The sequence below is a fragment of the Eretmochelys imbricata genome, chromosome 11 (assembly GCF_965152235.1).
Source record: "Eretmochelys imbricata isolate rEreImb1 chromosome 11, rEreImb1.hap1, whole genome shotgun sequence".
NCBI lineage: Eukaryota > Metazoa > Chordata > Testudines > Cheloniidae > Eretmochelys > Eretmochelys imbricata.
Window position 1 is genome coordinate 2,395,847 of NC_135582.1, and position 68,889 is coordinate 2,464,735.

At 58.5% G+C, this 68,889-nt stretch overlaps 2 protein-coding genes across 4 annotated transcripts; one reads left to right on the forward strand and one right to left on the reverse strand.

Annotated features, from left to right (window-relative positions):
- Positions 1-9,919: 9,919 nt before the first annotated feature.
- Positions 9,920-33,852, forward strand: RUFY4 (RUN and FYVE domain containing 4). Its single transcript, XM_077830356.1, has 14 exons — positions 9,920-10,018; positions 11,910-12,151; positions 14,336-14,386; positions 16,122-16,228; positions 17,038-17,163; positions 17,941-18,047; positions 18,533-18,617; positions 19,106-19,377; positions 24,072-24,132; positions 24,819-26,906; positions 27,407-27,513; positions 28,910-29,056; positions 32,665-32,796; positions 33,195-33,852. The coding sequence occupies exons 3-14, from the start codon at positions 14,341-14,343 to the stop codon at positions 33,295-33,297; spliced, it is 3,381 nt and encodes a 1,126-aa protein (XP_077686482.1). The 5' UTR covers positions 9,920-10,018; positions 11,910-12,151; positions 14,336-14,340; the 3' UTR covers positions 33,298-33,852.
- Positions 33,853-39,717: 5,865 nt separating this feature from the next.
- LOC144272231 (C-X-C chemokine receptor type 2-like) lies at positions 39,718-56,117 on the reverse strand. 3 transcript variants are annotated; one of them, XM_077830178.1, is made up of 2 exons: positions 56,025-56,117; positions 39,718-41,136 (listed from the first exon to the last, which is right to left on the reverse strand). In XM_077830178.1, exon 2 carries the CDS (start codon positions 41,113-41,115, stop codon positions 40,045-40,047), a length of 1,071 nt encoding a protein of 356 aa, XP_077686304.1. In that variant the 5' UTR covers positions 41,116-41,136; positions 56,025-56,117; the 3' UTR covers positions 39,718-40,044. The 3 variants fall into 3 exon arrangements, with proteins under 3 accessions (XP_077686304.1, XP_077686302.1, XP_077686303.1); XM_077830176.1 differs by lacking the exon at positions 56,025-56,117 and adding an exon at positions 43,384-43,535; XM_077830177.1 differs by lacking the exon at positions 56,025-56,117 and adding an exon at positions 43,000-43,367.
- Between the last annotated feature and the right edge of the window lie 12,772 nt (positions 56,118-68,889).

The window sequence follows — 68,889 nt, forward strand, 5'->3', positions numbered from 1 at the left end:
ACCCCACAGAGCACCAGGGAGAAGCCGCTGCCCCAGCCAGCACACAGCACCAGGTCCCCCGGGAAGGCTGGGGCCACGCTGCCCTAGGACACGGGAGCGCTGCCAACTGCCTGGCCGATGGGAAGGAGCGAAAGGCCCTGGGGGGATTTGAACCCGCAGCTCCGGGGAGCGTGAGCGTCCCGCAGAGGCTGCTGTGAGCGCCGCTTGAGGCACTGTGCCAGGAGTCAGGCTGCCTGGGTTCCATTCCAAGCTACCACAGACTCACGCTGGGACCTTGGCAAGTCTCTTCCTCGCCCCGTGCCTCAGTTTCCCCCGCTTGTGGCAGGCTGCAGGAACCTGAGCGCGTCAATGTACTTTGGGATCCCTAGGTGGAAGTGGCTGGAGGGGGGCAATCATCTGCCCCCAGGGATCTGGAATGACCCCTGCTGTCCCCCCCAGACGGTGGCACCATCCCTGCCACCCTGTGGAGCATGCCGGCTATCTGTAAAAGGCCCGTCACCATGGCGTTTAGGCAGCAGCTGAACACAGGGAAATCAAGGCTCCCAGGGGCAGCAGCTCCTGCCTGAGAAGCTGGGAAGGGTGGCAGGAGACCCAGGGCCCGATCCCCCACGGTGCTGAGCGCCTGCCGCGCCATGGGCGGTGGGTGCTGAGCCCCTCTGAGAGAGATCAGTCCTGGAGCCGAAAGGGGGCGGGAAGTGGGAGAGCCCTGGGAGCTGCCAGTGCCCAGACGGCCATGAGGGGGCTGCAGCTCAGAGTGCCTGTGTGACGAAGCGGGACTGTTCTTAATGTTTCCTCTGAATAGTGTGGGGGTGCCTCAGTTTCCCCTAGGCAGTTCTTAAGTATCTAGGGGGTGGGGTAAGGGTGTATGATCATTGCAGAGCCCTAGAGGGCAGGTGTGTGCAGGGGTCTGGACACAGAGAATGGCCGACACCCTGTTTCCTGGCAACTGATGGCCTGGGCCCTTCCCCCCTGCAAGGTGAGAGCTAAAGGGTTGGAGATCAAAGGAATCCGGTGCCCTCCTGGCCCAGGAAATGGACAAAGCCCAGAGGAGGGGGGGCTGGAGGGGGAGTCAGTTTGGGGCTGGCTGGGGACATGGAGTGAAGGGCAGACGTGGTTGTCTGGCTCACTGCCCCCCAAAATGGACCCAGCTGAGGGGTCCTGTTCTCTGCACCTACAAGCTCTGTGTTAGACCATGTTCCTGTCATCTAATAAACCTTCTGTGTTACTGGCTGGCTGAGAGTCCTGTCTGACTGCGAAGTTGGGGGGCAGGACCCTCTGGCCCCCCAGGACCCCGCCTGGGCGGACTCGCTGGGGGAAGTGCACGGAGGGGCAGAGGAGGCTGAATGCTCCGAGGTCAGACCCAGGAAGGTGGAGCCGGGTGAGCTGTGTGTCCTGCAGACAGGCTGCTCCCAGAAAGGAGACTGCCCCAGAGTCCTGCCTGGCTTCATGGGGAGCAGTCCCAGAGCATCGCCCGGGGACCCCGTGACAGCCTGGCACTGCCCGGCCTGGGTGCGTTACAGAGCCCGAGAGGTTAACTCAGGCCACAGGAGACCAGCTGGGAAACTGTCCCAATCTGCTCAGCACCGACCTTGTGAGAGCAATAAACCCAGCAGGAGCCAGCCCCGTCCAGCCAGGCACGTCCCCCACATACACCCCAGCTCCCTGCAGGCGCCTCTCGGCTCTGCCTGGACGGTGCCCAGCGCTGCGTCTGCAGGGGCAGCACAGCCGCAGGGCAGCTGCCCAGCAAGGCCCCAACGCCCCCAAATCCACGGGAAGCGGAGTTGCTCCCGAAGTGGCTCCCTTACCAGTGGCCGGTGCCTCCCGCAGCAGCTGGCTCCCTTCCTCCAGTCCCCCTCTCTTCCCGGGGCTCCGTCCCAGGCTGTGGGCGCTCAGGGCAGCTCCTGACCCAGCAGCTGAGCTTGCCAGGAGCAATGATCTCCCAGTGGCTCAGCCCTGCCCAGCTCCCGCTCTCTCCTTAAAGGCACAGAGCCAGGAGCTCCCTGGTCACCCTGCCACTTGGCAGGCTGCTCAGCTGCCTGGAGGGATGGTGCAGGGAGCTGCTCCCCGGATGCCCGGCTGTGCATGGAGAGGAGACCCCCCCCTCTCCACAGGCCTCCCCCCCAGCCAGGGACTCGCCTTCCCTACAACAGATGAACTCACCTGGGCCTGGATCCCTTGTAAGAATCCCCTGGCCTTGTTTTCACTTAATGCTCTGCCAGCCAGGACACCGGGGTTCCGTCCTCCATCCTGGTCTCTTGTACCGGTGCAGGCGGCAGCCGCCGGGGACGGAGACCACAGCGGGCGGGATACACCGCAGTCTTGGGGCCACCAGCAGACCAACCCGAGGGACGAGCCTTTGTGGCTAGTACCCCTTTGTCCCCCAACAGCAGGGATGGAAGGGGAAGTCTGAGCGTGCCCTGGGCCAATGGCAGAGCCGGGTCGGGGACTGGGCCGCTGTCTGCTCTGGGGTCTGCCAGGGTAGCTGTGGTCTGGGGGTCGCTCCCCCGCCCACCCCACGCTGCGGAGCGGCCAGGGCTTCCAGCCAGGTACAAGCTGGGTCCCGTTTGACCGAGCCGTAATGCTGCAGTTCGAGCTGGGCCAGGAACAGTCCGGGATTGAGCTGCTGCAACACCTGCCCCTGCAGCGTCAGCCAGGATTGAGGTTCCAGCCTTTAGCAGGGGCGAGCGTCAGCTCAGAGGTCACCCGGAGGCTGGAGCCAGCTCTGAGCTTAGGTTTCATTAGCAAATGTAATCGCTGGCCTTGTACCAGCACCTTCACTGCAGGGTTTGATCATCCCCTGGGCTGGCTCCAGTTTAGACAGAAGGGGGTGTTGTGGGTTATGGAAATGAGCAGAAATAAATAAAGGAATGAAGGGGGGGGGGGATAGATCCAGTGAAACGAATGAGAACGGAGCGATTGGAAATGTACGAAGAACTTCCTTTCACGAGGAACTGACCATGGCTGCATGGCCGGCATGTTTGGTGTGCCCTCCTGCAATTCACCGCCGGCGCTGCAAAGCGGGGACCCACAATCACTGCAAACTCCGGCCGGTTCGACCTCCCTGCCAGGAGCTGGCACCTGGCTACCCCCACGTAGGGCAGGACGCCGGACTGGCAGCGGGACGCTGAAGTCTCATTCACAGTCCAGGGTTGTTTTTCTCCCAGGGAAAACAACAGGCCCAAGGGAGTTGTACGCAGAGCAGGCTGGGGGGGCTCACGGCTTTAGTGCTGGAGTAGCGAAGGATGCTGCTCCGCGTAGGAATGTGCTACTGGGCGCACTTATCGATCAACATAGATTGTAAGAAACTGCTATTGTATTGAAGTGTTACCCGCCCTAGCAGATGGCTCTAGAGAGCCGTTTCTTGCACTGTCGCGTATGTGAAATGGCTACGGGGGAAATGGGCTCTCTGCAGCCCTCAGCGATACGTACGGAGTGTAAGAAACGGCTTTTCTAAAAAGATGCTACGTTAGTTGTACATGCTAGAAAACTCTTATCGTATTTCAATCTTCCCTCATAGGTCATGTTTTCTCGACCTTAAATTTTCACAAACTTTACAGGTGTTCTCTCCAGGGCGTTCTCTAGGTCGTGTTTTCTAGACCTGACATTTATCAGTGTTCTCTCTATGCCATTATCTCAATCATTAAGATTTTGAATAGAAACGTGTCCAGAACTGATCCCTGGAGAACCCCGCTCGTTATGCCCGTCGTATCTATCATTATGTCCATCTCGCTTTCATTTCCGTAGTTTGTTTATGAGAAGGTCGCGGGAGACAGTATCGAAAGCCCCACTAAAGGCAAGCTAGACCACGTCTCCCGCTTGCAGGCTTGTCACGCTGGTAAGGAAAGCGATCCGGCTGGTTTGACACGGAGACTGCTTGAAACACCCTTTTCGAGCAAAGTTGGACCCGTCGCCGCTGCAGACTGTCGGGACGTGCTGCTGTCCGTGACACGGCGAGGGGAGAAGCTAATTCCTGCAGGCAGCATTTTCTCACACCGTGGGTGGGTCAGACGGCTACCTGCAGGAATCGGCGACATCCGCTGGCCTCAGCGAATTCTCACCACTCGCAGTTCCCGAGAGCTGCGAAGGGCCGTACCTGTTAGCCCGGTGCTGTTCTGAACAACATCAGCTCTTATGCTAACGGAAAGCGAGGTGGGTTGGGGCCGCGCTAAAGAGATGACAGTCCTCACTCCTCTGCTGACAAAACGTGACCATAACCTTTTCCTGCATACGTTTCTGGATGGTACACAGCTGTGGCCAGCTCAGTTAGGGCCCAGCTGGCCCTGCTAAGGGGGCTGTGGGCCAGAAGCTGGAGAAGTCTCACTCTAGTCCTGGAGTGAGTGGGAAGGGGAGTAAGGTCCCTGAAGCGGAGCAGTGCTGGGGAAGGGCAAGGGGAGCTGGGGCGCCCCAGCCTGGTAAACCCCCAGGCTGCAGGCCTTGATGAAGGCCTTTGAAAAGGTACAGGGGGGCTGCAGAGGGGCAGCCCGGGGATAGGCGAAGGCAGCAGGTCCTAACCCCTTGCCAATGGTGAGTGGCCATTACACTGCAGTCTGCCCCCGTGAGCGGGGGTGAGGTGACGACTGGCAGTAGCCACTGAGGCAAGGTGGGTTTAGAGGGTTGGGGGTTCCCCTGGGAGGGGAAACCCAGAATAAGGGGTTACTGCGGGGGCAGCTCCCCAAGGTAAAGGGCACCGGGGTCTGGCAGGGACACGGGTGCCAGCGGCAGGTGAGACACTGGCCAGTAGGAGGCGCTCTGTACACTGGAGAGCTAATTCCCTAAACGACCATCAGGAGGCGCTGCGCTGGTGAGTCTCGACCTCGCTCCAGTGCCGTTGGATTAGAGGAGCTTTTGTGGCAAGAACCACCAGCAGAGCAAGGTGTGTGTAATATCACTAGGTTACAGACTCCCACCTTAACCTGCTACTTCCCAGCTCATGAGGATAAACGAACTAACACCCTGGGTACCAGTAATATTCTAAACTTGACCTTGTCTTTGTGGGTCAATTGGACAAGTCTGTACAAGCTAATGAAGAAAAACAACCAAATTATCCAGCTGATGGAAATTTTTGGCTATTTTACATCAGGGACCTGAAATATAAAGAGTATCTGCACAAGCAGAGCAAATTATAACACACCATTGGTATGATATTCTTACAGGATGGGCCCCCTCTTGGCCTTCAACTTTAAAAATTGTTACACCCAATTATTCTGTTCTTTATTCCGATAAGTTTAATGTTAATTGTAATGTGTGGTAAGTTCTGCTGGATGCTGAAACCGCCAGCTCAGATTGTTTCAAAAACATGATACAGCCTTGGGACAATTACATCAAGTGTGACCCATTCAATCCCTGTGGACTGAAAGGCCATCTGCGGGTCAGCGTGGGGCTGAAGTTAGGAAATTGTTTCTTTTCTTTAATTACTATTATTAATATGACTTTATTTAGTGTCCAATGAACAAACCAAACTTCTAACACTGTAACTCCCAACCTTCGAAATCGTTCGTCACACGTGTTTTAATAAGATTCCATATTGTAAGTAAAGCCCCATTTTAAAATGCTGGCTCCATTTTGCAAACCCGGCTGTGACCTCTTCAAGGGGGTTCAGGTGTGTGGATGGGGGACGCGTGGATAATGGGGGCTGCCTCCAGCCGCGGCCTGGCCTGACAAAGTCGAGTGCAAACGCCGGGGGCTGAAGAGCAGACCACAGCCCTGAGTAAGGGAGAAGAGTCCACCCCAAAAGAAAAGAATGAAGGGACAACGGACCCACGATCAAAGCCAGGCCCAGCTGGCGGGCGATCCGTCACACCGAACCCAGGGGCTGCGTGACACAGTGAGACCTACAGACTCCTGTGCCGCCCCTGGGCCGGGTTTGGCCCTCTGCCACCCTCTGCCAGTGCCTCCCTCCGGGGCTTAACTCCACCTCCCCCCCATTCCTGATTTCCCTTTCGCCCCTCTCCTGCCGCTGGCTCCAGCTGCTTGATTCCCCGACCAGTCAATTTCCACCCCCTGCTCAGACCCTGGCCAACCCCCATCCCCTGATTCGCCCCCTTTGCCACGTTTTGACCCCTGTCTAAAGCAGTCTGCAGAATCCTACGGGCATGTAACGAGGCTGGTTCTGGCGGGACCCAACGGAGAGTGCCAAGTCAGGACAACCTGCTTCAAGCAGGGCAGTCACAGCCCAGGGCTGGGGCTTCTGTGCCCACCAAGGCAAACCAAACCAGCCAGACACAGAAGACTTTGCTTTTACCCCCCTGGCTAACCACAAGTCACACAAGCAATTCCCTTAGACACTCCAGTTTCCCAGTATCCCCACCAGTGCCACTGGTAGGGGGACAGATGGTTGTGAAAACCAATACCCCAGTAAAAGAACAAAGGTTCTCTCGGTCCCAAAGGACCAAGCCCCAGACCCAGGTCAATGTACAAGTCAGATCTGACCCACAAATCATGCTGTTGCCCATCCTTTAGCATCTAAAATCTAAAGGCTTATTCATAAAAGGAAAAGATACAGACGGGAGCTAGAATTGGTGAAATGGAATCAATGACATCCAGTGATGGCCAAGTCCTTGGTTCAGGCTTGCAGCAGGGATGGAATAAACGGCAGGTTCAAATCAAGTCTCTGGAGAACATCCCCAGCTGGGATGGGTCCTTCACTCCTTGGGTCAAAGCGTCAGGGTAGCCAAGTCCCTCCAGAGGTAAGAAGCAGGACTGAAGACAAGATGGAGGAGCTGCAGCAGCTTTGTATAGTCTCTTGCCGTGTGGTCTCTTTCTGTGTCCCAAGGACAAGCTGCCCATCCCATGGCCTGGAAACACCTCAGAGTCCTGTCCCTAGGCAGGTCCCTGCACACCTGGCTGAGTCCCCAGGCATGTCTGCCTTCTCTCAGTGGGTCAGTTGTGTTGCTGATGGTCCTTAATGGGCCACCCAGCCGGCTAGGCAGAGCTGACACCAGCTTGTCTGGGGTGTCCCCCAAAAGCAGAGCACAAGTTTGAACTGCAGACAGTACAGAGCCAATATTCCTAACTTCAACTACAAACATGATACACACAGATAGACAGCATCATCCTAACCAGCAAACCATCACCTCCTCTTAGACACCTCATTTGACCCCCTTTATACAAGATTTGGTGCCACTACAGGACCTTGGTTGCAACAATGTTCTATACGGTCCCAGTTCAAGTCAATAATGTCACAGGGTAGAAGGGCGGGGGGAAGGGCAGTGGCTTCAGCAGATGCTCAGTGCACCGTCAGTGGCCCGTTCCTACGCAGAGCGGTATCCTACATGACACGTGGAACAGCTCAGGGCGTCCTGCGTCGGGCAACCCCTGGGTACCCAGCGACACCGTGCGGGGCTGGAGCGGAGCTTCCCCCAAAGCTCTGGGGGGTGTTGTGACGAAGTGGGACTGCTCTTAATGTTTCCTCTGAATAGTGTGGGGGTGCCTCAGTTTCCCCTAGGCAGTTCTTAAGTCTCTAGGGGGTGGAGTAAGGGTGTATGATCCTTGCAGAGCCCTAGAGGGCAGGTGTGGGCAGGGGTCTGGACACAGAGAATGGCCGACACCCTGTTTCCTGGCAACTGATGGCCTGGGCCCTTCCCCCCTGCAAGGTGAGAGCTGAAGGGGTGGAGAACAAAGGGATCAGGTGACCGCCTGGCCCGGGAAAGGGGAAAGCCCAGAGGAGGAGGGGCTGGAGGGGGTTTTCAGTGTGGGGCTGGCTGGGACATGGAGTGAAGGGCAGACGTGGTTGTCTGGCTCACTGCCCCCCAAAATGGACCCAGCTGAGGGGTCCTGTTCTCTGCACCTGCAAGCTCTGTTTTAGACCATGTTCCTGTCGTCTAATAAACCTTCTGTGTTACTGGCTGGCTGAGAATCACGTCTGACTGCGGAGTTGGGGGCAGGACCCTCTGGCTTCCCCAGGAGCCCCGCCTGAGCGGACTCGCTGGGGGGAAGCGCAGGGAGGGGCAGAGGAGGCTGAATGCTCCGAGGTCAGACCCAGGAAGGGGGAAGCCGGGTGAGCTGTGTGTCCTGAAGACAGGCTGCTCCCCGAGAGGAGACTCCCCCAGAGTCCTGCCTGGCTTCATGGGGAGCAGCTCCAGAGCATCGCCCGGGGACTCCGTGACAGGTGTCGATCCAGGGCGCTGCCCCCTGAAGCGGGGCTGGGGGCACAGTGGGAAGGGGCAGGCGTTTGAATGGCTTCAGAGGCTGCCAGAGACTCACGCGGCCAATGCCAGAGCCAGCCCAGGGTGGGGGATCCCCGGAAAACCCAGGTGCTGCAGAAAGGGGAGGGGGCTCTCTCACCTCTGAACCGGTGTCAATCCCAGAACCCCTCAGTGCTCCTACAGCTCTGCTGGTGCCCCCACAGGTCTGCGATGCCAACCCTGGCTCCCCCCAATAGCTCTGCCGGTGCCCCTCACTCCCGACCCGCAGCCCCCCGTTACCCCAGCCCTGCCGGTGCCCCTCACTCCGACCCACAGCCCCCCGTTACCCCAGCCCTGCCGGTGCCCCTCACTCCCGACCCGCAGCCCCCCGGTACCCCAGCCCTGCCGGTGCCCCTCACTCCTGACCCGCAGCCCCCCGTTACCCCAGCCCTGCCGGTGCCCCTCACTCCCGACCCGCAGCCCCCCGGTACCCCAGCCCTGCCGGTGCCCCTCACTCCGACCCACAGCCCCCCGGTACCCCAGCCCTGCCGGTGCCCCTCACTCCCGACCCGCAGCCCCCCGGTACCCCAGCCCTGCCGGTGCCCCTCACTCCGACCCACAGCCCCCCGTTACCCCAGCCCTGCCGGTGCCCCTCACTCCTGACCCGCAGCCCCCCGGTACCCCAGCCCTGCCGGTGCCCCTCACTCCTGACCCGCAGCCCCCCGGTACCCCAGCCCTGCCTGTGCCCCTCACTCCCGACCCACAGCCCCCCAGTACCCCAGCCCTGCCGATGCCCCTCACTCCTGACCCGCAGCCCCCCGGTACCCCAGCCCTGCCCGTGCCCCTCACTCCCGACCTGCAGCCCCCCGGTACCCCAGCCCTGCCGGTGCCCCTCACTCCCGACCCGCAGCCCCCCGGTACCCCAGCCCTGCCGGTGCCCCTCACTCCCGACCCGCAGCCCCCCGGTACCCCAGCCCTGCCGGTGCCCCTCACTCCCGACCCGCAGCCCCCCGTTACCCCAGCCCTGCCGGTGCCCCTCAATCCCGACCCGCAGCCCCCCGTTACCCCAGCCCTGCCGGTGCCCCTCACTCCGACCCACAGCCCCCCGTTACCCCAGCCCTGCCGGTGCCCCTCACTCCGACCCACAGCCCCCCGTTACCCCAGCCCTGCCGGTGCCCCTCACTCCTGACCCGCAGCCCCCCGGTACCCCAGCCCTGCCAGTGCCCCTCACTCCCGACCCACAGCCCCCCGGTACCCCAGCCCTGCCGATGCCCCTCACTCCTGACCCGCAGCCCCCTGTTACCCCAGCCCTACCGGTGCCCCTCACTCCTGACCCGCAGCCCCCTGTTACCCCAGCCCTACCGGTGCCCCTCACTCCGACCCGCAGCCCCCTGTTACCCCAGCCCTGCCGGTGCCCCTCACTCCAACCCGCAGCCCCCTGCCAGCCCAGCCCTGCCAGTGCCCCTCACTCCCGACCCACAGCCCCCCGGTACCCCAGCCCTGCCAGTGCCCCTCACTCCCGACCCACAGCCCCCCGGTACCCCAGCCCTGCCGATGCCCCTCACTCCTGACCCGCAGCCCCCTGTTACCCCAGCCCTACCGGTGCCCCTCACTCCGACCCGCAGCCCCCTGTTACCCCAGCCCTGCCGGTGCCCCTCACTCCGACCCGCAGCCCCCTGCCAGCCCAGCCCTGGGCTCTTCCCCCTGCCCATACGGTGCCCCCTGCTCCTCCCCGGAGCTGTCGCTCTGACTCGATGGGGAGGGAGCCAGGGCCACTTCCTGCTTTCACTTTGCAGGTGGCGAGTGGCAGCCTGGGGAGGAGGTCCGGGGAGCCCCCCTGCCCCGTCCCATGCCCCCTCCCCCCAGGGCAGGGTCCCCCCCAGAGGCTGGCACAGGTAGGAGGCATTTGGCTGCCCCAGGGCCGGCGCGGGGGTGGGGGTCAGAGACAGGAACCCGGCTGCTGGGCTCCGGCTGCAGTCGCTCAGCTGGTGCCTGGCCCCGGGCATGGGGCACGATCATGTCTCCAAACCTGAGGAAGGCGGGTCACACTGGCACCTGACTCAGGCTGAACCAGCACCTGCAGCCGGCACTGTCAGTCCCAGGGATTTGGGGAGCCCTGCCCATCCCCCGCCCAGCACCCCCACGCCCTGGGGCTGGGGCAGGAGGCGAGCGCTCACCAGGGCAAGGAGATCCGCTTTCAGTGGATCCCAAAGCCCAGGGGCCGGGTGCGGCGGGGGCTGAGAGTAGGGTGACCAGGTGTCCGGTTTTAGACCAGAACACCAGGTCGAAAAGGGATCCTGGCAGCTCTGGTCAGCACCACTGACTGGGCCGTTGACTGTCCGGTTGGCGGCACCGTGCAGGGGGTTGGCAGGCTCCCTGTTCGCCTCCATGCCACGCAGTTCCCAGGAAGCAGCGGCATGTCCCCCCTCCGGCTCCTCCGCGTGGGGCAGCCAGGTGGGGCTCCACACGCTGCCCCTGCCCCAAGCGCCAGCTCTGCAGCTCCCCTTGGCCAGGGACCGCGGCCAAGGGGAGCTGCGGGGGGGTGGCGCCTGCGGACGGGGCAGCACGCGGAGCTGCCTGGCTGCGCCTCCGCATAGGAGCTGGAGGGTGGGGACATGGAGTGAGCGGGGGACAGGGCCTTGGAGAAGGGGCGGGGGTGGGGCAAGGGTGTTCAGTTGTGTGCAAGTAGAAAGTTGGCAACCTTACAGCTGAGAATTGCCCTGGGCAGCTGGGCAGGGCTGCGGCCTGCAAATAGAGCTGCTTGCCCAGGTTCTGGGAATCCCCTGGTCCAGCCCTGTGGGTGCTGTGAGTGACGGGTGGGGCTGGACGCCCACTGGGGGGCTGCTGGCTCCTGCTGGGAGCTATTGCTGCAGTGCCAAGCTTGGGGCATCCGCTTACCCACCTGGCAGTGCCCCCTCCCCTCAGCCAACAGCTGGGAGCTTTGGCGAGGGCCCTGCCAGGCCAGACTTGGGGCTCAGGGGCTCTCCTGAGGCTGCCCCTGCGGGCAGTAGAATTAGGGCCCGCTGCGATGGGGGGTTTAAACCTGCCCTGCCAGGAGCATGGCAGCCCCTGTGTGCCAAGGGACCATCCCAGGCAGGGGACACCCCATGCAGATACCAGTGCTTAACCCCCGAGCCTGGAGCAGGGCAGGGCTCTGCAGGCTCCGTGCACCCACGTCTGCCTCGCTGGGAGGACTAGGCTGGTGGCTGGCCATAGCCCCAGGGGTGACACCACTAGGGTGCAGGGAGAAGGACCATCCACCCACAGGCTTCAGGGCTGCGCGCCAGCTGGGGTCAGGAAGGACTCAACCCCAGGGCACGGGGCTGGCTGGCCTTGTTGAAGTATCCAGCACAGGCCTCACTTGGTGATGGGAAACCGGAGCAGCCAGGCTTTTGGGTCCCGGATCACAGAGCTTCTTGGGGCTCTCGCTGGCCAGCCCCTGCCGCTGCAGCCTGGGGGGTGGTGGAGCAAAGAGAGTTCTCTGAGAGCTCCCCTGGGCGAGGCCTCTCATCCCGCGGTGCCGTCTGGCCCGAGCTGCCTCAGGCAGGGCTGGGCGTGGGCTATGGCTAAGAGGGGCCCATACGGACATACCCGGCTCCCCCCCAGATCTGGTGCCCCCTGGACATCGGTCAAGCTGGGCTCGGGCCATGCAGTGTCCTTGTGAGCCAGCATCAATGACCCCCACTAGCTCCCCTTTCTCCAGCCCCCTGGTCCGGAGCTCACCCAGATCCAGTGCTTTCTCACCTCCCCCCAGCTCTCGCTTTGTGTCTGTTTCGTTTCCCCCAGGGCAGATATTTCGGACACGGCCGCTCGGCTCCTCCTGGAATGGGGGTGCTGGGGTTCCTGTTTGCCGCACAGAGCTCACGCCCTGCACTTCCTCCTTGGGAAGCAGCGACTCCCACGTGAAAGGAGAAGCAGCCTGCGAGCAGCTGGGAGAGCCACGCCAGGCCCTGCTGCCAGGAGAGGGACGCTAGCAGATGTGCTCAGCCTCGAGCCAGCCGGCCTTCCCCCGAGAGATCCCCACACAGGTGAGCCTCACCCCCGCGTTTGACAGAGCCGGAGACGCAGACGGGACTGGCCCAGGGCCACCCAGTGGCAGAACCAGGAATGGAACCCAGGAGTCCTGCGTCCCTGTCCCCTGCTTTACCCACTAGCCATGCTGCCCTCCCCATAGAAACCCCTGAGCCTGGCGGGCAGCCCTCCGTGGGTCTGCTTTGGAAGCAGAAACCGACCCAATGTTCCTCTCCCATGGGAGAGGGCTGAGCTCAGCGTGGGATTCTTGGCAGGGCTTGGGGGGGGCAGTATTTAATGTCCCACTTGGATGATTATTAAGATTCTCCTTGTGGGACAGCCTGGAAGCCTCCCCTCTCCCCGGGTACAGAGAACTGCGCCCCCGACTAGCTCCAGCAAGCGCCGGGGGGAGGGGGGGTATCACTAGCTCAGGGTCGTATCCGCCTGGGTCCCCAGGGTCACACCAGCCCCCGCTGGGGATCACCAGGGACCGCAATATGTGCGGGTGAGAAATAGTGGAGGACGAACATTTCTGCCCACCTGGGGGACGTGCCCCTCTCTGGAAAGACCCCGGCTGGCCTTTGTCCTGCTCTCCTGCGCTCTCCCAGCCATGCCCACGGCGCTCCATGCCCGTTGGTTCTGGGCTTTGCCCGCCCGCCAGTAAGTCCTGCCATTCCTCCCGGCACCGTGGGGACGGGCAGACAAGCTGCTGGGGTGGGCCCCAGCCTGGCAACACGTGGGGGCTGCGGCCACGTTCACTGACACCCCGTGGCCTCCAGCGATTGCGAGCTACAGCCGCGAGGTGCAGCCCCTGGCAGCGTGGCCCAGGACGTGGGGCACTTTGCCCGACCCATGCGTTACACACAGCTCCTGCCAGAGAGGGGGAGCTTCCTCTGTGGGCCTGATCCGGCACCCAGGAGAGCCTTTACCTGGATGTCGGTGGGCTCGGGCACAGGCCCTGGGTGCCGGCAGGACGCCAGGAGTCACGCCAGGCTTCCCGAGAGCAGAATCTGCCCCTGGGCTGGTTCAAATCTCCCCGGGGGCCTTGCAGCCCTTCACCTCCGCACCCCCCCTTCTCCAGGCTAGCTCAGCTCCAAAGCACTTCCCTGCGTGCGGGTCGCTATTAGTCACCTTTGCTGGGTGTGTGCGGAGCCGGGGAACTTGGGGCTTTCCAGGCAGGTGGGAGGCAGGGAGAGGAGTCGGATGGGGCTGCAGCTGGCAGCATCGCAGTGACTTGGGGTGCAGCCTGGTCTGTTGGGGGTGTCCAGGGGGGGCCCAGGCCTCTCGGGTGCAGGGTCTGCTGGAGCTCGGGGATGTGCTGGTGGCCACAGCATCGGGCCTGGGCTTCTGTAACCTCCCCCGCCCCCCCGAACGGTGTGACAACCCCCAACCAGTGGCTGGTTCAGGATAAGGACCTACTACTGCTCCCAGCTAATGGAACTGCTCTCTCAGCTCTGTCCCTCGGCCCAGCCCAGCTGCTGAGCTACGGGGCGGGGTTGGTGCTCTTTGCATGGCACGGCCTGCTGAGGTGCTGGGTGGGTGGGGGTGGTGGGTCACACCAGCTCCTGGGGCCCCTCTCAGTCCACAGCTTGGCTGGGAGATGCCAGGTTCTTGGTGCCCTCTGGGGCAGGCCTGGGAGGGAATCTCCCACGCCCAGGTGCATCGTGGGTGTTGGCCACGGCTGGGCGGCGTGGGCCAGGGGGCCAATGGGGTGATTGCGTCTCACCCCCTTCTATCACCCAGGGAGTGCAGCGTGGGCCCCTCTGCACCCAGGACCTCAGAGGCTGGACGGCCACTCAGAGCCCGCCTGGCTGGAGCAAGGGGTGGGAAGAGGGGGAGCCCGGGGGGGGAGGGAGGCAAGGAGGGGGATGGGAGGGGCTCCTGCCTCTTTTCCTGCCGCCCAAACCCCCCCCGGGCTTGAGGCAGGACCCTGCCCAGCCACGTGACACCGTCGCGGCCCTGCAGCGTGGTATGATGCCATTGCAGCAGGGTGGGAGATGCCAGCGTAACAGCCCAGGGCGGTTATCACCCCACCCCATGCCATGCCACTCGGGCCCCCCAGTGCTCCCGGACGGTAGTCACGTTTCACAGAGGTGTCAGCTGCCAGGGCAGCATCTCCCCCTGGGGCAGAGAGAGACCCACAGCGCTGGGTGCTCAGCACCGCCTCGCCCCCCCTCTAACCCCACCCTGTCCCGTTGCAGGCACCATGGCAGGAGCCGGAGAACTCCTCCGCATGATTCAGGACTTAAGGAGTAAGTGCGACAGCGACCCCCCGCCCTGCCTGTCTGTGGGGGGGGACACCCCGCCGGGCGCAGCCCTGGTACCAGTGCCGGGAGGGGAGGCGGCTGCCAGCTCCCCACGTCAGGGGCACAGGCTGGCTCAGCCGGAGAGCTGCCCTGCAGTGCAGAATCGCTGGGGTGTGGGATCGCCTGGCCCCAGAGCGGCCCCCGGCCGGGGTGGGGAGCTAGGAGGGGGCCTCTGGGAACAAGCAACTGGGAGGTGGGTCAGGCCAGCGTGCCTGGGGGGTGGAGTGGGGTGGGAAGTGTACAGATGGGAACTAGCAGGGGTTGGGGTGCCCGGGGCAGGGTCACTGGCCAGGTAGGGAGCTATGTTTGGGGGGTGTGTGGCTGGGTCGGTTGCAAGGGGGGTGCCTGGCAGACAGACGATCAGTGTAGCTTCGTACAGGCCACGGCTTAAAGCATTAACACCCACGGGGGGGGGGTGCTTTCCTACCGAGGAGTGACTCAGACGGGAAAGGAGTTACTCAGCGTGGCCTGGCCCGAGGGGATTCCCCAGTCTGGGCCGGAGCCGGTCCCTGAGCTCGTCCCCGTCATGCAGAGCAGGCCAGGGGAACAGCCAGGCCTGAGTTCAGAATTTCCACCGCTGGCGAGGCCAGCCCCACCCTGGGCACCTTGTGCCACTGGCTAATGACTCTCCCCTAACAGCCTCGCCCTATCTCCACTCCGGGGGGCGGGGGGGGGACGCTTCGGCTGCCAGCCACTGGGCTGTGCGAGACCTTTCTCTGCCGGACGGAGGAGCCCGTTCTCAAGCCGTGGCTCCCCGTGTTGGCACTTAGCCTGGGATCTGGTCGCCTTCCTTAAGCCACATCGACGGAGCTCCGTGACTCTCTCTAACCCTTTCATCCTTCTCCTGGCTCTTCTCCGACCCCTCTCCAAGCCATCCCCATCCTTCCTGAACTGGCGACCCGGGATTGCACGAGCGGTTCTTATGCTCTGAAGTCCACCTGCCCTAGCCCAGGGGCTCTCACCTTTCCAGATGAGTGGCCCCCTTGCCGGAGGCTGATTTGTCTTGCATCTCACCTCACTAAAAAAACACTTTTGCTTACAAAATTAGCCATAAAAAGACAAAAGCGTCACCACACAGGAGTACTGACCAAGGGCGGCCTTGCTCATTTTACCCTATCACGATCAGGTAAATCCATTGGAATCGAAATCTTGTACGTACAGTTCCGTGTGTGGTATACAGAGCAGCATAAACCCCTCAGTGTCTGGAGGAAAGTTTAGTTTCTCCTGACTTCGCTCGTGCTTTTTATGCAGCCTGTTGTAAACTAGGCAAATCTCTGGATGAGCTGATGCACCCCTGGAAGACCCCTGCGTACCCCGAAGGGTACGTGTGCCCCGCGATGAGAACCACTGCCCTTGATTACTTCTGATTTCCTTTTGCGTCCCAATCCCTTTTCTACACGCTCCAGCTTCTAATTTACTTTCGTTGCTATCAACTTTCCCTCCCTTTGCTCAGATGGCTGCTTTCCCTTTCTCTCCAAGCCAGGCTGCCGGCTTGGTACCTGTCTCTTTTGACCTGGGCTTCCTCCACGGCACCTGGACCCAGAGGGTCTCAGCGGCTGGGAGGTGCTCCCGCAGAGCGGAAGGCCTGGGGTTCAGTCCCCCCAGCTCCGTGGTGTCTGTCACGTCGCCCAGGTGGGTGGGCTGGGAATCGCCTGCTCACGGCTCCCCTTGTCCCTTCCAGATACCGTCGGGGAGCTCAAGCAGAACTACAAGGAGCGGAGGCTGCCGGTCACCGACGGCAGCCAGGAGCTGCACGGGCTCTGTGCCCAGCTGGAGTTCCTGCTCCAGGTAGGGAGCCGGGGAACCTGCCGCTCCTGCCGCCCCAGTCAGGGAAACTGGCCCCCCCGACTGCTCGTGGGCCCAGCCCCTCCCCACCTGCGTGGCCTCGGCTCCCCCATGAGCAGGCTCCCAGAGGTGACAGGCAAGTGAGGTCCGTGGCTATTGGTGCCGGGGCGGCCGAGAACTGGCTGAATGCAGTCCCCCACACACCCCCTTCCCCGCTAGGGCTGGGATTTTCCATGCAGGAGGGAGGCTACCAGCTGTTTCAGAGCTGGCCCCCAGCACTGCTGGGTTTTGGGAAGAACCTCCCCTCACCTCCCCATAATGGCACACAGCACTTGGCTTTGATTGCCAGACATAGGCAGGCCAGTTTCATGATTCCCATGACAGACAGGGAAACTGAGGCACAGAGAGGGCAAGGGACTTACCAGGGATCACTCAATAATTTCCCTGTTCTGTTCACTCCCTGTGGGGCACCTGGCATTGGCTACTGTCGGCAGACAGGACACTGGGCTAGATGGACCTTTGGTCTGACCCAGTCTGGCCGCTCTTATGTTCCTATGATGGCCTCCGTGGGGGGTAGGAACACGGCCAGCCAGGGGCATGGGCAGCAATGGCCCTGTACTGGTAGGGGGAGCCTTGGGTGAACCCCAGTTCCCCACCCCCCTTGTCCCAGCAGCCAGGAACCACAGGCCTAAGCAACAGCCCCCTTCCTGCTACTAACCCCTCCGGCCGGCGGGCAGCCGCTGCAGCGGGCAGGCTGGGGGATCCCGCGCTCTGCTGGGCTCACAGCTGCCGTCTGTGTTTGCCCGGCTCAGTTTGACCTGAAAGAGAAGAGGAGTTTCTTCGGGCAGCGGCGGGACTACTGGGACTTCCTGTGCCAAGGCCTAGCGAGGCAGCGCCAGGGGCACGAGGGCGTGCGATTTGTCAGCTCCCTGGAGAAGGTGTGTGCAGGGCGGGGAATCTCCACGGGCTGCTGGTGGGGACGTCGCTGGGTCCTGGGGCTCTGGCTTGTTTTGTAGGACGTTTTGTTGCTGCCAACCCGCCCAGCGTCTCTGCCGCCCCGGCCAGGGGGATCAGCCGGTGCCCCTCGAACCATTTTGTAGGGTATTTTCCCATCCCGCTTCTAGTTCTCTGCCGGCGCCCCTCACTCCCGACCCGCGGCCCCTGCTAGCCCAGCCCTGCCCACACACAGCTCTGCCGGCGCCCCACACTCCCGACCCACAGCCCCCTGCCAGCCCAGCCCTGGGCTCCAACCCAGCCCTGCTGGTGCCCCTCACTCCCGACCCACAGCCCCCTGCCAGCCCGGCCCTGGGCTCCAACCCAGCCCTGCTGGTGCCCCTCACTCCCGACCCACAGCCCCCTGCCAGCCCAGCTCTGGGTCCTCCCCCCGTCCCCCCCACAGCTCTGCTGGTGCCCCTCACTCCCGACCCTGGGATTTCTCCACCACCGCACCCCCAGCTCCGTCAGGGCGCCCTGCAAGGCTGCCCTAGAAGAACATCGACTCTGGCAGGGTTGGGTGCAGGAGGCCGGGCTAGACCTTCGAGGAACCGTCTCGCCCTGTTTCCGTGAGCAGATGTCACCGCCCAGGCTGGGGAAAGCAGGCGGCTCCAGCCGCTGAGGACTGGGCTGGACAGACAGCAGGAGGTGGGTGGCAGAGCAGGGGGCCGGCAGGATCTTCCTCTAACGCCTCTGATCCTCCCCCCTCCGTGTGCCCACAGCTCAGGACCCCTGTGGGGAGAGGACGAGCCTTCATTCGTTACTGCCTGGTGCACCGGCAGCTGGCAGAGACGCTGCAGCTCTGCTTCCTGGACCCCCAGATGACCAGGCGAGGAGCCCGGCAGTGGGGCGGGAGCGGGGGGGATAGACAAACCCTGAGATGCCGCAGGGGGAAGCCCCAGGCTCGGGAGCAAGAGGGGCATCAGATCAAAGGGGAGAGGGGAGTCGAGGGAGATGGGCAGGGAGGGAGGGGGAACAATGACCCCCGGGCAGCGAGAGACGCTGCAGCAGGGACCGGCCGCAGGGACAAATGCTGCAGGAGGCAAATCCAAGCAGGCTGCTCCCGGGGACCTCCTTCCACCCCGAAGCGCCTTAGCATAGGTCTGCACTGCGCCTTGGAGCGAGCCTCCTGGCCCGGCCCCGGCTGCAGGATCAGGGCTGGCGGGAGTGCGGGGAACATCCCTGTCGCTGCAGCTCTGAAGCCGGGGACGGGGGGAGCTGGAAAGCCAGAGCCGCGCTGTCAAAGCGACGTCTAGGCAGCTCGTTCGCGTGCGCTGGCCCGGGCCCGGCTCCCGCAGCTCCCTGTGGACGCAGGTGGCGTATTCGTGGCTTGGCCTGCCAGCGAGGAGCACTGTTTCCTCGGAGGGCGAAGCGCAAATCCTGGGGTGGCAGGAGCCAGGTGGGTCACCGTGCGAGCACACAAGCGTGCCATCGTGCGGCTCCCGTGGACACCACGTGCGCTCAGGCACTTGGCTGGAGATCTCCCCGCCTGAGCCACGTAACGTTAAGCCCCAAGGACAAAATGATGCCCTCCCCCCGCGCCCTTTGCGGCTTTGACCTTGGGCTCGCGGATGGGTTTGTTGTGAAAGCTTAGGCCAAGGGGGGTCAGGACTCGTGGCTCTGCTACGGACACCCCGTGTGAATGGTCGCCCTCCTCTGTGCCTCAGTTTCCCCATGGGAAGTGATCTGGGAGGAAGTAATGGGAAGGGAAGGAGACCGAGGGGGAAGAGTCAGAGGCAGCATGTAAAGGGGGTGGGATTTGTCAGCAGACCAGAACTACCCTCCCCCGGTGTGTTTCCTGTAAGACGGCAGATTGTGAGCCCCCCGTCCCCCCGGACCAGGGGGTGCCATGAAGCGTGGAGGGCGCCGCACTCTCTCTCCGCCCAGGTGTCACCGCCTCCCAGCAGCTGGCTAGTGAGCCAGGAGCCCAGGGCACCCCCGGCCAGCCTGCCCGGAGCCGGCTGGGGCAGGGGCTGGCTGGGATCTCAGGGGCCCCTCTGGCTTGTTGGCTGCAGTGACTGGTACTACGCCCGGAGCCCCTTCCTGCACCCGCAGCTGCGAGCCGACGTCATGGGCTGCCTCTACGAGCTGGACGGCGTCACCTTCCACCTGGCCCTCAAGAGAGCCGACCTGGACACGGCCTGGCCCATGTTCTCCGAGTGAGTGTCGGGGCGCCAGGGGGCGGGGGCACCAACAAACGCAGCTGGCTGCAGCATGGACGGGTGCTAGAGAAACTTCCCACACGCAGCTGTACTCATGCCCCTCACTCCCGACCCGCAGCCCCCTGCTAGCCCGGCCCTGGGCTCCCCCCAGCCTTCCTAGCGCCCCTCACTCCCGACCCGCAGCCCCCTGCTAGCCCGGCCCTGGGCTCCCCCCAGCCTTGCTAGCGCCCCTCACTCCCGACCCGCAGCCCCCTGCTAGCCCGGCCCTGGGCTCCCCCCAGCCTTCCTAGCGCCCCTCACTCCCGACCCGCAGCCCCCTGCTAGCCCGGCCCTGGGCTCCCCCCAGCCTTCCTAGCGCCCCTCACTCCCGACCCGCAGCCCCCTGCTAGCCCGGCCCTGGGCTCCCCCCAGCCTTGCTAGCGCCCCTCACTCCCGACCCGCAGCCCCCTGCTAGCCCGGCCCTGGGCTCCCCCCAGCCTTGCTAGCGCCCCTCACTCCCGACCCGCAGCCCCCTGCTAGCCCGGCCCTGGGCTCCCCCCAGCCTTCCTAGCGCCCCTCACTCCCGACCCGCAGCCCCCTGCTAGCCCGGCCCTGGGCTCCCCCCAGCCTTGCTAGCGCCCCTCACTCCCGACCCGCAGCCCCCTGCTAGCCCGGCCCTGGGCTCCCCCCAGCCTTGCTAGCGCCCCTCACTCCCGACCCGCAGCCCCCTGCTAGCCCGGCCCTGGGCTCCCCCCAGCCTTGCTAGCGCCCCTCACTCCCGACCCGCAGCCCCCTGCTAGCCCGGCCCTGGGCTCCCCCCAGCCTTGCTAGCGCCCCTCACTCCCGACCCGCAGCCCCCTGCTAGCCCGGCCCTGGGCTCCCCCCAGCCTTGCTAGCGCCCCTCACTCCCGACCCGCAGCCCCCTGCTAGCCCGGCCCTGGGCTCCCCCCAGCCTTGCTAGCGCCCCTCACTCCCGACCCGCAGCCCCCTGCTAGCCCGGCCCTGGGCTCCCCCCAGCCTTGCTAGCGCCCCTCACTCCCGACCCGCAGCCCCCTGCTAGCCCGGCCCTGGGCTCCCCCCAGCCTTGCTAGCGCCCCTCACTCCCGACCCGCAGCCCCCTGCTAGCCCGGCCCTGGGCTCCCCCCAGCCTTGCTAGCGCCCCTCACTCCCGATCCACAGCCCCCTGCTAGCCCAGCCCTGCTGCAGTCCCCCGAGTCTCTCCTGAGTGCTCATGGCCTGCGGGCTGGGAGCGAGGCACGTGGCACATGCAGCCTTCAGGCCTCGTGCATCAGGTGCGGCTCATATTCTAACCCCCCACCCCCCCCCTCTCCGCCCAGCGTGCGCCAGCCCCCGAGCACATCCCTCCCCGCTTAGCCCGGGGCTGCAAACACCTGCATTCCCGAGAGGGGAAGCTGCCAGCTCCTTTTTTTGCCTCTGTCTTCACGAACAAGGTCAGCTCCCAGACTGCTGTGCTGGGCATCACAACATGGGGAAGAGATGGCCAGCCCTCTGTGGAGATAGAGGTGGTTAGGGACTATTTAGAAAAGCTGGACGTGCACAAGTCCATGGGGCCGGATGAGTTGCATCCGAGAGTGCTAAAGGAACTGGCGGCTGTGATTGCAGAGCCATTGGCCATTATCTTCGAAAACTCGTGGCGAACGGGGGAAGTCCCGGATGACTGGAAAAAGGCTAATGTAGCGCCAATCTTTAAAAAAGGGAAGAAGGAGGATCCTGGGAACTACAGGCCAGTCAGCCTCACTTCAGTCCCCGGAAAAATCATGGAGCAGATCCTCAAAGAATCAATCCTGATGCACTTGCATGAGAGGAAAGTGATCAGGAACAGTCAGCATGGATTCACCAAGGGAAGGTCATGCCTGACTAATCTAATCGCCTTCTATGATGAGATTACTGGTTCTGTGGATGAAGGGAAAGCAGTGGATGTATTGTATCTTGACTTTAGCAAAGCTTTTGACACGGTCTCCCACAGTATTCTTGTCAGCAAGTTAAGGAAGTATGGGCTGGATGAATGGACTATAAGGTGGGTAGAAAGTTGGCTAGATTGTCGGGCTCAACGGGTAGTGATCAATGGCTCCATGTCTAGTTGGCAGCCGGTGTCAAGTGGAGTGCCCCAGGGGTCGGTCCTGGGGCCGGTTTTGTTCAATATCTTCATAAATGATCTGGAGGATGGTGTGGATTGCACTCTCAGCAAATTTGCGGATGACACTAAACTGGGGGGAGTGGTAGATACGCTGGAGGGCAGGGATAGGATACAGAGGGACCTAGACAAATTGGAGGATTGGGCCAAAAGAAATCTGATGAGGTTCAATAAGGATAAGTGCAGGGTCCTGCACTTAGGATGGAAGAACCCAATGCACAGCTACAGACTAGGGACCGAATGGCTCGGCAGCAGTTCTGTGGAAAAGGACCTAGGGGTGACAGTGGACGAGAAGCTGGATATGAGTCAGCAGTGTGCCCTTGTTGCCAAGAAGGCCAATGGCATTTTGGGATGTATAAGTAGGGGCATAGCGAGCAGATCAAGGGAAGTGATCGTCCCCCTCTATTCGACATTGGTGAGGCCTCATCTGGAGTACTGTGTCCAGTTTTGGGCCCCACACTACAAGAAGGATGTGGATAAATTGGAGAGAGTCCAGCGAAGGGCAACAAAAATGATTAGGGGTCTGGAACACATGACTTATGAGGAGAGGCTGGGGGAACTGGGATTGTTTAGTCTGCAGAAGAGAAGAATGAGGGGGGATTTGATAGCTGCTTTCAACTACCTGAGAGGTGGTTCCAAAGAGGATGGATCTAGACTATTCTCAGTGGTGGAAGAGGACAGGACAAGGAGAAATGGTCTCAAGTTGCAGTGGGGGAGGTTTAGGTTGGATATTAGGAAAAACTTTTTCACTAGGAGGGTGGTGAAACACTGGAATGCGTTGCCTAGGGAGGTGGTGGAATCTCCTTCCTTAGAGGTTTTTAAGGCCCGGCTTGACAAAGCCCTGGCTGGGATGATTTAATTGGGGATGGGTCCTGCTTTTGAGCAGGGGGTTGGACTAGATGACCTCCTGAGGTCCCTTCCAACCCTGAGATTCTACGATTCTATGATTCTGGCACCGCGTGCTGGCACCCAGCTGGCATGGCTCAGGCTCAGGGCGACGGCCCATCTCAGCTAGAGCCCACGTGCCCATACGGCTCCAGCCCTAGCCAAGCAAGTAGGTCCAGTGCTCACGGGCCCTGCCTGGTCCCTGCTTCCCCAGCTCAGCGTCAAACCCCATCCGCACACGTCAGCCTCCGAGTGCGGGAGCCTGCATTGTAAAGGCCACGGACCCGCCCTTTGAGGGGAGGGGTGGGGCAGCCAGGATCCCCCTTTTCCCCGGCCCTCACCTCTCTCTGGGTCCGGCCCAGCCTGCTCTGCCCCCTCCTCTCCGAGCGCCAGCCAGGGCCTTCCAGGCACAGACGGGGGAACACGCCCAGCTGGGTGTTAAGCACTGGCCTCCCGGATGTTGCGGTCAGAAGGGACCATCGTGATCATCCACTCTGACTGCCGGCACCCCGCAGGCTGCAGAACCCCACCCACCCACTCCTGTAACAGGCCCCTGTGCTCTGGCTGAGGTCCCAGACTGCTAGGCAAGGTCACACCTGGTCCTCTGCAACAACAAACCATCTCCCACTCCCTCATTACACACACGCTGCACACAGGGAAACTGAGGCACACATAGTGTTCATGCAGAACACTAAGAAAATTCCCTGCTTCGTCACATACCCCATCACAGATGACAAGGAAGCTGGGAGAAGGATGAGGTTTAGGTCATACACAGGGGCTAACCACAATGGAGCCAGACCCCCGAAGGCTAGGAGTTGGAGCCAACAACTGGGCCACCTGCCACGGCGCCGTAGCAATAGGGTAACCTTGATCAGGGCCTGTCACCTAGCCAGTCTTCAGTGTTGCAGCCAGGGAAGGCTGGACAGGGCCCAAATTCAGCAGAAAAGCACGATCAAGTCCCTAAATGCAAGATCCCAGCCTGTGCCCCCTACCCCAAACTTCTGGTTTACCTGGATGCGTGACGGGGAGAGCTCTGAGTTACTGCCAAGAATTCGTTCCTGCATGTCGGGCAGCTGGGTCTCGCCCCCATGCTCAGGGTCTGACTGATCGCCACATTTGGGGTCAGGAAGGAATTTCCCCCAGATAAGATTGGGAGAGACCCGGGGTCGGGGGGGAAGTGGGAGGTTTGTCTTCCTCTCCAGTGTCTCCTCTGGCCTTCAAGTCTATGAGCAGATTTGCTGGTTTAGGAGAAACTTCTCCAAGAACAGGGGCTTTGGTCCAGGCTTGGTTCTGATCACACCCTGCCAGAGCGGTTTCTGACCCCCTGTCTCCCAAGAGCAGTGTCATGGAAACAGCATGGCCCAGCCCATCCATATAGGACCCCGGGGAGACTGGGCAGCTTTATCCGGGGGGCTGGGGAAATGTTTCCAGCCGGAGTGTTACTTTCCCAGGGGTTCTCTCCAATGTAAATGTCACTATGCGGGGCAGTGGGGCCAGACTGCCCGCGGGTGGGCGTCTGCAGCTCCCTTTGGCAGGATTCAGTCTTTGGTCACTGAACGCTGATAGGTCAGGGGAGGTAGAAACGGCTGGAGTGGCCAAGATGAGTCAGGCACCTTCCAAATGATGGGAGACTTTGCCAGGCCGTTACCCTGAGCGTGTTTGTTTCCTTTAGGACTCTGTCCAGATCCTCCAGCCAAAGCCCCGTGAACAGCCAGGAGGAGCCAGCCGGGCCGGTAGGTGATCCCGCCCCAGGGTGGGGGGGAGAGACGCTTGTCCTGGGCGAACGGACCGTAGCATTCATTGGTTTCACCCGGGCCAGGAGCCCAGGCTGCTACTTGACTATCACCAGGCTGTCTGCCGGTTATTTGGCTAGGCAGACCAGATCCGCCCCACTCTGCTGGCTGACGCCCCCGTCCTCCCAACTCTCTGTGCCGTGGTGCATCCCAGCATGCGTTGCTGCAAAGCTGGCCGGTGCTGGTCCGCGGGCACGGGGAGCGCTACCCGCCTGGCTTTCCCAGCATGCACTGGAGGCGGGCATGCAGCCCCAGTCATGCTGTGGACGGATCCGCAGCTTGGCCAGGTCAGTCGTAACCAGCTCTGAGCCCGGCACCACCACCGGGTTACAAGAGCTCGGCGTAGACAGTGCCTCAGCTGGCGTTAACTGAATCCCGGGTGGGTCTGATGCAGCTGATCAGTCAAGAGCTCCTGGGCTGGGCTGCCAGGGCACTGAACCCAGGACCTCCAGGTCCAAAGCCCGGGTCTCTACCACCTGAGCTAGGAGTCCAAGCCCGCTAGCTGGGCGTAGGAGCAGGTGGGTATCCTCCCAGCCATAAACAGGGGCCCAGACCCCCTTGTCCCCAGGTATCTCCCACGAAGCCATCCCTCGTTCTGTCTCTGCTCTCTTATTCATCCGCTGTAGGTTGGGAACCCAGCTGGAGACAGCGAGAAACACTGCGGAGCCAGGAGAGGACCCCAGGAGGAGCCCCAGCTCCCAGGAAAGGTCAGCCGATCTCCGGGGCTCAGCCCTGATGACCAGTTCCAGACCGGACTGGAAGAGTCCAGGGACCATACGTCAACGGCGGCCTCTTTGGAGAGGAGCCAGGAGAGCGGGCGACAGGCGGGTTCCCAGCAACGGGGCTGGGAGGCGGCCGGAGGCGGAAAGCCAGAGGCTGAGCTCCAGAGGGCTAACGCCCAGCTGCGGCTGCAGGTCGAGGCGCTGGGCAGGGAGCTGCAATGCAGCCTGGCCGCAGCCCGGGAGCTGGAGTCCGCGGTGGCTCAGCCAGCGCAAGGCCACAGCGAGGAGCCCGACAGGCCGCGGCAGGAGGCCGCCCAGCGCTGCAGCCGCCGGGCGGAGGAGCAGGCCGGGCAGATCCGGGCGCTGCAGGCCTCCCAGGCCTTCCTGAGCGACACGCTGGAGGAGAGGGACGCGCTGGTGAGCGCCCTGAGGCAGCAGCTGTCCCAGAGGGAGGAGGAGACGGCGTCCCTGCGGGCGGCCCACGCCCAGGAGCTGGCGGAGCTGGAGGCGTGGCACGGAGCCAGGCTGGCGGAGCGGGAGGAGTGGCGGCAGGAGCTCGCCGAGCGGCTGTCCCGGGCCACGCGCGAGGCCGAGCAAGAGGCGGCCGCGGCGGCCGGCCGGCGCCAGGAGGCTCGGGCCGCTGCCCAGGCCCTGGAGGAGGCCGAGGGGCGGCTGCGGGCGCAGGAGGCCGAGAGGAGGGCGTGCCTGGCGGGAGCGGAAGCCCGGGAGCTGAGGCACCAGCAGCTGCTGTCGCGGTGCCGGGGGCTCCAGGAGAAGCTGAGTGCGAGCGAAGGGCGGCTGGAGGAGGCGGAGGCCCAGGTGGCGGCTCTGCGGAGCCAGCTCAGCCAGGGGCAGCGGGAAGGGCCCAGCGGCAGCCCCCCGCTCGGCCCGGGGGAGGAGACGGCCCGGAGGGCCGCGCTGGAAGGCAGGCTCCGGCAGGCCGAGCTGCAGGCCGAGGGGCTGAGAGAGAAGCTGGAGCGGGGCCTGGCGGAGGGCAGGCGGCTGGAGCGGGAGCGCGAGGCCCTGCTGGAGTCAGCGGTGTCTCAGGGGCAGAGCCTGGCGGCCGCCCGGCTGGAGGCTCAGGATCTCCAGAAAGAGCTGGCCGCAGGGCAGGCGCGACAGGCCTCCCTCCAGGCGGCTTTGGAGCAGGCGGAGAGGGCCCTGAGGGACAAGGAGGAAGGCGCACGGGGCCGGCAGGAGGAGCTGGAGGGGCAGTCGGCCAAGCTGCGGGATGCCCTGGCCGCAAACGCCGCTCTGGCGGAAGCAGCCGCGGGCCTCGCGAGCGAGAAGGCCCAGCTGGAGGCGCGAGCGACCGAGGCGCGAGCCGGGCACGAGAGGGCTGTGGCCCAGCTGCGGAGGCAGCTGGCGGAGTGCGAGGAGCAAAGGCGCGCGGGGAGAGAGGAGAAACGGCAGCTCCAGGCCCTGCTGCAGGGAGCCGCCGAAGAGAGAGGCGTCCTGGCCACGCAAGTGCAAACCACCGCGGCCGCCCTGGAGAGCCGTGCCCAGGAGGCAGCGCGGCTCCGGGGCGAGCTGCAGGAACTGAGGGCCCACAGCCAGCGGGAGGACCCCCGGCTGCAGGACGCCCTGGCCGGGCAGAAGGAGGCGAGCGACGGGCAGATCGTGGCGCTCCGGCACCAGGTGCAGGCGTTGGACCTGGAGAAGCAGAGAGCCGCCGACACGCTGGAGCAGGCCAGGGGGCAGCTCGCTGCCGTGCTGGCAGAGAAGGACGCCTTGGAGGAGACGTGGGCCCGAGCTGCTGCGGAGCTGGAGCGGGCGGTGGGAGGCGGCCGGCTGGAAGCTGGGGATGAGGAACCCCTGGGGCTGGCCAGAGGACGGGGCGCAGCGGAGGAGAAAGCGGCTGGAGGGGGTGGACCACCGACGGGCAAGCAGGTGCTGCCAGGGGAGCCGCTGGAGGACCTGGGGGCAGGGGCCATGCGGGAGCAGGCCAGTCCAGAGCAGAAAGCAAGGAAGGGTGTCGAAGAGATGGTGAAGGTAGGAGCTGGCCATTTGAAGGGAGGTACATGGAGCTGGAGGGCAATGGGGGAGGGATGTGGGGGTGAAGCTGGGAGGGAAATGGGGGTGAGGGGTTCTCCTTGGGAAATTTTGAGTTTTTGGCACACACAAAAAAATCGAACTGCGAAATATTTTGTTTCAGACAAGCTGCTGCAGTGCATCGTGGGCGCTGTAGTTTGGGTGCCCCATTCAGCCATTCACCTCTATGACCTGGGCTCCCTGGTCACACTACATCTTCCATGGTGCACCATGGTCCCCCCCCTTGGTGACGGGACACAATGGCATCATGACCGTCATAGGGCTGCTGTGCATCATGGACACTACTGTGTCCTGGGCTCCCTGGTCTGACTACATCTCCCATGATGCACCAGGGTCTCCCCTCTTGGGGAGGGCTGTCACATGGCTGGGATGCATCATGGGAGATGTAGTCCAGCTGGGGAGCCCACGCCTGGCCTCACCTTAGTGCTTTGCCTTGCTAGCACCTGACCACCCACCTGGAGAAGGCAATGCGGGAAGCCCAGCAGAAAGGGCAGCTGCTAAAGGCCAAGGAGGAGGAAGCAAAGCACCTGGCGGAGCAGCTGGGCAGGTAGGAGACTCAGTGAGCCCGGCCGGTGCCCTGTGCTGCACGGGGTGGAAGCGCCCGTGCCCGCCAGATCCCTCGCAATGCACAGCGGCTGCCCGAGCCTGCGGGCCTGATTCAGACCTCGCTCACCCAGCTGGGAAAGTCAGGCCACTAAGGCCAGCAGCACTGGGGGGGAAGTGATCAGAATCGGGTCTAACGAGAGGCTCACAGAAAGCGAGGACAGTAAACCAGCTGGGCTCCGGCCAGCCCAGATACTGTGGTGATGGGCACCTTAGAAATGCTGACAGCCAGAGTCAAATGTACCCCTTGCTGCAAGCTCACCGACACATCAGCCAATCGGATGAGAGCCCAATAGCTGACTAACTGACGCACCAGCCAATCAGATGATGCACAGTCGCTAACGGTCCAAGCTACAAAGGGTGCTTCAGCCAATAGGACTGTACGCAGTGCTTGGGGTGAATTGCAGAGAGGGAAGAAGGTGCCTTGTGCCCTTGGGGTCTTTACATATTGGGGTTCTTAGGGGGTCTGGTTGTTCTTCCATAGGAGCGTGAGCCAGGGCGAGTTTGCTCCTCCCCTTTTTAGACACAGAACTTCTAGGAAGACTCAGAGATGCTGGTCAGCTCCTCAACAGAGGAGCCCTTGGGTTTCTACCAGCTGCGAATCTGGCCCACAGATCTGGGGCCTTCGCAGAAGGCATGGCCATGCTGAGCCCGTAGCACTGAGAGTTTCCCCCTAGGTGCCTGTGTTAACTGAAATCCAGAGAGCTCCATATGCTCCGAATAAACATCCTTCCCCTCTGCTGCTCGGCTCGCCGACCGCTCAGGGGTGGTGATCCTGCTAGAGCTGCAGGTGGCCAGAGAGTCTCCTGGGTTGGAGATGACCCAGTGTTAAAAACCAAGCCGGATGTAAAACCCCAACGCTCAGGCCCCGAGTGTCGATAAAGGGCATAAACCCCATGTCTTTCCCCTGTGGTTCCACCCCGGCCTCCATTCCAGGGGAAATCACCCTTCCCCAGCCGGCCTCAGATACAGACCTATGCAAACCTGCCCCCCGGCAGGATCGTCTCTGGGTTTCCTGCCCGCCCCGGCGAGATGCGAGCCCTGCTTTGCGGCGTTCATTTGTCCCCAGGAATATCAGTGGCGTTTTCTACAGGGGAGCTTCAGCTGGCCACCTGGCTCTGGCGGGGGTGGCTCAGGCCTGTCCGCAGGCAGCATGGGGCTGAGCCCCTTCCGGACATCACTGCTGCAGCGGGGTGCTCTTGCAGGCCAGAGTGGCGCCCGTCTGGCCTTTCCCTGTCCTAGCGACAGACCCCAGCGGTGGATCCCGCGTCTCCTCTCCGGCAGCCCGCAGCTAACGCTTGCCAGGGCTCAGCCATTTCAGGGCTTGTCCTTCCGCCCAGGGCCCGGCAGGATGGGGAGCAGTTCAGGCTGGCGCTGGAGAAAGCGCAGAGAGAAGCCAAAGAGCGAGAGAAGAAACACCAAGGGCAGCTGGCTGAGCAGCAGGAGCTCATCCGGGAGGTGAAGGGCCGGCTGCTGGAACTGCTCCGGTGAGCGGGCTGGGGCGAGGAGCGAGGCGGGAGTCCTGTGGGACATAGCTGTAGTTTGGCCTCTATATCTGGGGCCTCACGTCACGCGGGGGGCACACTCCATGCAGGCCAGAGGCTTGCAGATTGGGGGGGGGGGCGGGCAGCCCTCCAAAACTATGCCCAGGCTGTGGGAGCCAGGGTCGGGGGGAGGAGATGCAGCCTCCATGCTCCATCACTTGGAAACTTGAGCCTGCAGCCCCCTGCAATCCCAGCTTGAGCCCCCCAACCACACAGCTCTGCCGGTGCCCCTCAATCCCGCCCCTCAGCCCCCTGCGATCCCGGCCCTGAGCCCCCCAACCACACAGCTCTGCCGGTGCCCCTCAATCCCGCCCCTCAGCCCCCTGCGATCCCGGCCCTGAGCCCCCCAACCACACAGCTCTGCCGGTGCCCCTCAATCCCGCCCCTCAGCCCCCTGCGATCCCGGCCCTGAGCCCCCCAACCACACAGCTCTGCCGGTGCCCCTCAATCCCGCCCCTCAGCCCCCTGCGATCCCGGCCCTGAGCCCCCCAACCACACAGCTCTGCCGGTGCCCCTCAATCCCGCCCCTCAGCCCCCTGCGATCCCGGCCCTGAGCCCCCCAACCACACAGCTCTGCCGGTGCCCCTCAATCCCGCCCCTCAGCCCCCTGCGATCCCGGCCCTGAGCCCCCCAACCACACAGCTCTGCCGGTGCCCCTCAATCCCGCCCCTCAGCCCCCTGCGATCCCGGCCCTGAGCCCCCCAACCACACAGCTCTGCCGGTGCCCCTCAATCCCGCCCCTCAGCCCCCTGCGATCCCGGCCCTGAGCCCCCCAACCACACAGCTCTGCCGGTGCCCCTCAATCCCGCCCCTCAGCCCCCTGCGATCCCGGCCCTGAGCCCCCCAACCACACAGCTCTGCCGGTGCCCCTCAATCCCGCCCCTCAGCCCCCTGCGATCCCGGCCCTGAGCCCCCCAACCACACAGCTCTGCCGGTGCCCCTCAATCCCGCCCCGCAGCCCCCTGCGGTCCCGGCCCTGAGCCCCCCAAACACACAGCTCTGCCGGTGCCCCTCAGTCCCGACCTGCAGCCCCCTGCGGTCCCCAGCCCCTGGGTTTCTCTTAAGCAGCAGCTGCGTTTGGAGATTCTGTAACGTGCACAACTGGGAAGCTCGGCTCCGAAACACCGAGCTCCTTCTCGTTGGGCAGCAGGTGGTGCCAGCACCCAGCAGGACCACACCTCGGCCCCCCCCCCCCGCAGTCCCTGGCCCCCCCGGCTCGTCTTCCAGCCCAGGCCTCGGAGCTGCCTTTTCAAACAGCCTCAACCCTCCAGCCGCAGCGAATGGTGCTGAGCCATGCGGCTACGCCAGACCCAGAGCTCTGCAAATGCGCAGACCGTTGGCTCAGCACCTTGGCTCCCCGGTGATGTTGGCGCGACCCTAGTGCACACAAGAACGGCCACAGGGGGTCAGACCAAGGGTCCATCTAGCCCAGTGTCCTGTCTCTGATGGTGGCCAATGCCAGGTGCTTCAGAGGGAATGAACAGACCAGGGCAATTATCGAGTGATCCATCCCCGTTAGAATCATAGAATATCAGGGTTGGAAAGGACCTCAGGAAGTCATCTAGTCCAACCCCCTGCTCAAAGCAGGACCAATCCCCAATTTTTGCCCCATATCCCTAAATGGCCCCCTCAAGGATTGAACTCACAACCCTGGGTTTAGCAGGCCAAAGCTCAAACCACTGAGCTACCCTCCCCCCTGTTGTCCATTCCCAGCTTCTGGCAGTCAGAGATTTAGGGACACCCAGAGCAGGGGGTTGCCTCCCTGTCCATCCTGGTTAATAACCATTGAAGGACCTAGCTCCAGGAAGTTATCTCATTCTTTTTTGAACCCAGGTATACTTTTGGCCTTCACAACATCTCCTGGCAGTGAGTTCCACCGGTTGACTGTGCGTTGTGTGAAGAAATCCTTCCCTTTGTTTGTTTTAAACCTGCTGCCTGTTAATGTCACTGGGTGACCCCTGGTTTAGGTCTTCTGTGAAGGGGTAAATAACCCTGCCCTAGTCACCTTCTCCACACCTGTCATGGTTTTATAGACCTCTATCACATCCCCCCTTAGTCGTCTCTTTTCAAAGATGAACAGTCCCAGCGTTTTTAATCTCTCCTCCATCCCCCGCATCATTTTCGTTGCCCTTCTCTGCACCTTTTCCAATTCCAGTGTATCTTTTTGGAGATGGGGTGACCAGAACTGCACACAGTATTCAAGGTGTGCATACCAGGGATTTATATAGAGGCACTGTGATATGTCTTTGTGACGAAGTGGGACTGTTCCTAATGTCTCCTCTGAATACTGTAGGGGTGCCTCAGTTTCCCCTAGGCATTTCTTAAGTCTCTAGGTGTAGGGATGAGAGGTGTAATTGTTGCAGAGCAAAGGGCCAGTGTACATAAATGGCCGACACTCTGTCTCCTGGCAACTGATGGCCTGGGCCCTTCCCCACTGCAAGGTGAGAGCTAAAGGGTTGGAGAACAAAGGAATCCAGTGAAAGGGACAAAGCCCAGAGGAGGAGGGGCTGGAGGGCGAGTCAGTTGGGGCTGGCTGGGGACGTGGAGTAAAGGGCAGACGTGGTTGTCTGGCTTGCTGCCCCCCCAAATGGACCCGGCTGAGGGGTCCTGTTCTCTGCACTGACAAGCTCTGGTTTAGACCGTGTTCCTGTTGTCTAATAAACCTCCTTGGTAAAGGCCTAAGGGAGATGTGATGAAGTGGGACTGTCTGATCCAACTGTTGATTTTGTTGGATATGAAATCAACAGTTGAATCAGACAGTCCCACTTCGTCACAGTCTTATTATCTACCCCTTTCCTAGTGGCTCCTAACGTTCGCTTTTTTGACGGCTGCTGCACACTGAGTGGATGTTGTTGGAGAACCATCCACCCTGACTCCGAGATCTCTTTCTTGAGCGGTGCCAGCTAGTTTAAACCCCATCATTTTGTACGGATAGCTGGGGTTATTTTTGCCAACGTGCACAATTTTGTAGTGTTGTCAGGTCGCAAAGTGTAGCCCCGATTGCCAGACCGGGGGGCGAGAATCGTGTGTGAGACACTGCGTGGGGTCATTGCACACACAAACCAGCCGCTGGCCACCGAATCGGCCGTTTGTGTGCGGTCGCTGTGGCTCTGCGTGCAGCTGTGGCCATTGTGTAACACGCCTCCAAAGTGTGTGTGGGTGTAACGGCTGCCCCAGGGAGAGGCCACCGAATGCCTGGATTCCTGTGGGTCAAGCGGTAGCGGTGTGCGGGGAGGGAGGCAGAAGGCCAGGCTGCTGCTGGGGGGGATCACGAGGGAGCTGGCTCTGGCAGGGGATGGGCAGGTCGCACGCACACTCCTGTGATGGGGAGGGAGCTGCAAAGGCTGCCTTGCTCACACCTGGCAGTTGGGGGGGTGACGCGTCACTATGAGGCCTCTGGAGTTGGTCCTGGGGCTCTGCAAGGCTGGGGCTTTAGACTGAAGGGTTGGGGGCTGGCAGGGGAAGCCCGGGGGGTAGCAGCGAGGGCTGGGCTGGAGTTGAATGGTAGCGTCACAGGAAGGGAATGATGGGCCCTCTCCCCTGCCCCCTAGGGAGAAGGACGCCTTGTGGCAGAAGACGGAGGGCATCGACCCCCGGGCCCCCAGCGTGGTACCCCAGGACCTCAGCCTGTGTGCCCGCTGCAGCCAGGACTTCGGGTTTCTCTCCCGCAGGTACCAGTGCAGGTGAGGGACCATGGCCACGAGTGGGGGAGCAGCCGGGCGGGGGGAGAGGCTGCTGGGAACGGAGGGCGTATCAAGTCATCTGGTCATGGGAGCGTGTTGGTATTACCCTGCTCCCCTGCCCAGCCCTGCCCCACGGCATTATGGGGCTCCCTCGCCCAGCCCTGCCCAGCACCATTTTGGGGTTCTGTGCTCCCCGCTGCCCTGCAGCATTATGGGGGCCCCCCCGCTCCCTCCTCCCGGGCTCGGGAAATTGGTGAAAGCGACGGTGTGGGACCCGTTCTCTGGGTGTTGTGGGGGGGGGGATCTCCCAGGGGCGAGGGTTAGCATGGGCGGGCGGGCGGGTGCCTGGGGTGAGGTGGGCCGCATGTGCAGCGTCACCTGCCTGGTTCTCTCCGCAGGCTGTGCCAGGGCACCGTCTGCCAGGCCTGCTCGGTGGAGAGCGGCAGGAGGGAGCGCTGCTGTCTGCTTTGCTGGCAGAAGAGGAATTTCAAGGGCACTTGAGCAGGGCCCTGTCCCCCTGCGTCCCGTGCGCTCTGCCTCCAGCCGGGGAGACTGTTCCTGGCACCGACCTGCCTCTCCGTGTGGGAACGGGGCGTCTGTAACCCTTCCCGTGCCCCCGTGCTGGCGATGGGGCCGCGGCTAGAGCTGTTGGGCTGGGCCCGCATTCGGCCCTGCTGACATTTCCCAGCGTTGCAGTCCAGCGCCCGCTCAGCACAGCAGCCAGCTGGGCAATTCTGCCTCCTGAGGCTTTGTGCCAGTCCTTCAGCCCTGGGGGCGCCTTAACATGAATGGCAGTCGTGCGTGTTTTAGCCCCCTTGAGTGGCTGGCCCACATAGAGGATAACGGCCTACTACTGCTAACGGGGTTGTTCAAGCGGCCCAGGGCCGTGCTGTGGTGCTGAAGGACCCAGGTTCAGAGCCTGCTGATGGCCCACGAAGCGGGTCAGTCCACAAACTCTTGGCTTGAGCAGGGCTGTCAGCGAAGGTCTCTGATCTGTGCCCAAAGGAGCCCGGGCCCCACAGGAGCTCTGACGTGCAATTACATTCAGCAAAGCTGGCCTCTGCGTGTTGTCTTGCGAAGCTTCCAGTCCAGGTTCACTCCACTTCCCAGGAAAGCTGCCGTTGGCCGAACCGGCACTCCTGGAACCCCAGGCCGGCTGCGCGCGTTAGGCAGCCCGGAGACTGGGTCTGCCCCAGGCCCTGTGTCCTGATGGGAAGGGTCTTCGGCTCCCCCAGTGCCAGGGATGCTGCAGCTGGAATGCACAAGAGGGGGCAGGGAAGACACCTCTTTGCCAACAGCCCCAGTGAGGTTTCCTGGCCTGATTGCAGCGAATTGCGACGGGGTCCGTTGGGCAAGAGGGTTCCCAGCCAAGGTTACAGACCAGCCCTCTCCCCCACCCGCGGGGGCTGCGCCAGGCTCCGGTCCCAGAGGGGGTTGGGAAGGCCCAGCCAACCTCTTAACCTCTATGAAGAGGCTGTTCCCCACGTCCCATCCCAGAAAGCCCAGCAGCAGGGCACCCTCTGAGCAAACCCTACGCCCCTGGCACCTGATCGCACCAGCGGGCATCCAGAGCTGGGCTTCCTGAGCACAATGTACCGGGATCCTGCCCAGGGGAGCATCATCGGATGGGACCCTTCCATCACCGTGCCGGTATGCCAGCGGGGCCCTGCCATCCGCCTGCCAGGACGCCCGTGAGGTTCTGGGATTTTCTCAGGAGCCCAAGGGAGTTGGGTGCCAGACTCCCTGGAATCCCATGGGAGTCGGGCATCTGATCCTCAAGGCTCCTTTTGGCAAACCCAGGCTGCATGTTCACCCCTGGAGGCCAGCCTGTTGGACATGGCTGTGGCTTCCTGCTGGCCTAGGAGTGCCAGACAAAGTCACCGTCTACAAAGCCGGGACTGGGGTGGGGGGTCTCCCGTGTGGGTGCCAGCCAGGGCCAGCTCCAACCCTGCAGCCTCAGAGGCCCCCACCCCCACGTACAAGGAACAGGGTGGCATGAAGCTGCCCTGGCTCCATCTCCATGAAGGGTGTAGGACAATCCCCGCGGGAGTAATAACCTGAACCCCCAGAGGGCACCCCTCTCCCATCAGTCCCCTAACTCCACCAACACCCTATGCCCAGCTATCCCCCCGGTGGGAGAGGGGAGATGCTGCCCCCTGAACCTTGGGCATTGCAGCTTGGGGGTTGGGGGCGGGGCTTTGCAAAGGGTCCCCAACTTCCCCTGCGTGGGTCGCCCTGGTGCCAGCTGCCCTGCTCCTTCGCCAGTCTAGCAGCAGCAGCGGGGCAAGGTGGAGTTGGAGAAGAGCCGTTAGATCCAGGGGCCCCACTGCAGGGCTGGGGCCTAGCCTGGTCTTGCGTCGGGGGAGCCCGTCTTCCCCGGATGGTTCGGGGCCCGCCCCAGGAGGGCCCGCAGGCAGCTCCTGATTTCACAGCGCTGCAGAGGGAGCACCCTATACAGGACAGGCTGGGCTCGGGGCTGCCTGCTTGGCCCATGGCCGTACCCTGGTCATCCCGTGAGCACGTCCATCCCTCGCTCTCTGCCCCGTCTCCTTCCTCACCGGCTGCGCCCCAGCCTGCTCCCCCCTCCCCGAACTGCTCCGGTTCAGCTCCCCCTGGCCCTGAATCAGCAACCCAGTCACTGTGGGGTCCCTGAGCCTGAGTGCTCCCCCCCCAGCCCCCCGGCTCCTCACCGCTCCTGGGCTGGGAGTTACTCAAGACTCCGACAGGAAGAGCCGTGGCTGAAGTTCCTACTTCGCGGCATTGTGTAAGGGGGCCCTTCTCCCGGCCCATTGCTCAAGACCTCGGCCCGAATGTTTCTCCTGCAGCCCAGGGCAGACACCTGGCCCCTCGCCGTGCCAGCCAGGTGGCTGCCCACAGCCCAGCTGCCAAGTGTGTGTGGTGGACAGCCCGGGGACGGCTGTGGCCATCCACAAACCACCATTCTCCACCTGGGGCACCGAGCTGAAACGGGGCTGGGCGCCTGCTTGCACAGAGCTGGGACTGGGGGAAGGGGGCTGGACCCCCTCTTTCCTCGGGGTGCGAGTGCAAGGCTAGGGCTCAGCCCTGATTGCCACGGGCTTGTCCTCCGAGCCCCGGACAGCTTGGTGAGCCCAGGAGGTGCCCGGGTCCGTGCCCCGTCAATGGACATCCCCTAGGGGTGGCTATTTCGTCTTTCCTCAGCCCCTCTGTGGCAGCCCCCGGGAATCCAGTGCAGAGGCAGAAGGAAAGGACAGAGGCTGTCTGGGAGGTTGCCTGGAGCTTGCCTATACTAGCCATCCCATGGTTGCCACCATCTGGGTTAGCCAAGGCAGGGCATCGCTCTGTGAGAGGCTTGTGCAGAGACAGCCGGGGGGCTTGATTCCCTTCCCCACTGGTGCGAATAGGTAGCAGCCCCCATCCCGTCTCTGCTGTCGACCAGAAGGGAGAGGAGAATCAAGATATTAATTTCCTCCGGGTCATCTCTGCTGCCCGCCGCCATTCCTGGCCTGTTCTGCACAGAGCCCAAATGAATCCACAGCCTCTTGGGACACCCACAATCTGCTGCCTTGAGCTCCCCAGGGCACTGCCATCCTGGGATTGCCCCATGGCCAGTGTAACCTGTTATCCTGTCCCCCACCGCACTGGGTCAGAGCAATGGTCCAACTACACCAGTATCCACTGCCTGCCACAGGGGAACAGACACGTGGTCCAAGGAAGGGCCAAATCCTGCTCTCCAGGGGACTGACTCGAGCTTTTCACAGGACCCAGCTAACCGGCACTGAAGTCAGCAGGGGTTACCTTTGGTAAGAATTAAGACCTGACATTAAGGGTCTCAAAAAGACCCCTCTCCTCCTACCCTGGAATGCTGTGGGTGCCGGATGTCGCCCCCAGAAGCCGAGGCGGGTTGTCCTCTCTTGTAGAGGGAAGAGTAATGGTGCTGGCTTGTTCTTAGTCTCATCTGTTGCCTGACAGTCAGGGTGAGCACCGGCCAGCCGTTCCTGCCCCCTCCCATGTGCACCGTCTGCTTACAGCCCCCATGACGTTCCAGCTTGTCGCCAGCCCGGCACTCTGTTCCCTCTCCAAGCTAGCGTCTAATCCACCTGAGGGATAGCGTGGGGGCACAAAAGCATCCTGGGATGAATAAATTATGGAAATGAAATATGGTCGCAGGGGGCGTGGCGGGGTGAAGGGGTCTTTCCTGGCCCTGCTCTGCTCTCTGAGTGTGTAGCCAGGCTATCAAGAGCCGCCGGCTCGGCTGCGTTGGGAGGATGACACCAGCAGCTTACGGTATGTGAGCAGAGCCGTCTCTCTCAGAGGCACAGGATGTGTTGCCTTTACAAGGGACTCTTGGGTAATGACTGCTTCACCACCCTGGAAATGACACGCTCCGGCTTTTTGCTCGCGCACTTTACACAACTGCCCTGAAATGCAGTCACCTCTGGGGCGGAGGGCAGCAGCCATGCACAACGCAGCGGCGAGGAGGGGGAACCTGGGGAACACGATGTCTTGTACAGAACGTGCCCTGGGAACTTCAGTGTCCACACAGAGCAAATAGGGAAGTACCCAGGGCCAGGTCCTCAGTGAGGGCAAATCAGCGCAGCTCCATGGGTGTGAGCAACCTGATCCCAGCAGAATATCTGACCCCTTGGGCCTCGGCTGGTGCTGGCCTCTCTGCAAAGAGGGAATCTCCCCCATTTGGTAGACACCCTGCGTGGCACATTCCCTTCATCAGAGTTCAGGGCAAAGCTTTCACGGTGCCCCTGAACCTCACAAGGGCTCGCCCCAGGGTGTGGGGCATCAGCTGGGCTGTCTCGGTCCAGTCCAGCTTTGCTTCTGCATCTGCCAGGAGCTAATGGAACAAAGCTGGACAACTGAAGGGCTGGCTAAGCCAGAGAATTTCCAAATCAGTGGGGAGGAGAGAGGGGCAAGCACACAACCCTGTCTCAGAAAACAGGGCATTCTTTGTGGGCTGACCAAGGTTGATCGCGCTTAACCCCGGGCCTATGGGGAGTCCTAGCATCCCAGGGGCACTGCAGCGTATATCCACTTCAGCTGCCTTTTTTAACACCACAGCCCTGCCCTGGAGCTCTCTGCATCTTCCAGCCTGAGCCTGAGCTAATCAGCCCCGGTCTGTGAGCCCAGGCTCTTGCTGGCTCCCCAACCTCTGCATGTGGCCCAGCCGCCACTAATGAGGGACAGGGAGCTGCTGAGCGGGGTTGGGCCCTGAGAGACCCCATAGTGGAGGTTGCCACCACTGGTCCAGCAGAAGCTCATTCATCACCCATTTGCACATCCCAGTGGCTTTAGCCGAAGGCATACTGCTGTGATCTTCTCCCCAGGGATCAGTGCAGGTGTGCAGTCAAAGAGCCTTGCCAGAAACTGACAAACAGATTTGTTTCTAGGGCAAGGATTCAATAAATGTGGATGGTTTTCAAATTGAAAACAAAAACCCTCTTGATTTTTCACCCACGTGTATTTGAATCCGGGTCAGTGCCGGGAAGAGAGGGTTGTGAAAGTTTTAATTCTCCAGTTTCTTGGCTTTCCCAAACTGGCAAGATGTCCATTTTTCTGAGTGAGTCGTGGTTGTACAGTGGAGATGTACCATTCTGTAGCAGATACTACATTAATGTGAAGTCAAATGAATCATATCATAGAATCATAGGACTGGAAGGGACCTCGAGAGGTCGTCTAGTCCAGTCCCCTGCACTCAAGGCAGGACTAAGTATTATCTAGCCCATCCCTGACAGGTGTTTGTCCAACCTGCTCTTAAAAATTCCCAATGATGGAGATCCCACAACCTCCCTGGGCAATTTATTCCAGTGCTTCACCAGCCTGACAGTTAGGAAGTTTTTCCTAATGTCCAACCTAAACCTCCCTGGCTGCAGTTTAAGCCCATTGCTTCTTGTCCTGTCCTCAGAGGTTAACGAGAACAAGTTTTCTCCCTCCTCCTTGTAACAACCGTTTATGTGCTTGAAAACTGTTATCATGTCCCCCACAGCTTATCTTCTCCAGTCTGCTGGTGAGTCTATTTGTCATCTCATGTTTTAAGTTTTGGCCTCTGTTTGAAACTCTGGATGACAACATATTTGCCATCTAAAGCGGAAAGGGTCGGGGATCTGAAACTGTAGAAGTCAAGAGTTTATTATCTATATTTTTAGAAGTGAAAAACACTGATGCCAGCCCCAGATGTTCACCACTAAAACTGAAAGTAAACCTTATTGAATCCGCATGGAACTTTGTCACAACTTTCCTGCCTTGCTCTAATTTATCCAAAGGTCATAACTGTACACAAATGTAAAGACACTTTAACAATTCAAATATCATGCATTCATCCAAACATCTTATCATCTAGCTAGCTACGGTTTCACTACAGTGCCTATTATGGTAACACATCAGCATAGCTATCTAAGCCCATCCAACTAGCAATCCTTGGCTACTCAGCAAAATGATTCCATGTTCATGATACAATCAACGGATGTAAAGCTAATGTTCAAACACCCCCTAACCCTTCCTGTTCCATGAGGTCACGAATCGCTCTCCTTCACATTGAAACCGCACCTCTTAGCATCTGACCGAACGATCACAAATCCAGTGACCACAGTTTGCAGGCACAGTTTGGCAAATTACATTTTTCAATTCTGCACTTAAAAAAATATGGAACCATACTCAGCTCTCCATGTGAAATATGCAAAATGCACGTAAAAGGCTGATGGAGCTGCAGGGGCAGAGTTAAGGACAATATTCCTGCTCGCACAGTATATCTCCAGGCTTAGTTTATACCACTACTTTTGACGGCTACCTCCACCCCACACTCTGACTCTCCGTTCCTCACGCCTTTGGGGGAAGGGAAATTTTTCTAATGTCGTTCCTAAACCCCACTGTGCGAGGGGACTGGGAGCTCGGGATGCCATGTACAGAAATGCAGCCTTGGATTGTCTGGAGTTGTTATTTATTTTTTAATGGGCATGACCCAGATGAGATGGGCAGCGAACAATTGGATTATCCTGCGGGGAGGGGTTGAAGGAACATCATAGCATTATCCCGAGAAGAGATGCCTGCTTTTTGCTGCTGTGTTCTGCGTAATTGTAATCTGCATAATGATCTATGCTGGGTAAAAGAGTCTGGACGGTGTTGGTTGGCTTGGTTAAACTGAGGCTATAGTGCTAAAAGAATCTGCACGGTCCCGATCACCCTGAGAAGCTGAGGCCAGCCATTGGCACTAACTGTGGTGGGACGCTATCCCCGGTGAGTGGAGGAGTCGCGTGGCCATCACAGGGTGGTGGAGGTGTTGCCGGAGGTGGAAGCAAAGGAGGACCCCCGTCCATAGCGGGAGACAAACTCTTTGCTGATGAGGCCGTGGTAGACCAGGATCTTAAGGAAGCTGTTTCGGAACTTCTGCCCGATGAAGGCATAGATGAGCGGGTTGATGCAGCTGTGCGTGAAGCCCAGAATCTGGGTGACAGACAGGGCCGCATCGATCTGGTTCCGCCGGTGGCAGGTCTCAGCGATGGCACGGGTCCTCATCATGGTGTCTACCACCAGCGTGATGTTGTAGGGCAGCCAGCAGACCAAGAAGACCAGCACCACGGCCAAGATGACCTTCATGGCCTTCTGCTTCTGGCTGTTCTTGGTCTGGAAGAGGGTCTTCACCGTGATGCCATAGCAGAAAAGCATGATCAGCAAGGGAAGGATGAAACCAAAGGTCTGGGGTAAGATCCGCAACACCACCCGCCACTTGGCTGTGTTCTCCTCCCCAATCCGCTCATAGCAGACCATGCCGTTGTGCGGCGGCCAGAAGGCCTCGCGGAAGAGGAGGATGGGCAGGGAGAGCATGATGGAGAAAACCCATATGCCCAAACAGACAAATTTAACCCAGTGCCTCTTCTCGGTGGCTGCCCGGGTGGCGTAGACAATGGCGAGGAACCGGTCGACGCTAATGCAGGCCAGCAAGAGGATCCCGCTGTAGAAGTTGACCTCCTGCAGGACCGAGATGGCTTTGCACATGAAGGTGCCGAAGATCCACTCGTGGGCTCGGTAGACGGCCCAGAGAGGCAAGGTGAAGGCGAAGAGGAGGTCTGCGATGGCCAGGTTCAGGAGATACACGTCGGTCACCGAGCGGTTCTGCCGGTTGTAGCTGATGACCAGCACCACCAGGGAGTTACCCACCAGGCTGAGCAGGAACACCAGGCAGTAGACCACCGCCACCACGTACTTGTTGATGTTCAGGTTGTCGGGCTTGCACGGGGCAGCTGCGGCGCTGGGGTTGACGGTGTTGTAGTCGGTGTAATTGTAGCCTTTGAAGAGGTCAGAGAAATCGCCATCGAATATCAAGTCACCCATGCTGGAAGAATCGCTCTGGGCCTGTTCGGGTGATAAGGAAGGGGGGGGAGAGAGAACACAATTCAGCAAGTCGTCAAAAGCAGGATGTTCACCGTGTCCTGAACGGGCAGCGAGGGGGCTGCACGGCCAGGCCGGCTGCTCTCGTGGTTAGATGTTCACTTACAGCTCCAGAGAGCCGCCTTCAGCTCCTGGGTCTGCCACGGACCCTTGTGCAAATTGTCCGGCTGGTAACTGGAGGTCGTGGGTCAGGACCGGGGAAGGTCCCTAAAGGTGGGAGGGGCCACTCATGTCCGAACTGTGGCCCCGCCCCCCAGGCTGCCACTTCCCCTGAGGCCCCACCCCTGTGCCGCCCCTTCGCCCAAGGCCCCGCCCTTGCGCCACCTCTCCCCCCAAGACCCCATCCTCCCGCCACTTGCTCCTCTGTCCCCCTCCCATCGCTCACCTTTACGGCCAGTAAAAAATGGGAGAACATAGCGCTCCCACTTTTTTAAAATGGGGGGGCCCTGGCCCCCTGCCCCCTCTTCCCCCTGTTCCGGCACCCCTGTCAAGGGTTCACTTCCCTGTCCCATAGATGTGTTTGTGAGGATCAGCCCGTAAGCATCTGGAAGGCTCCCAATGGGACTTACACACCTGACTATCTCTGAGGAGCTGGGCCTCCAAAACAACAGCGAGTGAGGCGGTATAAGCAGTTTCCAGGTGTAGTCAAGGTGTGCGCACCCGGAATGCGTTACACCCTGAACGCTGGATCGCACCCTGAATACTGTGCACAGGTGTGTCCCAGCCCAAAAAGGCTAGATTAGAATTGGAAAAGATACCGAGAAGGGCAACAAAAATGATGAGGGGGATGGAACGGCTTCCGTATGAGGAGAGATTAATAAGACTGGGACTTTCCAGCTTTGAAAAGAGATGGCTACGAGGAGATATGGTAGAGATCTATGAAACCATTACTGGTGTAGAGAAAAAGAATAGGGAGCTGTTATTTATGGCTTCACATAACACAAGACCCAGGGGACACCCAAAGAAATGAATAGGCCGCAGGTTTAAAGACAAACAAAAGGAACCATTTCTTCACACAACGCCCAGTCAACCTGTGGAACTCCTTGCCAAGGGATGTTGTGAACGCCAAAATGATAACAGGGTTCAAAAAAGAACATGAGTTCATGGAGGATAGGTCCACCAATGGCTCATAGCCCAGATGGTCGGGGTGCAATCCCATATCGTAGGTGTCCCAAAGCCTCTGACTGTCAGAAGCTGGGAGTGGGCAACGGGATGGATCACTCGATGATTGCCTGGTCTGTTCATTCTCCCTGAAGCACCTGGCATTGGCCACTGTCAGAAGACAGGATCCTGGACCATTGGTCCCACCCAGTATGGCCGTTCTTACGTTCTAGATAAACGGATGGATGGATGCAAGTTTCTGGTCTTTCCAACCCTTATGGAAAAAGCTCTGTATAGAATTTAATCAGGAACAGCTCAATGGGGTTCTAAAGAAATGACTTTAAAACCTATACAATTTAAGAGAGAATAAGATCCTTTTCTATAATTTATTTTTTAAATCATCAGGCTGTAGAATTCTGGAGCAGCTGTATCGTTTTCACTATCAAATGCGATAGGGTGGTTAAAAGAGACCCTGCGGTTATGTTGATTTATATCAGCTGAGGATCTGGCTCACCGTTTGAATTCCCCATAGACTTTTGTGTTAAAATTTCCGAATAGATGCCACAGACTTTGGCTGTAAAATGGGGATAACCACACTTTCCGACCTCCCGGGGGAGCTGTGAGAAGAAAGCCATTAAAGCTCATGAAGTGCTCAGACTCTGTGGTGATGGGGGGGGGGGGGGCAGATAGGTAGCTAAGACAGAGACAAAATAACAAGGATCTTACCTGCTAGAAAAGGGAATCTTTAAAGAAAGCTCCTCAAAGCAAGCCACGTTCTCGTTGCAGTTGTTCTTACACATACACTGATGTAAAAATAAAAAACCCCAGAGTCCTTTCTTCCAGGCAGTGGGGCCAGTAAAAGAAGTCCCCTAAACACATATAACCTCTTTTCCTCTTTAAGGAAAAATTAGAACTGTTACAAAGGCTCTTTGGGGTTTACCATGTAACATTTAATTTACACAATGGGTGTAAATTGCAGCCAGGGAGGGTTCGGTTGGACATTAGGGAAAACTTCCTAACTGTCAGGGTGGTTAAGCACAGGACTAATTGTCCAAGGAGGTGGTGGAATAGCTATCACTGGAGATTGTTAAGAGCAGGTTAGACACATACCTGTCAGGGACGGTCTAGATAATACTTAGTCCTTCCACGAGTGCAGGGGACTGGACTAGACGACCTCTCATGGTCTCTTCCACTCCTACGATTCTATGTGGATAGAAAGGGGACGGGCCACAGAGGTCCAGCACTAGGCTGTGGGACACTCAGACGGGTGCGCCCTGGTATTAGTGGTTTGGTTCTTCTTAGATAAAAGGGGCTGCTACTGTGATGATTTAAAAAAATTATCTCATATGGACAGATATTGTTAAACTAGCAGGAGTGCCAAAGGGCCTGGGGGGAATGCCAAGTTGTGCTTTTTTAAGTAAATGTTTTGAGCACCTCTATGCAGCCTTTTAACAAAGAAGTCCTTTCTCCTGAGTGTGCATTGGACATTGGAGTTAAAGAGACCTTAACAAAAAGAAATCTGTAAACAAGCTGAGTAGAAATCCCTGCCCCTCTTGGTGGCTGCAGCTTTCAATGTCTTATACCCTGTGATGTCATCACATCACTAGCTCGCCCGACATCCATAAAACTTGACATCCATAAAGACTCCCAGGGTAGAAAAAACCTGAGTTTCTAACTTTAAAAAGCCAGCAAACCACCACCTTCTACAACAATCTTTTCCGCCTTCTTGATAGATGATAAAAAAACAAACAAACCAAAAGAGCACAAGTCCTGTTTTCCCCTCTTTCCAGGATCTCTTTTAAGATTCTGGGGTACATAACACTACCCGCACCGCCCACCCCCATATTAGCTCCATGCAGAAAAACATGATTTGGCCATTTTCCCTCCCGACCCTTCCTCCTGCCATGTGAAAACCCCTCCCTACCTATAAAAGTCAATGAAATCCATTGCAAACCCTTTCTCTCTCTTCGGTAAGTGCTAATATCACCTCACGCCCATCTGCGTGCCCCACATCCTGCAAGGAGTCCCACTGTTCACTGCAGGAGGGGGAGAGGAATTGGATTCATTTGTTTTTTTCTCCTCAGGCAAATAAGTACATACTGATATTGGACCCGATCTTCAGCTGGTGCGAACTAGGGTCGCTCCCGGGGAGGGGGGGATAATGGAGATATGTTGATTTAGTCAAGCTGAGGATCTGGCCTGTTAAATTCACGATGTGTCTTGGGCAGCGTCAGCAGCCTTCCCCATTGCTTGCTGCGCGTCCCTATCGTTCTCAGTAGGGACCCACTGCTCTGCTTTTCCTCTCTGACGCTGCAGCCCTTCACTAACGAACGGGGGTGGCGGGTATCAGGCCAGGGCAGGCTAAGCCTCCCCAGACCCAGGCTGTGGCCCTGCCCATGTTGTGCCACGAGGCCCTGCCCTCCTTCTCCACCTGAAGCCGATGGGGCAGCCCAGGGCGGCTCTGGGGCCTGCTGGGTGGGGGGGTCAGGCCAGCGGCTTGGTCCGGCATTGGGGATGTCCCGGTGCTGGGAGGCGGGCATCGAGCCAGCAGCTCGGCCCGGCACTGGGGCCAGCCCGGGCGCTCGGGGGAGCTGGCTAGGGTATGCGGGCTGGGTCTCCTCCGGCCACAGCGGGGGTGGGAGGGCATTTGGGGCTCTGGCAGGCGGGGGTGCTGGGTCTTGGGGGTGTGGGGGGGGTCCATCTCCTGCCCGCTCTAGTGAACCTATCAAAGTAACTCACTCTGCCTGGACTTTAGCCAACACCACTTTGGAAAAAACATGCATAAAATGATCCAGCCTGTCCTCAAGATAGTTTCTCAAAGTGGCCACCTGCTGCAGGTGGATTTCCTGATCCAGAACCACGTCCGGATTGACCCCTGAAAAGGAGGTTGGTGAGCCTGGCCTTCTGCTGAAATACGACATTCTCCTGGGGCAGAAAAGGGCCCGGCTCCGTCTAACACAGCCTTGTGCTTGGTCCATGGCCACTGCACTCCGGGCGTGGCTGTCTGTTCAAAGCAGTTGTGGACGTCTGACTGGCGGAATGAGGGGGAAACGGCTGTTGAGATGGTCTAGGGGGTACTTAATCCAGCGTGGGAGCGGGGGCCAGACAACCTCTTGAGGTCCCTACTCCCTACACAGCTATGATTCGGTGATCTACGTGGGAACACATATATAACTTATTTGTCCTCTCCTGCAGGCATGAGATCAAAAAAAGCCACCAATGGGCATCCATGGAGCAGATGCAGCTTGGGAGCATGCCTTTCTGCAAACGCAGCCCCTGCTCGGAGGCGAAACTGCCCATTGTAAAGTACTCGGGTCCCTCCTCATGGATCGCACCGTCCATCCTGGGCGGCATGTTCTCAGAGTCACCGAATATGAGTCATACCCTTCACTGTGGGGCTGCTCCGGTAAATATTGTTTGTGGAAACATTGCAGCAATACGGGGAAATCGAAGACAACAACTCAGGCGTGTTACCTCCGGTGAGCAATTTTGTGTAACAGGAAACGGGAGCCTTTCTCAACCTGCCCTCAGACACAGGCCCCGTTCTCGGCACAGTCCACGCTCGCCCCAGGATGGAATTTGGCTTTATTAGCACAGAAAACAAGAGGGAGAGAAAACAAACACCAGCTCAAATGAGGGCTGCTTCTTCCGGTTCCTCCCTCAGGGCCGCTCAGCCCACACCCTAGATTCTCTCTGCTCTATCTCCCGTTGTGTTACCTGTCTCACTGACTCGGCAGAACCCATTTAGCCTTTCCCCCCAGCCGGATCAACACTTGCCCACGGAGTGTGATGTTCCAGGCAAACACGCTGGCTTGCTACAAGCTACCCTGCCGTCTGTGTGGGCTAGATCCTCAGCGTCTGTAAACCAGCATAGCTCCAAGGAGGCCAATTCACAGCATCACAGGATCCAGCCCTACTTTTTAACCCTTTGTGGGAATCATTCCTTTAAGCCACGTGCAAGTGCAAAAGCCAGAGATGGGCTGAGACGGCATGTTCCAAACTGGACCCAGAGCCAAACTTTTTTAAAGTTTGGGGGTGTTTGGATCGGGGCAAAGGGCTGGTTTGCCCAACTGCCAAGCTGGTTATGTTTATTCTGTGGATGATGGAAACCCCCAGAGACCCTAGCTGAGACTCTAGCCGGTTGTGCCAGGGGCTACACAGACCCCCCGCTTAAGTGCCCCTCCCCCAGGCTGAGCACCGCACAGAGACTCAGCCAGGAAAGCTGCTCCACCTCTTCCCCTTTAGACCGTTCTCAATGGAAAATGGCCTTTTCCTGAAAATGGGTGTGTGTGTGAAACTTTTCATTTTCCCCCACAAAACCCAGAACTGGACCCTCCCCCCACTTCTTTTCCTTTTTCCATTTTGCCCCTTAATAAAGGGAAGAAAGCCAAAAAGGCAGGGAAGGGGGTTGGGGAATATAAACCAAACCCCACCCCTTCGGCCTGCCGTCGCTTTGGGGTGGGAGCTTTGCTAACAGCTACGGTTCCTGTCCGTTTACAGCCCTAGACAAATATTAACGATAAAGGGCAATTGCCCCAGCATGTTCTCATGTGACAGCCACCATCTGGGTTGATACACCAGGGATTGAACCGGGAGCTTCTAAAGCCACCCTCTGTGCCCAGGAGGCTGTTACAGACTCCGATCACCCGCAGACTGACCCAGCCTGGGCTATGTAACACCCACTCCCCAGTGGCTTACGCATCACACCATCCTGGCTCACGCCCCTCTAGCCGAATATTGATGGACCCACCAGATTCCACAGGGCTGAACCAACGGTTAGGCTTTGCCATGGAACAGTGCCCAGGATCTGAGCTCCCCTTCCAAAAACTGACCTTTCAAGCCCTCTGGTGGTGAAGACCCACCCCCCCGATCCTCATCCCTCTGCTCACAGGTCTTTTCAAACCCTTCCAATTTAAGGGCCAAACTTGCAAAAGCTAGGCGCCCCAGTCAGATCCCATGGCTAGATGGAGTTACCACAACGTAGGAGCAAAACTGGTTGGAAAACCGTCCCCAGAGAGGCGTTATCAGTGGTTCACGGTCAGGCTGGACGGGCAAAACGAGTGGGGTCCCGCAGGGATCGGTTCTGGGTCCCGTTCTGTTCAATCACTTCATCTATGATTTAGATAATTTTAGGTTTCAGAGTAACAGCCGTGTTAGTCTGTATTCGCAAAAAGAAAAGGAGGACTTGTGGCACCTTAGAGACTAACCAATTTATTTGAGCATGAGCTTTCGTGAGCTACAGCTCACTTCATCGGATGCATACCGTGGAAACTGCAGCAGATTTAGATAATTTAGATAATGGCATAGAGGGTACACTTGTGTAGTTTGCGGATGATACCAAGCAGGGAGGGGTTGCAAGTGCTTTGGAGGACAGGATTAAAATTCAAACTGACCTGGACAAAAACTGGAGAAATGGGCTGAAGTCAATAGGATGAAATTCAATAAGGACAAATGCAAAGTCCTCCACTTAGGAAGGAACAATCAGGTGCACCCATACAAACTGGGCAATGACTGCCTAGGAAGGAGCGCCGCGGAAAGGGATCTGGGGGTCAGAGTGGATCACAAGCTAAAAATGAGTCAACAGTGACTGTTGCAAAAAAACCAAACATCATTCTGGGATGTATTAGCAGGAATGTTCTAAGAAAGAAAGGAGAAGTAATTCTTCTACTTTACTCCGTGCTGATTAGGCCTCAACTGGAGTATTGTGTCCAGTTCTGGGTGCCTCATTTTAGGAAAGATGTGGACAAATTGGAGAAAGTCCAAACGAGAGCAACAAACAGGGCCGGCTCTAGGTTTTTTGCTGCCCCAAGCAAAAAAAATTTTGCCCCCCTCCCTTTTTAGCTTTTACACATGTGGATGCCCCACCAGCCCAACTCCACCCCTTCCCCGCCCAATTCCAATCCCTTCCCCAAATCCCCGGCCCCACCTCCTCCCTCGGGCACCCCGCATTTCCCCTCCTACCCCTCCCTCCCAGGCTTGCTGTGCAAAACAGCTGTTTCACGGCAAGCCCGGGGGGCGGGGGGAGAAGCGGAGCGGCGGGAGCGTGCTCAGGGGAGCAGGCGGAGGCAGAGCAGAGGCGAGCTGGGGTGGGCGGGGGCGCAGCCGGTGGGTCACCCACCAATTTTTCCCTGTGGGTGCTCCAGCCCCGGAGCACCCAGGGAGTCGGCGCCTATGATGGCCGGTGCCGGAATGCTGCCCCCGGAAACGTGCTGCCCCACGCACGTGCTTGCTTTGCTGGTGCCGAGAGCCGGCCCTGGCAACAAAAATGATTAAAGGTCTAGAACGATGGTTTTCAGCCTGCGGTCTGCAAACCCCTGGGGGTCCGTGGACTAGATGTAAGATTTCCAAAGCGGTCCACTCCTCCATTCGAAATTTTTTAGGGGTCCGCAAATGAAAAAAGGTTGAAAACCACCGCCCTAGAAAAGATGGCCTGTGAGGGAAGATTGAAAACACGGGGTTTGTTTAGCCTGGAGAAGAGAAGACTGAGGGGAAACATGAGAACAGTTTTCAAGTGCATAAAAGGCTGTTACAAGGAGGAGGGAGGTAAATTGTTCTCCTTAACCTCTGAGAATAGGACAAGCAGCAATGGGCTTAAATTGCAGCCAGGGAGGTTTTGGCTGGACATTAGGAAAAACGTCCTGTCAGGGTGGTTAGGCCCTGGAATAAATTGCCCAGGGAGGTTGTGGAATCTCCATCCTTGGAGATTGTTAAGAGCAGGTTGGACAAACACCTGTCAGGGATGGTCTAGATAACACTTAGTCCTGCCTTGAGTGCAAGAACGGGACTAGACGGCTCTCGAGGTCCCTTGCAGTCCTACACCGCTCTGATTCTCTCAGTCAACGCCCCCAGATGCATCAAGAGTCGATTGCACCTGCACAACAGGTGGGCTCCTGGGTCCACTTGCAGACACAGTTGTTCATTTCCCTTGTGCACAACTGGTAGTGTGCACAGGCAGGGCTGTAGGGCAGGTCCCCCTTGGTACCACTTTGCCAGCTTGGACCTACGGGCCTAGCGGTCTGTGCTGCATCCTGGATCTTAGAAAGCGGAGGGGGAATGGGTGACAATGGAGGTCCCCCCTGCATTAGCTGCCACCCTGGAAATGGCTCAGCAGCAGCACTGAGCCACAGATGATCTGGTTTCTCCAGTTCTTCTGCCACCTGATGTGGCACGGTCCTGCCCTGGGGTCCCACTGGGATGGGAGTTTGAAGCCCAGAAGGGACCACTCTGACTATGTACCCTGAGTTCCTGCATAGCCCAAGCCACAGACCCTCCCCCAGGGTTTCCTGAATCCAGCCCAGACCTTCTCTCTGAGCTTGAGCGGATCTTTTTGCAAGACATCCACGCTTGATGTAAAGACTCCAAAATCTACCCCATCCCGAGGCGGGTTGGTCCCATGGCTAATTACTGTGAAGGAGGGAGTTATAGGTATTATTTTTGTAAGTGTCCTGCGTGCCTCAGTTTACCTATGACCCTGCCTGACTGCAGCAAGATAAACCCAAGGAGGCGCTTAGGGGAGAGTAGGGAATGAACCAATGACAGAGATAAGGCTCCTTCAGGGAGCCATGTGGAGGAGCTGGTCTGAGCCCAAGTCCCACTGTGACGCGAGTCCAAGACCAGGGTTTTTGCAGTGCGGATGCAGCTCAAGCCTCAGTTGCCCAACTCATGTCCAGAGAGGCCACCAATGCTATCCCACAATCCCCTGGACCTGTGTTTCCTGGCCCTTCCACCCCAAAACTACCCCCTCAATTCCCGGGCACTTGTTCAAACACAGCCACGTGGCGTTTAATCCTCTCCCACTTGAGACCCGGACCCAGCCATTCCCACACCAGGAGCGCTGCCTAGTGGGTGATGGTGTGGGAGCCGGCTCTACCCAGCCCCTCTGCGGGAAGCGTTGCCCCAGACAACCTGATCATTGCTAAGAGAATGAAAAGCCCCCAGGCCTCTGCCCCGCTGTGCGGAGAACACAGCGACCCCGAGAATGAAGGGGAGGGAGGTCTCCCTCTTGGCCAGGCTTCAGGTGGGGCTACCTGCAGCCAGGGGACTCCCCTCCGCCCCCCGCCATGTCCAAAGGGCCGGGGAAGGGAAGATGCATCTCGCCCACAATAAAAATAAGAACTTGTTTCTGCTGATGCTAGTGATTGTAGAGACTTGGTCTTTTTTCAGCCCTCCCTGCACCTTCCTGTTTCCTTGTGTGGATGGCAACGGGCATTGCTAGGCAGCGAGTCCCCTGCAGTGTGCCCGGGGGCATGCAAGGGGTGCCAGCCCCACCCCCACGAGGGCAGGGACAGGAGCCATGATCCCAGCGAGCGGTAGTAGTAGGATTTTATGTTTGTATTTTGTATAATTTAAAGTAAAAAACAAAGAATGACGTAATTCTGTAGCCTGTAGTCAATGGACTGGTGTATGATTTGATCATATCCTGCCAGGCCCCCTTTCTGAACAGAAAGGAACGGCCTAATGGGCCATTTGGTAAAGGTGCATCAGGCGGAATCTGCGTCTAGGCTGATTTCAAGGCAGTGACAGACGTCTTCAGGTCACTACTTTGTTGTGGGTTTAGCATTTTAAAAGAAGTGAAAGAATGCCGGGATTGTTTTCCTGTGCATTGCAACTTGATGTTCCTGTTTAAAATGTTCTGTGTAAATTAATTCTGTTTTGTGTGTGAATGAGGAATGTAAAGAGCTAAGTGTAAAAGGCCATTGCTGAACTAAGCGTATGAGGAAGGAACCAGAGACAGACGCAAGGGTGCCAGGAGGCTGCAACACGCCCCTATGGAAATGTTAAAAGAGGGCAAATGAACAACTTTAAAAATAAGGCAGGCACTTACTGATGGGGAAAAACTAGCTGATGTTTGAATTCTTTGCAGAAAAGAACATCCCGAAACCTGGGCACGAGGCACTGCTTCACCACCAAAATTTTAACCCGCAAAACAGAAGACTCCGGTGTCAGGTCTGGCTTTACCTGCTTCTGGGAGCTTTCAGGGCCCAGGTGATTAAAGCAATCATGAAAACAAATGCAGCCCTCCTTATAATGCCTGGGAAGGGGAGGTGGGACCTAAGGTTCACCTTATAAACACCACAGGAATACCAAACCACTGGGAAATAGGGGTTAAAATAAAGGGTCCCACTGGGAATACCACCACTGGGAGTTCCACCTATCCACAATTACCATATCCGTAAAATAACCCTGTTAAAGACAGAAACAACCCTCCCAGTCAGTGTGGGGTACTGTCCAATACCCCGGAGTGAATTGAACCTATGGTTCCCGGGCACATGCCCCAGAACCTGGACCAAAGAATATGCATTCGAAAGAGGTACCCCAATTAAAATAAAGACAACAAAATTGTTTGTGACTCAAAGTAATCCAGTAAAAGTCTTGTTAAATCCACAATTAGCAAAAATAAAAATGGCTATAAATTGGACTCACCAACAATCCGTAAAGACAAAGAGATAAAAGGGGAGCCCGCTCCCCAAATTGACCCTGGGATCCTTTTGGCTACCCCAGGTTATGGGTCAATAAGCTAAAATAAAAAAGGGGTATTAAATACCCAGGAGTGCACAAAATAAAGCCCTCAGAAACGGGTGTGCATGTCCCTACCTGTCACCACAGAACCCTGCAGAAAGGCCACACCGTCGGGAACACGTGAACAGAACAAACTAAAGAAAGTGACTCCGTTTTTACACCAAACGCAGAGGGAGGTAGGGAAGCTCGTCATTCAAATATCACAGGCCAATAAAAACATGCTAAAAACTGCTAAGTCTAAAAAGACCTGCCAGCCTGTCATTGGCACGGCGTTTTTACAGGCTGGTCCCTGACCTCTAAGGGCACGTTGTCTATCACGGTTCACCCATTGCTAGTTGTATTAATATTATCCTGTGTTTGCTGGCTCGGAATATGTTGTATGTGCTGTTAAATTTAAAACGTTTGTTAAATTACAACCACAAGCTCAAACGCTCTCTCAGTCGATTGCTATGAAATAGTTGTATAAACTGTGACCCTCGCAAGAATTGTTCTTAAGGGGCCAAAGGAGGGACATGTAGTAGTAGGATTTTATGTTTGTGTTTTGTATAATTTAAAATAAAAAAGGAAGAATAGTGAAATAATTCTGTAGCCTGTAGTCAATGGACTGGTGTATGATTTGATCGTATCCTGCCAGGCCCCCTTTTTGAACAGCAGAAAGGAACGGCCTAATGGGCCATTTGGTAAAGATGCATCAGGCGGAATCTGCGTCTAGGCTCATTTCAAGGCAGTGACAGACTTTTTAAGGTCGCTACTTTGTTGCAGGTTAGTCTGTATTCACAGAAAGAACAGGAGGACTTGTGGCACCTTGGAGACTAACCAATTTATTTGAGCATAAGCTTTCCTGAGCTACAGCCCACTTCATCGGATGCTGAGCATTTTAAAAGAAGTAAAAGAATGCCGTGATTGTTTTCTTGTGCACTGCAACTTGTTGTTCCTGTTTAAAATGTTCTGTGTAGATTAATTCTGTTTTGTGTGTGAATGAGGAATGTATGTGTAAAGAGGTAAGTGTCAAGGCCATGGCTGAGCCAGCTCTATGAGAAAGGAACTGGAGACAGACGCAAAGGCACCAGGAGGCTGCAACACGTTGCCCCTCAGCGGTCCTGGATCTCAGGAGCCATTGCCAGGAAGCCTGCTCCAGCCTAAGCACAAACCATGGCGAAAATACCCCAGAGATTTAATCACTGTCAGTAACATCGCTCAACACAACTGAACACACCTGCTCTTGAGTTCTCTGTGGCCTCGAGTCAGTGCTGCCCCCAGTCTGTTAACTCTCGCATCTGTGTCTAGTACAGGGGTCCCCAAACTGTGGGGTATCGGGGGGGGGAGGGGGTAGCAGGTCCCGGGCCAGCCCCGACAGGGGGTATGAAGGGAGAGCCACCCAGCCCCACCCCAGCCCCCGGCTGCAACTGCGGCCCTGGCTCCGCTCCCAGCCCCAGCTCTCGGCCCCCAGACCCCGTTCCTGGCCGCGGCTGGCCCCCGGTCCCCACTCCTCAGCCACTGGTCCCTGCTCCTGGCCCCTGCTCCACTCCTGGCCCCCAGCAGCAGCCCCTGGCCTCCTGCTGCGAGGGCGGGGAGGCTGTGGACACAATCCATTATGGGGGGGTGGGGGAGAGGAAAAGTTTGGGCACCGCTGGTCGTTGTGAAGCAGGGCTAAGCAGAGGTGGGGCAGATACACAGGACTTACTGCACGGGGGGAATTTCACCTGACCTCAAGCTGTTCAGCGGGGGCAAACCAGACTTCAGTCTAAGCCCGACTCGCCAGCAGACACAGGGTGAGATGGTGGCCAGGGGACCTGGGTTAAACTCCAGGCTCTCTCACAGACACTGTAGCTACGTCCCCACGGCAATAAAAAAACCCACCGCATCGACTCTCAGAGCCTGGCTCAGCTGACTTGGGCTGGTGGGGCTCAGGCCATCGGGCGAAAAGCGGCCGTGTAGCTATTCGGGCTCGGGCTGGAGCCGCCCTCTGAGATCCCACGGCCGGTGGGAGGGTCTCAGAGCCTAAGCTCCGGCCCGAGTCCACACGTCCACACTGGAATTTTACAGCCCTGCCAGCCCGGGCCAGCCACAGCCATGGTGCGGGTCTTTCACCTCGGGCGTAGAGGTACCTGCGTGAAGTCACTTCCGCCCAGCTCCTCGCAGGTGCTGAGATTTCAGGACAGGCTCCCCCTGAAATCAGTGGAAGTTCGGCGCCTAGGTACCTCTGCGGCTCTAGGCCTCAGTTTCTCTTTGGGGCTGAGAGCGGATGGTCCTGCCGTATTCTTGTGAAACGCAGCAGGAACCCCTCTGCTCCCCAGCCGCTCTGGCTCAGCTCCCTGTGTGTCCACATGAGATCACGACACCGCCGCCCACACAGGGGAAGAGGAAGAGAAATGCACTGAAGTGGGAGGTGGGCAATAGTGCGGTGATAGGACAGTGTCCTACAGCAGGAGGAAATTGCAGCCTGATGTAAGATCTCAGCTCTAGTTAACCCATTAGGGCGAATACGCCCCACCGCATCTGCGTGAAATAAGCCCTTTGCCGAGGCACTGGCCGGTTCCCGAGCCAGGCTAGGGAGCTGGGGCTGGCGGGACGCCTGCCGCGTGAGCTCCGGCTTAATCCCCAGCGTTGGCCAGTCGTACAGGAAGCCCTGACCATCTGTACTGGGGCAGGCAGCCGTGGGAGCCCCTGTACAGGGAGGGGCCACCTGTAAGCGTGGCGGGGGTGGGGACTGAGCGCCCAGGGGATTGGAGAGACTTGGGCGGGTTCCTAGCTTCACAAGAGACCTTGGTGCTATGTGATGGGATGGGGGGCATCCATCAGAGGCAGGGGAGCCGCCCGGGGTGGTTTGTGGCCTGGGGAGGCACCGTGGGGGTGAGGTGCAGGGAGTGGAAGGTGCCGGAGGGGAGGGAAAACACTGTGCACCTAGAATAACCCCGGGGGCTGTTACTGAGTTCACACCAGGGACTGATCCTGGACCGCAGCCTGAGGGGGCCCAGCTCCGGGCCAGGGCTCGCATGGGGAAGCCTCACCCAAGGCCGCAGAGCAGAGGATTTGCTCTTTCGTATTCCTGCCGCGTTGGCACCCTGCAGGCCCCATTGCGACCCACGGCGCTGGGCACTCTGTGAAGACGCAGGGCCTTGCCTGAGGGGCTCCTAGCCAAGAGCGTGTTCACGCCCACTTCCTGAGCACCGGGCATGAGGAGCCCTCCCAGGACAGGTATGGGGCAGGCAGGAAGGGGTCTCCCGTGCCTGGGCTCCCTACATCCAGCTTCCCCCATTTCCCAGCCCAGAACCACATGGTTTCACTGGGTCGGGGCGGCAGAGAAGGCTGGGCCCAGATTTCACTTTATGCACGAAATTGACATGTAACTGTTTGAAGGCCAGTGTTAATCCTGCAACACTCCCCCCGGCCCCACATGCGCAGGGCTCCCCCCACACCAGTGAAGGGTCTCTGTGCAGGATGGGGTACTCAGCCCCGTCGGGCACACAACTGACTCCTGTAAACACCTCATCTGGCGCTGTCCATTTCCCATCCCCCTAGATGGACGGACACTGGGTCAGGTTCTTAAACACAGGCCATTTTGGGGGGGAGATCCCCAAGGGAATAACCACAGCCGCTGGGAACAGAATCCCTGTGGGAAAAGAACAGCGGCTCATTCTGAAAAGGCTGAAGCCAGGTGGTATGATATTCCACCCCGGGGGGCGGGGGAGGTCTCCTGGGGGGACACTGAGAGCCATGGGGCAGCAAGCATGGCTGGGGTTGAAATCCTCCCTGTGCAGGGGGCCAGCATGAGGTTATGCATCAATGACGTCCTACATAGGTACTGGGGTGAAGGCAGAAGCTGAGAGGGGAAGACAGGGGTGGACGTCTCCAAAATTGCCCTGTTCTGTACGCTTTCCCTGTAGCTCTGCTAGTGGCCCCTGTCGGAGGCAGTCCTGGGCTAGATGGACCGTTGGCCTGACCCAGTCTGCCAGCTCGGATGTTCTTATGTTAATTGCACCCTGAGTGTGACTGGCCTGTGGGACACGTTTGCTGCAGGAGACGAATCCAGCAGCCACAAAACAGAACCTGACAAGTCCTCTTCCTAAAACGCTGGGGCACAATCGTTTCCCTCCTCCACAGCAAAATCCTGGCTATAAATGTTTTGGGTCCAGTGCCCCGTGCAAGGGGGCCCCACCTGGAATCATTATAATAACCCCCCACCTCCCCCCCTGCCCCGACTGTAAGGAAAGACAAGAGCATCGCCTTACCTTCTGTCAGCGGCCACCTTCCCCACGTCCTGCCCAGAAGTTCTCCACAGCAGCAGCTTTATACCGAGTTAGGAGGAACCAGCATTGCAAAACCCAGCCCCAAACGAGAAGGGAAGACAGAGGCTCCGATTTATACCTCCAGGGCTGCAGGGCAGAGAGGCCGGGGAGAGAGCAGTCACCACAAAAGCAGAAGTTGTGATTGCTGCTCTAATGCTGTCACACCTGGGCTGTCCCTCAAGGGGCCGCTCTCGCTGACCCCGGGGGAGCCGGCGGGGCGCTGGTCCCACCAGGAGCGGGGGTCCACCCGCGCGGGACAGGCCAGGGAAGAACAGGGATGGACCAACCTCTCCAGCTCCGCACGCTGCCAGACGGAAGCAGAGCGAGATCCCAGGGCTGGAGGCTGGAGCCCGACAAATCCAGACGGGGAAGGAGGCGCACGTTGTTAACCCGGAGGGTAATTCACCACTGGGACAGCTCACCTGGAGCATGGGGAATCTCCGCCACCTGGAGCCTTTCCAGCCAGCCTGGCTGCCTTTCTAAGAGAGCCGCTCCAGCTCCCCCAGAGCGGAATCCCTGGGCGAGGATCTCTGGGCCCTGCTGGCCTTTGACCTATCAATCTGGGAGGCAAGGCGCAGTTAGACGATGGGCCCCGAACCAAAAACCCAGAGTGGCGGGTCCCCAGCCCCACCCACCATACTTAGCTCTTAGGTGGTGCCTTTCATCAGCAGGTCTCAAAGTGCTTTGCACTGGAGGTCAGTATCACCATCCTCACGTTACAGCTGGGGAAACTGAGGCACAGGATGGCAAAGTGACTTGGCTAAGGTCACCCAGCAAATGAGCGGCAGAGCCAAGAACAGAACCCAGGTTGCTCACATCCTAATCCAGGGCGCTGTCCACTGGGCCACACTGCCCCCTAGCTATGGGATAGGGAGGAAATAGAAGATGCTGGTGCAGCCCCTGGGCAAAGGGTCTGTGCTGTGTCGTACCCAGTGGCCAGCAGCCAGCTGGAGCCAGCCAGCACAGAGATTGAGGTGGAGGGGTGCTGGGGTCAGAACTACAGCTGGTCTCTGCTTCCTCAGGCCCAGCGAGAGGCCTTCAAAGCAGAGCATCAATCAGAGTAGCTCTGAGGCTGCTCTAGTTTACACTGCAGGCCAGACAGGACTCTGGATTGCTCCAGAATCTGGGGCACACCCAGGTGGCTGAAAGCCAAGGGCAGGACTGGGAGAAGTGAGAATCAAACGTGTTTCTAGGTGGTCAGTTACAGGGCACGAGGAAACAAGCCACCCCAGGGATGCAGCAATCGGGCTGGAGGATGGGAGTCTGATGAAATGGGATTCATCCATCTGACCAGAGCCCAGGCACTTCCAGGAAACGGTAGCCATGAAATCAGCGACAGCCTCCCTGGGACAGCCCGTCCCGTTGGGCGCCCTGATGCTCTTTCACAACATGACCCTGTGCAGCCGCGGAGGGGTGGCGCTGTGGGTGGGCGTGTGCTGGGGTTGTTTGAAGGGGCGAGTCTAGGGCAGGCGAACGGAGGCAGTGGGTAGCGTTGCATGGCGCATGCCCACCTGCGTAATTGTCCCATGGGCTGCCTCTGCCTCCGGACCCCTGCAGTGCAACCAACGGAGGTTCTTGTAGAGCCGTCCCTGGGGATTGAACCCAGGCCTGCTAAAGCATGAGCCACCGGACTAATCCCCTGCAGGAACTGCTTGCAGAAGATGCCTCTCCTCTGAGGGCCGGTCTCTGAGAGGGACATTTAACCCTAATGAACGCATGTGGCCGCTCCTGCTTTCAATTGGGGGGCTGGGCAACTTTCCCAAGGACCCTGCAATTATTTTCTTCTCTTTTTCCCAGAGCTCCCTCTCTGGTGCTGCAGGACCCGGCACGGATGACCGTACCCGAGGTGAGCGCTCTGCAGAGCCGAGCCTCTCCTGTGTGTGATGCATCCACCCCTGCCCCCCGCGGGGGGAGCTGCCCAAGGCCCATCCATGCCGAGTGAGTCACACAATCTGTGGCCAGCTGGGACCGCCATGATCCTCTACTTCAGTGATGCTCAAATTCTTCCTCCTTCTTACCAGTCTGAATTTGTCTAGCTTCAACCTCCGGCCTGTGGCTTATGTCAGACCTTGTCTGCTAGACTGAGGAGCCCTCTGTTGTCAAATTTCAGTTCCTGTGGATCCACTTATAGACTGAAAAAGAGAAGTGACGTTCTCTTGGTTAAGCTAAATAGATAGAGCTCCTTCAGTCTGTCGCTACGAGGCGGGTTTGCTAATCCTTTGATCATTCTCGGGGCTCTTCTCTGACCTCTCTCCAATTCACCAACATCCTTCTTGCACTGTGGGCCCCAGAACGGGACCCAGGATTCCAGCAGCGGTCGCACCAGGGTCGAATCCAGTGGTAATACAACCTCCCTCCTCCTGCTCAATATTGCCACCTTGCAGGGGTGGCAGGTATCGAAGGCCAGGGGAGGCTAAGCCTCCCGGAACCCAGGCTGTGGCCCCGCCCACTCTCTGCCTGAGGCCCCGCCCTCGCTCCCCTCCTCCCCTGAAGCCGGCAGACTCAGGCTGTTCGGGCCGGCGCAGCTGGGGTGGCTCAGACCAGCCGGCGCAGCTAGGGCGGGCCAGCCGGGGCTCCTCCGGCTACAGGGGGGAAGGGAAAGGGGGCTCGGGGCTCTGGCCGTGGGGGGCGCTCGGGGCTCCGGTGGGTGGGGGCAGGGTCTTGAGTGGAAGGAGGGTGGCCAGGGGGCTAGCCTTCCCAAGGAGTTCCCTCCCCAAGGGGTTCCCTCTACTGGAATGAGATCAGCCCACTGCAGACTGGAGGAGCAGAGGGCAGTGTTTCAATAGGCCTGAAGAAGCAGCGACGGACCTAGGCCCCTGCGACTCAGACACTTGCCTTTAGTCCCGCGAGGAGCCCCCTGAGTCCCGATGGCAAAACCAGCCTCGGGGCTAATTCAAGAGGCGGCGTTCCTGGGCTCACGCCCAGCTGGTAACTCTGGCTCAGGGCAGGATCCCCAGCATCCCCCTCCCTCGGTTCCTACCGTCTCCTCTGCTGGCTCACGCCCATGGCAGGTGCTCCGTGTTTAGATGTGGAACCGGATTGGTACAGCGGTAGCAGGGATCACACCCGCAGCTGCTAGCTCTGAGGGCACAAGCCTCTGGCTAGCTCCACACCTGGCCCCGGGGCTCGGGGGGGGTGGGGGCGGGGGGAATGAGACAGGCGGGGGGGATCTAGAGCCCAGCGTCTCCCAACCATCACAAGGTTTGTTTGAGCTGATGGGGGGCGGGCGAGCCCGGGGCAGGCCGGGGTTCAGCAGTGAGTGCATGGCACTGGAAACGACGCACTCAGACCGAGGGGAGTTGGGATCCTGCCGCTGCAGCCCAGAAAGGGAAACCAGGAGCCAGCACCGGTGCTGGTCCACCTCGGTGCGGCCTCGTCTGCACGGACTAAGGTCAATCCACCAGGGAAAGGATTTAACATCACTTCTCCCTGCCCTTGCAATCAATGGTCTAGTTATTCCATAGACCTGCCGCGAGTGCAGGGGACTGGACTAGATCGGGGTTTCTCAAGGACTGGGCTGTGGGCCAGCACTGGTCCCCGATATCTCCCTGGTGCAGTTTAGGAAGGGAGAAAGCCAGTCCCTGGTATCAAAGAGGCTGAGAAACACTGAGCTAGATGCCCTGGTGAGGTCCCTTCCGGCCCTACACGGCTCGGATGGCTGAGATTCCAGCAGAGGGAGCCATTGCCTGACTTTACAGTGAAATCGCTGCAGAAGTTCGTCCGTCCAAAAGCTCCACGGCCCACTCCAGTGTCCAGCCCCAGCCCACAACTCAGGGGGCAAATCTGCAAAGCCCAGGCTGGTTAGGTCCTGGCTATCTCAGTCGCTCCCTTTCCCACTCACTCTCTGTCTATCCCTAGGTTTTCTCATGAACCCGCCCTCTCCCACCCCGGGGAGGATCTACGCGCTTTCGGGACCCCTGAAGCGGTGCGGGAGGAGGGGCTGCAGAGGAGATGTGACCCCTGAGATGCGGTGGACTGCTCTTGGGATGAGGCAGGACTCCGAGGATCTGGACTGAGCCCCTGATCCTCCACAGACTCCCCGTGTCCCCATCCTTGTTCCTTCTGCTTGGGCTGTGAGCTCTCTGGGACTGGGACTGGCTCTTCCTATCATGTATGTGCAGCGCCTGGCGCAATCTCAGGGACCCTGATCTCCACTGAGACCCCCAGGTCCTACTGAAATAAATAATAAACTCCAGATAAAGACAGAGGGGCTCGCACTGGAATGATGCTGGGGTTCCTGTACCAGGTGGAAAGACCCTGCTGGGCTTTGGAGAGCTGGCTCTGCCTACCCCTTCAGAGCGTGAGAGCTTTCCCGAGTGCACAGATGCACAAATATACTCAGTGTGCCTGGCAAATGAGGGGCCCAGCAGCAGCTGGCATCTTGTCTGCATTCTTCGAAGCGAGGCCATTGGGGGTAAGGCACGGGCGATCGGGGAGCCACGGGGAATTGGGTCTGACACACTGCTGATCGGGGAGCGGCAAGGAATGGGTCTGACCTGCTGCAGATCGGGGAGTCGCGGAGAATTGGGTCTGATGCCCTGCCAACAGGGAAGTCACAGGGAATTGGGGCACGTTGGAACTGGAGGTTCTTTTCCTCCAAACGACTTGTATTGTTTTTAAAAAGCAATAACAGGGAGTGGGAAGCAGAAGCATCACAAAGCAATCCCTGCTCCTGGTGCATGCCTGAGCAGCCCAGATAAGGTACAGGCTCTCCCGCTCTTGGCTCCCACCCAAGAGAGGGCCCTAGTGTGAGCTGCTCAGGAATTTGTTGATGGAATTCCAATTCCCTGAAACCAAAAAAAAGGGTGGGCCAGACCAATGTCCCACTTCGAAAAGAAGTTTTGAAAATGACAAATGGTCCCGGTTTGACAGTTTTGCAATGAAAAGTTTGCATTTTTCAGGCCGATACGACATTTTGTTTTGCTATTTGCTTATTTATAGTAAAAAAATTAAACGGGTGAAATTCGAATTGAAACATTTCAAAATTAGCCAAGGGAAACGTTTCCATTGGCCCAACACGAAGATTTTTGAAATTTTGATTTTTCGCCCCGATTTGGGACAGGAAAAAAATTTTTAAATCCCCCAAATTTGCACAGGCCGAGAAACCGCTTCCTGCCCAGCTCTCGTCCAGGGTCAGTGCAAAGCCCGGTGAATTAAGATGCATTTGGTGTTTTACCCTTTTCAAGGGCACGTGGCTGTGAGAGCCAGCATCTCCCTGCCCAGACAGATCATAGAATCATAGAATATCAGGGTTAGAAGGGACCTCAGGAGGTCATCTAGTCCAACCCCCTGCTCAAAGCAGGACCGATCCCCAATTAAATCATCCCAGCTGGGGCTTTGTCAAGCCTGACCTTAAAAACTTCTAAGGAAGGAGATTCCACCACCTCCCTAGGTAATGCATTCCAGTGTTTCCCCACCCTCCTAGTGAAAAAGTTTTTCCTAATATCCAACCTAAACCTCCCCCACTGCAACGTGAGACCATTACTCCTTGTTCTGTCATCAGCTCCCACTGAGAGCAGTCTAGATCCCTCCTCTTTGGAACCCCCTTTCAGGTAGTTGAAAGCAGCTATAAATCCCCCCTCATTCTTCTCTTCCGTAGACTGAACATCCCCAGTTCCCTCAGCCTCTCCTCATAACTCATGTGTCCAGATCACAGGCTCCGTTGCCTTAAAACAGGAGCTTGCATGGGGCTGCCCAGTTGTGCGCCCACTGAAGTCAATGGCAAAATGCCCGCTGAATTCCACAGGAGCAGGCCCTTTCGGTAAAGGGCTAGGTACTGCACCAATGGTGACCACCTCTGGGTATCATGCAGGAGATCAGACTAGCTGTTCGTAGAGGTCTCTTCTGGCTTTCAAATCCGCGAACCAAAGGAAAGGCTCTTGTTGAGTCCCATGGGCCCAGGGAGCTATCAGAGTGCGCCAGATTCCCACTGGTCACGAGTTTGAATTCTGCCTCTGCCATTGACTAGGCATCAGACACCGAGGCTGCCATGTTCAAACCTGGGAGCCCACAAGTCGGCGCTGACGGGTACAATTTTCAAGGGCCAAGGTGACTTAGGGACCCAAATTCCCATTTTGCAGAAGCGCTCGGGAGCTTATGCGACACTGAAGGGCGCTTTTGAAACCGGGCCCTGGCATCTGCTTTTTAAGGCTATGTAAGGGAAAGCACCTAGGGCCAGCATCCCTCTAATGTTCGCCACCCGTGGGCACCAATATGGAGGTGATGTGCGACACGACCCTGTGTGACATTATCACCTTCATATTGGTGCACATACCAAAATGAATGGGGTGGGGGTGGGGCCGAGGGGTTCGGAGTGCGGGAGGAGGCTCAGGGCTGGGGCAGAGGTTGGAGTGCGGGGGGTGGGTTGGGGAGTGAGGGCTCTGGGTGGGGATGGGGGCTCTGGGGTGGGGCCAGGGATGAGGGGCTCAGGGCTGGGGCAGAGGGTTGGGGGGTGCCAGGTGGGAGCAAGGGCTCTGGCTGGGGGTCCGGGATCTTGGGAGGGACTGGGGATGAGGAGTTTGGGGTGCAGTGGGGCTCCCTGGGGCTATGGTAGGGAGAGAGGACTCTGCCTAGCTCTCTCTCCCCACGGCGGCAGCACCTGGGCTGGGGGGGAGAGGTGCTTCTCCCCCAGCCACAGCAGGTCCAGGCCAGGCTGGGGCGGGGGCACCTGTCCGCCGGCCGCGGCAGGGCCGGGGCTGGGCTTGGTCGGGGATGAGGGAAGGGGCGCTGCTAAGCCCTGCCCCTTAGAGGGAACTTAGCCTCAGACGTCATTCTTCAGTGCGGTCACGGTGGCTGCATATGGCCCCCGGGGGCTCCGTGTCTGGCCATCGTGATTTGGGGGGCATGTGGCCACAAGCACTCCGATCACTACAAAGAACTTGCGCGTGTGGCTATTGTGCTATTAATGGAGTTTCCAACAACCGTTGTACGTGACGGGCACTTCCCTTTCTCGAGAGCAAATCCAGAACCAAGCTCAGGGGCCCAACCCGGGAGGCTGCCGGAAGAGAGAAGTGCTGAATGAATTCCCTTCCCAGAGCCTGGTGAAACAAACCGCAAGTTTGTTGATATTTACAACTACTTCGCTGCAAAAAAGCCATCGGAGAGGTTTTGTTTCAGCAGACTTGTTTGGAAATGGATCGGGGAGCCACGGGGAATTGGGTCTGACACGCTGCTGACCGAAATGGATCTCGTTAGTGACCAGCGGGTGGTTTCTGCAGTGCTGTAGATTTAGTCTTTTCTTGACATGACACTTTCCCTCCCACGAGTGCTCTATTTTAACTGTCAAAACAGCGGCCACTGTGAATTTACTGAGGTTGAACAATTCGTTTGAGAGCCACCGGCCCAGGCATTTTTCAAAAGCCCACGAGGTGCCTGTCTGCTTCTCTAGGCACCTGAATACTTTGAAAACCTGGCCTTTCGGCTCTTTTGAGACTGTTCCTCGGAGCCCGGCGCTCTGTGTGTGGGGGAGGGATCTCAGTGGGGACTGCGTGTGACTCAGCTCCCAGCCCCAGGCTGGTTCCTCATTCTTGAAAAGAAACAAACCCTAAATCATATTGACGCTGCCCCATCTGTTAGCTCTACGGGCGTCTCCTGGCCCCACACCCTGTCCCCTGGGGTGCCGGGTCCCTGGTGGCCCGGAGACAGGTGTAACCTCGGTCAGGCTTTCCTATGGATCGGCAGTAGCCTTCCCTGGAAACGGTGATACAAAACCACTCTCCAGTCTCCTCTCTGGAGTGGTGGGCCAGCTGGGCTAGCTTCCCAGACGCCATCTCAGCCCTCTGAGTGCCCAGATTGAACACCGCTCATCAACAGCAACGCTGGTTCGTTATTACTGGTCACCCCTGTTGTGTTCAGAAACCTCCTTCCATCTCCAACGCTCTCCAAGTGTTCTTTGCATACTCAGCACGCCGCACATCTGGGGAACACCAGTCTGGTCATGGGCCCTACAGCTGGGCAGAGAAAGGTCCAACAAGAGCCAGTGGCTGGAAGCTGGAGTGAGACAACTGAGACTGGAAACAAGGGGCGGGTGTCCCGGGGCGACTGGCCCCTTTATGCCTTCTGAACGCCCAGCTGGGAGGAACAATGGGTGATCGGTAAAGGAGCACCTGGACCGAATCAGAATTACCCAGGCTCAGTCCTGGCTGCAGAGGAGGAACTGAGCGTGCGCTGAAGCCAGCGACAAGCCATCGCGCCGCCTGGCCCAGAGGCGGAGGGGGCGCCGGTGGAGCCGTGGGGTCTTGCTCTGGCTTTGTAGTGCCGATCCTTTCTGTCGATAACGGAGGGCGGGCACGTTAGTACCCGGAGGCCTGCTTAGCCTCGTTTATACTCTGGGGGAGGGGAAATCGAGGCAGGGCTCACCCGCGTGCTACACCTGACTGCAGCGGGGTATGCAGGGTAGTGATGCCAGCACAGATATTTCGGGGGGAGTGGGGGTCGGATTCCCACACTTGAGCCGAGGCCGGCAGGAGTCGAGTTCTGGGCGGACGCCCCGGCTCTCCGCCGTACAGGAACAGACGCTCCGTGCACCAGGTCCCAGTGCCGCTTGGCCCAGCCGGCGGCCGCCCCCCGTCTGGACTGAGGGTGGCTGGGGCCAGTGTCAGAAGCATTGTGACCATGCAGCCAGAGCGACGCTCTGGACCGCTCCGGATAGCAGCTGTGCTGACTTCGTACAGGGCCCCGGCTTACAGGTGGTCGGGCCACGGCCCCTGGCTGCGCGGCCTATGGGAATCTGAGCCAGGGTAAAAACCTTCACTCGCCACCCCCAGCCCTTCTGAGCCAGGGCCAGTGATGCCCTCCCGTGCAGGAGGGTAACTAACCAGAGGAACAATCTAGCGAGGGACAGGCTGGATTCTGGCAATTCGTACATCAAGAGCGGAGGTTTTTCTAAAAGCTCTGCACTAGTGCAAACAGGGGTTACGTCAGGGCAGTCCCATGGCCTGGGTTACCCAGGGGGGGTCAGACTGGAGACCACAATGGGGCCAGACTTCCACCCATTCTGTCTGGTCTCACTGCTTCATTCCCCCTGCCTCCAGCCTTCCCCAACACCCCCCTCTCCCCACCCCACCCGCACATGGCTTCCTGCTACAGATTTAAAGAAACAGGACCCATTTCCTCACTGTCCTTACATAAGAATGGCCAGATTGGGTCAAACCAAGGGTCCATCTAGTCCAGTGTCGTGTCTTCCGACAGTGGCCAATGCCAGGTGCCTCAGAGGGAATGAACAGAACAGTCAATCATCGAGTGATCCATCCCCTGTTGTCCACTTCCAGCTTCTGGCAGTCAGAGGCTAGGGACACTCAGAGCATGGGGTTGAATCCCTGACCATCTTGGCTACTAGCCATTCGTGGACCTATCCTCCATGAACTCACCGAGTTCCCTTATCCTAAACTGGTGTGAAATGCTGCTCTGCACGGTTACGCATCTGCCATGTTCCAGCCCAGAGGTGGCTGCATTTCAGTGGTGGGCGTGGTGGCTCCTCTTTAACAATGTGTTACCTGCGTAACTATAAAGTTGTGACATTTAACGAGAGCCGATGGGTGGAAGCAGAAACGATCGAAAGTCAGGCTAGAAATAAGGTGCACGGGTTTACCAGTTTGGGGAGTTAGCCCCTGGAGCAGCTTACCGCTGAATCTGGTGGGTCTGTCCTTACTCAGAGTCTTCACAGCTCGTTCCAAAAATATGCTTCAGCTAAACCACCAGTTGGGGGTGAGGTGCAGGAATCGCTGAGGGAGGTTCTCTGGCCAGTGCTAGGCAGGAGGTCAGGCTAGAGTGGGGTGGGCAAACTATGGCCCGGGGGGCCGCATCTGGCCCTTCAGATGTTTTAATCTGGCCCTCGAGCTCCTGCCAGGGAGCGGGGTCCAGGGCTTGCCTCACTCCGCACGGCCCCCCAGAAGCAGCAGCATGTCCTCCCTCCAGTTCCTACACGTAGGGGCAGCCAGAGGGCTCCACACACTGCCCCTGCCCCAAGTGCCGCCCCCACAGCTCCCATTGGCTGGGAACCGTGAGCATTCATGGCCCGCCATACAATTTCCATCCCCAGAGGTGGCCCTCAGGCCAAAAAGTTTGCCCGCCACTGGGCTAGATGTTCATAAAGTTCCTGACTGCCTTTAAAAACTACGAGTCTAGATGTTGTTTTGGGTGCTTTCAGAAGGATAGGTGCTGGGTCCACATATAATCTTTATTAATCTGTATTATTTATATATTTATTATCTTCCTGCTGAGACACAATCTGAGGATTTGGTATTTTCCGGGTGACTGCTGGTACCACCACAAAGCACGCAGACCCAAGCCATTTCCGGCCACCCTTGCACTGCCTCGAGGGGAAAAGCCAGTGGAACTAGACAGAGAGGGAGCCATGCTCTAGAGTTCTCGAGGCGGGTGGAGGATTCACCACTCGCCTCTACGGGGTGGAACTACAAAACAATAGGAAAACGATCATTTCCCACTGCTTTGCACAGCACTTTCCCCTAAAGCCCAGCCATGGGGCTAGGCAGGTAAGTGAAGGAACTGCTGGAACCGAGACAGGAATGTGACTCGCAGGGAGGCTGATCGGAGACACTGGGACTGTAATTTCCTGGTGGCAGTACCTCACCGAAGTCAGGGTTACAACGGCCAGTACCTGGTCACATGATGGGGTTCAGCCAGGCTGGATTACCCAATAGGCAGACTAAGCACGTGCTTAGGGCACCAGCAAAGCAGAGGGCACCACAAAAAAATGATATTTTTTTTTTGAAAACATTTGATATTTGATATTTCAAAAAAAGCATCGAAGCAGTCATCATGGGAAAAATCAGAACTTTGTTAGACTTCCTCACACTCCACTACGCACTCTTCCCCCGTTTTTCTGTTCTCTCTTTATTACTTATCCCCACCTACCATGTGCTGCACGCTCTCTCAACCTTGTTGGCCGCAGTGCTGTTGATCGTTGTCCGGTGGCAGTAAGTTTTTTCTCACCAGTCCAGTTACTTTATACATTTTTCTCTGCCTCAACACACCGATCGGCTGTTCTTAAAACATATTTGGGCAATGATTGTGTGCTGAAATCTCTTTCTAATACACGTGCAGTGGCAACAAGTGCAATTCTGGAGTCCTACTCAAAGATTGTGGATGCATTAGAAAGTATAGCTGAAGACCAATCACAAAAGGGAGAAACTATACGAGAGGAAGCAAACATTGCAAAAAAGATGCAAGAACTAGAGTTTGTATTCATGTCGACCATGTGGAATGAAATTGTACAACACTTTGACCACACAAGTCAAGCTCTCCAAGAACAAGAATTGGATCTGAACACATGTGCAGACCTCTGCCAATCATTAGCAGACCACTTACACACTTTGAGGAATGATTTCGAATGATTTGAAGATCTATCAAAAGATATCTTGCCTGATACAAACTACAAAGAAGCCCAGTCCCACAAGCGAATCAGGAAAAAACAAGCAAATGATAGCAGTCAACAGAAACAGCATTGAATCCTAGAGACAGATTTTGCGTATCTACTTACTACGCTATAATCGATACACTTGAAGCTCATATGACGAGGAGAGGTGACGTGTACAAAGAAGTATCAAGTAGTTTTCTTTTCTAAACGATATGGACTTATCTGACGAACAATATTCACAAGGTTCCCAAAAGCTCGTTGACTCAGACCCTGTTGACTTGAACATGAGTCTCTGCGGAGAAGTCCGGCAGTTCCGCTGTTACATGCGCGCAAAGTTTAATGAAACAGGAAAAATGAAATCCAGTCACATTGATCTTCGTGACACAGTATCGAAAGACGGAATACGACGGGTATTTCCAAATGTGGAGATCGCACGACGTGTTTTGCTAACGCTGATGATTACTAACTGCTCCACAGAACTCTCTTTGTCTCAGCTGAAAAGAACAAAAATCCCTCAGAGAACAACAACGTGTCAGGACAGACTTGATTCACTTTCCCCATTGTGTATGGAAGCGGACGTGCTTCGTCGACTCAGCTTCGATGAACTTACCCAGAATTTTGCAATCAGAAAATCTAGAAAGCAGCTATTTTAATTTCAGCATACATGTAAGTTTTGTGTCATTTCGAAAAATAAAATTTTATTTTACGGTATAGTATTGTTTTTATTTTGAATTACACATGGGGGGGGGCACCATAATCTTTTCAGTGTTTAGGTCTTAATCCGGCCCTGGGCTCAGCATCCATTGACCTGCCCCAATCACTGTGGTTACATCTGCACTGTTGAGAAATAATCCAATGTAAATAAACCCTAATTCCAACCAGAAAGAGCTCTGGACTAATACAGCCGAGCCTCCATGGCTCTGTGATCACGTGGTCACTGTCCAAGCCTCCGTGGCTCTGTGATCACGTGGCCACTGTCCAAGCCTCCGTGGCTCTGTGATCACGTGGCCACTGTCCAAGCCTCCGTGGCTCTGTGATCACGTGGTCACTGTCCAAGCCTCCGTGGCTCTGTGATCACGTGGTCACTGTCCAAGCCTCCGTGGCTCTGTGATCACGTGGTCACTTCTTGGTGTCAGACAGGTTCCTTCTGCATTGGCCTGGCCAACTCCTGCAATGGATCTGCCACCTAGAGCCATTGTTTGTTGTCTGGAAGGATGTGAGTTTGCTCGGCTGGGGAGCGAGAGCTGTCACCAGCATGCTGGGTGTTGGCATGAACCAGAAACCCAGTGTCCCATTTGTAGAGCTGGTGGAAAGGGAAAAGAAGAAACCAGTGACCTTTCAAAGCTGTTCTCGATGCGTGGGGTTTGCGATGGCCCCGTCTTCCAGTTTATCGACATGTTTCCAAAAGCGTTTGTTTTGGAAAACAAAAAT

Excerpts from the sequence above, each read along its gene's own strand:
- LOC144272231 (XM_077830178.1), bottom strand. The coding sequence starts at position 41,115 with ATGGGTGACTTGATATTCGATGGCGATTTCTCTGACCTCTTCAAAGGC.
- RUFY4 (XM_077830356.1), top strand. The coding sequence starts at position 14,341 with ATGGCAGGAGCCGGAGAACTCCTCCGCATGATTCAGGACTTAAGGA. Across the intron at positions 18,048-18,532 it reads CTGGACCCCCAGATGACCAG|GTGGCGTATTCGTGGCTTGG; the intron begins GCGAGGAGCCCG and ends CTGTGGACGCAG. Across the intron at positions 27,514-28,909 it reads CTGGCGGAGCAGCTGGGCAG|GGCCCGGCAGGATGGGGAGC; the intron begins GTAGGAGACTCA and ends CCTTCCGCCCAG.